This window comes from Anabas testudineus, chromosome 1, assembly GCF_900324465.2.
Source record: "Anabas testudineus chromosome 1, fAnaTes1.2, whole genome shotgun sequence".
NCBI lineage: Eukaryota > Metazoa > Chordata > Actinopteri > Anabantiformes > Anabantidae > Anabas > Anabas testudineus.
Window position 1 is genome coordinate 4608848 of NC_046610.1, and position 70504 is coordinate 4679351.

Consider the following 70504-nt stretch of genomic DNA (forward strand, 5'->3'; position numbering starts at 1 on the left):
TAAGCTCACCGCCCTTCATGCATGAGACCAGGGGTTATTTTTCAAGACCAATCAACAAACTTGCAGTAAGGTTGAAGTGCATTTATTAAAAGCATTTTTGAAAAAATCCTAGAGATCAGATGCAGCAAATCCTGTTTAGGCAAATTAACAGAAGGGAAATATATAATACAATACATCAAAACTATGACTATAGTCTACAGTGATTAAATGTATCACTGTTTTATAGTGATACAGTGAATTATTTTCCTGGTCAAGAGGTTTGTGTGATGTGTCTCATCAGCTAGCTAGCTTTCATTTGATACATTTTTGTTGCTATTTATCGAGTTACCCTGCATTGTGGCTTTTTTAAAACTTTGTTTTATATTTTACATAAAAGCAAATTCAACATGCTGTGTTCACATACATTATTAACATAACTGTTGATTACACTTAAACATCATGCGGCATCTTAGAAAAACTCCTCCCACAGCAGCTGCCACTCACATGGTCCATTTTTGTGATGTAGAGAAGAGGCTCTATGCTGCAGCTCAGGTCCATGATGGAGAACACACTAATGGCGATCTGACACTGGAACACCACAAATGAGTAGTACGACACGAAAGGCATGAGAGCCACAGGCAGGTAGCTGGCTACGATAATGGCCAGGATGATCAGAACCATCCTAAAGGCCTTCTTCTTCACTGGGTGCATCACCTCCTTTCCTGCCACAGAGCGACGGAGGACCCAGATGATGGCGATGTTACAGAAGACCATGACAATAAAGGCAAAGAGTGTCACACCGCTGAAGACCTCATTGACACTCATGACTCCCAGGACGCTCTTGGTGAGACCATGAGCCACAATGAGACCCCAGACCACTATAGAAATGCCAATGCGGATCTTGTTGTCGCGGATACCAGTGAACAGGACTGGGTGGACCACAGCCACATAGCGGTCGAGACAGATACACATCTGGAACAGCAGACAAGAGGAGGAATCATGAAGTAGAGCTTGACTAAAAGGGGCAAAATTACTGGACTAGAAGTTCAACACATGAAACTCATCAACAAATGCTCCACATGTACGTGCCAGACACTCACTCCCAGATTTGAATTGAAGCCGTGGTGTTTACGTTAGAGTAAAAGAAAAAAGACACCCCTCTGAATTACAAATACACAGTTACAGTTACACTATACACATATACACATATAATTATATTCAGATGCAGAGACTTGTCCCATCATTTACTACTGCTCGGGTGTACAGCTAAAACTCACCAAAAACAGTGGTGCTACGTCCTTGATGCCATATGCAAACCTCTGAAAGTACCAAATGCGACTGTCATCCAGCAGTATTCGGTTCACCATTTCCACGGGCGTCATCACGCAGAAGTAAGCATCCAGGAGGGCCAGGTTAAAAATGAAGATGTCAGAGGTGGACGTGTCAGTCTTCTTGGTGGCAATTTGCCACATGACAAGGACATTACAGGGTGTCCCCACTGCCAGATTTAACACCTTGACCACATAGTAGAAAACAAAGGCGTAAGGGGCCACAGCACACTCGGGGAACTCGTACCATGGTCGCCGTCCACATGGTTCACCGGGGGTGCAGTTCATGAGGTCAGTGGCGGGTGAGGAAGTTGGAAGAAGAAGCTGGACAGCTATTGGAAAGAAAGCAAAGCTAATGATTATTTCTTTACTTGTGATATAAAAATAATTAGCTTGTAGATTATTAACATAATAATCTACATTAATTTGAAAATTACCTCAACAAGGTTCAGTTTCCTGCAATCCTCGTTTTTTTTCACCACCTGTAGAACTTTCCTGCATTCAGCATCAGATCTTCAGGGCCAGGGTCTTATAAACAAGCTCTGCAGAGAGTAAAGCTACAATAGAGGAACACCACCTAGCCCTCCTCAATGTAGTGTCAACGCCAAACTGTGATTGGGTGGTAATGCAAAGTAGAGTTGCTCTGACGTTTTTAACGACTGGACACTGTAGATACGTACAAAGAGATTGTTTATGTTGTGCAGAACATACAATATCTGTTATGCAATGATACAATATGTCCATATGCACAAAGCAATAGTCCAAGTTGTTGCATTATAAAAACATCAGTGTTACAGATTCCTCAAACATGGCCTAAGGTTGTTTTTGTGTGCGTGTGTGTTTTTGTTTTGTTTTTTATTTTCATTTTTAGCTGATCTCAGGTCTGTTCCAATGAGTCCTTTATCTATAGTAGCACTGCAGCCGATTCATCTCACTGATGCAATTGTACACGTTTAAGTAAACAGGTGATGCAAGGTAAGCATAAGTGAGAAATCTAATGCAAGATGTTACCAATGTGCCCAGACTATTAAGTGTTAAGAAAGAACATTCTATTGGGAATACAAGCTTGCCAAGACATTACAAATACCCACTTACATAAACCGTGCTGTGCTGCAACGTTTATCATGACACAACCAACACTCCGTTGTCACTTGCAATGCTAGTTTAGCGTGTAACAACAATTGCAAAATGTCTTGTGGCTCTGGAGAAACTCGATGAGATCATCAGCTTAAACAACCAATACAAGTGCTTTGGTTCTGACCATTCGCCAACCTCACGTCTTTTGCAAGTTGCGCAACCCTAGAACGGCACAACAAGAAATGTTAAAGAATGTTGTTATGATAACTTTAATATTTAATATCTTTAGATGTGGTAGTAGTAAACATTGCATAAAGAAAAATATGATAAGGAAAGTGCTTAGCATTCAATAAAACAGGCTAATGACACGAGTTGATGCTTTGTCAGGTCATGTTACAGTTATGTAAGAGAAGGTAAAATGTATATACAACGTATAAACCTGCTGTATTTAACTGTCTTCTTACTCAAATAGTTATAGAAGGATAAGTTATTCACACTTTTCTCTGTGGCATCCAAGGAATCACTGTTCTAATGTGACAATTACAGATGACATGGTACATTCATTTAAACAGAATGTAACAGGCAAATCAATTAGTAGAAAGGCTACAATGATGATGTACAAACTGTATGTAAATTGAGGTTAAGTTGGTTATTTAAAAGACTATACTGTTTGTTAAAGTACTGGACAGGATTTAATGATGCAGCTTAAATCCACAACTCCAGTCCAATTTGATGACACATACGCAGACGATACTGTCCTTATGTCCTTATGATTTCTATAATACATTGTGATTACATGTATTTATCCCCAGATATTCCACACAGCCTATCATGTGCCAGTTTTGACTGTGGTTATTCAAATGTAGGAAATAACTCTCCATGAAGAGCCTGGTTTCTACCAGCTGGTTATTTGTGGCCGTCATCCATCTCTGCGAGAATTCTGGGACTCCTGGTGAACAACATTGTGATTTCTAAAAGGTACAGTGAGTGTGAATGTCTTCATGTATAAGAATTTTTCCATGTGATTCAGAAATGCATGTGACTTTTCACAAGAGCCAGTTATCTACGATCATATCTGGGCCAAGTTTGGTGACTTAAAACATAAGTAATACCCACTAGTAACTAACAAAGTAGAACTGCACATCCATTCTGATAACACTGTAAACACCTGCACCTGCTGCTGCTTAGCCTAGCATCTTAAATTATTAACAAGCTGTAATCACATGCATAACGGTTTCTTTAGAAATGTCTTTAATTGAAGTAATTATCATATTTGCTTTTTGCCACCTACATGACTTTGTTTGCATTTAAATATATATACATTTAGTTATTATTATTATTATTATTAATAATAAATGTATGATTGGCACCCTCCTAGACCTTCATTGATGATACTAGGTAGTTAGGCAGTATGCTGTAATATAAGATATTTAAGAAAAAAATGTACAGGCCGATTTTACAGAAGTAATATTGTTACAGTGGGCTAAATTTCCTGTGACTTCGAGGTTGATGGTTAAGTCCTCAATTGCTCCGGCTGCAGTGAAATGCATGTGAATTTGTGCCATTACAGTGAATTTGCATTATGTGTACAAGAGATGCAGAACACCTGGCAAAGATAAATGGAATATGTAAAGTCAAGATGTGAAGTTTGTAGAGACTGGTGAGGCTATTTTTCAAATCTGTGGCTGGAAACAATAGAGTAAATGCAGTCAAGCCTGACCAGGTACAGCCCTACACCAGGTTGTTTATTATTTAGAGGTAGTTGCAAGTAGGATAAAGATATTTATAACATGTATTACAAAATAGATAGAACAATAATATAAATCAGTCAGTAAATGAGTTAATAAGCAAATAAAAAGAAATTAACAAACATAAATTAATGAATATGAATGAGTTTCAACTGGGCAAAACATCATTTATTTCAAGTTTAATAAAACAATACTTAGTAGTGGGGTTTTCGTCAAACTTTCTTTTAATTCTGCTCAGGAACACAACACAAACTGCACCTCAACCTCGACCCGGCTGCTGTGATGGAAATCTGTAAAGGTAATGGAACCATCAACCACAGCATGAGAGATCTTTCTCTGGAGCTAGCCTGGTACTTTCTGCCCTCAGCAGCGATTGTGCCACCAATGGGCCTGCCAACTAATGCTCTGGTCTTACGTCTCTTGCTGGGCAAACGTGGTATCTGCTCCACCTCTGAGATCTTCACACTCAACCTGGCTGTATTTGACTTCCTGTTTTGTCTCATGGTTGCTGTCGAATACACCATGCTCCTGCACCTTCAAACAGTGGATGCTGCTAACTTTGTATCTTGGAGTTTGAACCAAGCAGGAGGTCCGATGTTGCTCTGCATATTGGGTTTTGACAGCTACATGGCTGTGTGCCATCCGCTGGTCTTCCGCCGGCTCAAGGGCCCCAAGCTGAGGCTGTCAGTGTGCTCAGTGGTGACCACCATGACAGCTGGTTATTGCTGTTTGCTTAATGTCTCTCTACCAGTCAAGTGGAACATAATAGCTGTGTTCCTGTGTGGTGCCATAATGATCATTTCAGTCTGCAACATCTTGATGCTTAAGTCCCTTCGCCAGACAGGGCCCAGCAGGAAAGAGGTCCATCCAGTGAAACGTCGAGCTTTTAGGATAGTGCTGACGTCATTTGTGCTAGTCATTGGCCACTACCTTCCCCCACTACTCGAGTACGCACTGAAGAATTTGGATCCCCATCATTTCCCTATGTTCTCTCCCCTCACCTCTGTGAGCTACACAGCTCTCTCCATGAGCAGTTTTGTTCAGCCTATGTGTTATCTTGTGAGGACCAAGCAGCTTCCCAAGATTGGATGTTTCCAATCCCTTAGTGCCGAGACAAAAACTGTGGCAACAGTTTAGAGCAGCCTGACCTTAGGGAGCACAGTCAGATGTGAGGGAATAACTTGACTGTAGTTAGGATGATGGGTAAATGTGGTAAAACAGTCTCATGCTAGCACTAGTTTAAGTTGCATATTTTAGCTTTAAATATAGAACAGAATTTATCAGCATAAAAGTAAGAAACTTTTCGACAGTGAATGTAGACTTAGAACAAGCACATGTATATAGAAATGCATTAGAAAGTTTGTATTGTGTTCATAAACAATAATGTATAATAAGCATGCTTTCAGCGGTCTACAGTGTTTTATTGAATAAATCAGACATACATCCCTGTTTGGCTTACATAGGTATTCAAAGTCAAATACTCTGGACAACCCTTAAAGCTGTATCTGACAAATTAAACTGTTACATTAAAAGATAAAACGATGGTCAGCTATGATAACAAGACTTCCTAGATTACTGTGAACAATTCAACAGTGTGTATGGAGACGATTAACCTACTTCAATAATGAACTTCGGCACTGGGCTGGATGTTGTTCATATGGCTTTACACACAGACACATACAAAGATACTGGCATTAGGACTGTACAGGCTGTTCAACAGCTTTCAGATATGACAACAAATGTTTCACCTCTTTTTTTCCTTTTCAAATCTAGGACACATTATACATAATGACATGATCTGCATCTCAGACTTCAATCACGAATCAACTCAGTGCAATAAATAAAATACATTTTGTAATGACTGAAAATCATAATTCTTGATCATACAAACTGAATATATTTAAGGAATAACTGCAAATAGAAACTGTAACATCATTTTATGAGCTACAATCAGTTTAAAGTACATGTATGCAGTACAACAATTTTAAATATACTTAACCAACAACCAACCAAACACGAATTATATTAAAAATATTTTTGCCGACTATTGATAACTATTTGCCGACTATTGATAAAATAGTCATCTGAGGATTTGTATAACCCATAATAAAACTAACTGTATCTTAGCTGTGGAAATGACAGATTTTACCTGCAATCACCTCTAGTGCACTTCATAACAGAAACAAGCGTCTAATATTTTCTCTACCAGCGTCCGTCTAAAAACTCAAGAATAATCAGTCCAATCAATATTTGTATTAAAAGGTAGTCTTATATATTAGAGATTCTGAACTGTAAACTTTATTGATTTTTTACATCTATTATATTGGAAAGTACTGTCAAACGGATCCTGTAACACAGACATGATACATGAATACATAAATGAATATTCTCACTTTACATATTAATAAATACAATAATTTCCTGATTGTGTAGCTCATCCAATGTGGAAGTGTTATCTATGAAGTATAAACAGATGTCATAGAGTGGACATGATGCCTTTCGAAGAGCTTAGAAAAATACGTTTTTCAAGTGTTCAAGTACAGGAAATTAAATCCAAACGGAGTTTTAATGTGCTTTTTTTTTTTACAAAGCTGCGTATGCTACCTTTTGTAGAAATACTCAAATGTAACTTAATAACAAACAATACTGATTTAAAACATTCACTGCTGCCTTTTGTAAAGTTTGTACCTATTTTCCTTTGGTACATCGCATCAGTCAGAACATGAGCAACAACAAAAAATCAGAAAAGTGTCCTGTCAGCAACAGCGTGCAACTGCTACATGCCTTATAGAAAAAACTAAACTAGATCTTTAAAAGTAAAAGTAAAAGACATTAAATAGTTGACTGGAAGTTGAGTCATGACAACTGGACTTCCTTCTTGTTAGGTTGAAATGCTTCACTACTCATCCAAGTAGCTTCTTCAGTAACTATTACATAGTTAAATTAATTTAGTGCCCAGAAATGGACAAAGCATGTTAGAAATAAGCTTCTTTAACTTCAATAATGTCACCTCATCATTTTATGTGTTGTGGCACGAAGACTTTGCCGTATCTCATCCCATTTGTGAAAATCTCGGTTGTAAAGGTTAATTTAACATCACTCCAGTGCAGCAGCGCAGTGGTAAAATGGTAAAAGAAATACAAATTTAAAGGGCATATTCCACGTAGTATTGTAAACTGCGCTGTGAAGCAGGAAATACCTGATAAATAGTAACAAAAAAAATTATTTTTGGCACGCTCGTGGTATAAATAGTATAATATTTGATGCTTTGATGCTCTCAAATGGTTTCGCTAGATAGACTTTTGGTTCTCAAAACCATGTTTTTACACTAAATTCTTTACATCTATTCAAAGCCCAACATGCACTTTAAAATGTGCACATTAATGTCACTGTAATAATAAGCAGTCCAAGCAAAAATAGAGGACCAACAGGAGTAACACTGGCCCTGAAGACCCATCGGACCACCACAGAGAATTTTAATTCTTTAAAAAGAGTTTGTTGCAAATGTACTTTGTTGTCCACTGGAATGAAACGTCATGCCACATTCAGTGAATCTCATGTTGAGGCGATCTTCCCGTGTACCCGAAAGCGGTAAAGACACGTATATTCAACATGACCCCAGTTACTGAGGACACGAAGCTCCACATATCGATAAACCTCATCACTAGGACTCTGCATGTTGGGGATGGTGGCACAAGAGGAAAGAAAAGAACAGACAGAGAGAAATGAGTGCATGGTGACATTCAAGACCTCACATACGTTAAACATAACAGAAAGCAGTTGTAACATGTCCAGCCTCTCTGTGAATATCATGGCGTCTGTCTATTTGGATTTAGTTTGAACTTACAGGCAACTGAAAGGTCTGTGTTGACTCCGCATTCTCATCGTAAGTGAACGTCCCGAGTAGTGTTCCTTCTTCTGTGTCATTTTTCATGCCCTACGAAAAGACATAGTACAACATATTTAGAATCTGAATAGGAAAGGGTGTCCCCACCTTTTTACTGCTCCTGTAGTGTCTTTTTATTTATAACTTCACATCCAATAGTTCATGACATCAGACAGTAGTACTAAGCAGCTCTGCACCATTATACCACATTTTCAATGTATCTGTAAATTAAACACGGTCTAATTAGACTGGACAGTTTTTGTCAGTAACACCTTTTTCTTCTGGAGCCAAATGAAAGAGGCAATTTATTCAAGACTATGATTAAAAAAGCAGATATAAAATGCAACACTGCATATCCGTACTGGGAAAACTCACATAGACTTCAAAGTCTTTTGGTGCAGAGTCAATGCGGCCAGTGGGGGAGTTGTACCGCGGCAGGTGATCCAGCGTCACATGAGTTATCCTTACAGGATGAGAGAGAGAGATGACAAGAATCCCCTGGACACCATGAAACGCCCAACATTTCCCTGGGAGCAGCACTGGGTAACCCTGGGGAGGAGGGATGGACAAGTGTTAAATCTATGAAGAACAAAGGAATAGATGATCAGAAAAGACAGGGGTTTTCAGGGAAAAGAACACAGGAGGATTATCATTATACCTGAATAACAGTGCGTGGGCTTTCAGATGGGTACCAGAGGGGGAAACCAAAAAGGGTCACACACGCTGAACGAATACGATACGTCTCAGAACATCTGGTGCTGATCACACTGGCACCTAAACACAGATGCAGTAAACCTGTTAAATTAAACCTGTTATGCAGTACTGTTAGCTAAAGCACAGTGAACGTCCTTGACATGTTTCTGACCTTGAGTCTCCAGGGCAAAGTCGGCCATTTTGTCAGCCATAGGACGTCCACAGTCTGAGCAGCCTCCTTTGTCTGCGAGCCTGATTGCATCATGCTCCTGATTTACATTCACACATATTATAGACCTCATGAGTGCTGACATACACATTAAATTGAAGTTACATCGCATATCAAACATCATTCAGAAATCTAATAAAAAAAGTAATGGACACCACATACAACACACAACATGAAGCCTCAAAATAACAGACTTTAATGTGATGTCATGTCAGTAGGCGTTCATTAAACATTGTCTCAATACCTCTACTTACCTTGATGCGGTCTGTGAACCACTTCTCCATGGCCTGTTGGAGCTCTGGAGTGAGATGACTGTGTAAGATGGCACTGGTTTCAGGATGGGGGGCTGGAGGAGGCATCAGCTGAATGGACAACAACTCCTGCGACAGCTATGAAAGACAGGAAGTGATGCACAGAAAACAGGTCAAGCTGGAAGACAACACAAACAAGAGATCTATGATAGTTGTATTACGGATGTTACCTTGGCATTCTGGGCCTCCAAAGCTTGGATCCTAAGGCTGAGGCTAGACTGACCAGTGTGGCTCTCTGTCTGGTACTCCATCATCTTCCTGTCCAACCCAGACACCTCCTGCTCCAGACGCAGACGACTGTCAGAGTTCACAGCCTCTAGCTTTGCTTTCATATTCTGCATGTCCAGCTGTATTCGCTCCTTCATCTAAGAGAGAAACATGTAGCTGTATCAAGGTAGGTGGGAAATTACAGGGAAAAGTTATCCACGCATTGACATTACATGTTTGCCATTTTATTAACTAGTATCTCAACAAGAACCTAAATCCGATGTAGACTCCTTCTTATTAAATGATATATTCAGATACTGTATATCCTGCCCCTAAAGGGCCACTGTCCTGCTTTTATTTTTACAACCATTCCTGCACTTATAGCTTCTGACTGGCTGAACACACCTGATCCAGGTAATTAACAGTGGTTAGGGATAGTTTAAAATTACCTTTGAAATTAGCTTTATTTAGCTCAAATTGAAATATTTACAAGGAAATTAAATCTATGTAAATAACTAATTAAATCTGGTATCTTGAAATAAATAACTGTGTTTAGTTGTGGACATAGTTTGCACAAGTACAGCTCATCCGAAATGTTTCTCTATCACTGCCACTAGATATTAAAACCCAGCTAATTTATCATCCTGCAGTATTCTGGCTTCCACAGCCACAAACTGTTGTTAACTTCTACAGAGCAGAAACAAGAGAGGACACAGACAACAACATACAGAGAGAGACAGAGAGATTCTCCTACCTGAGAGAGAAGCTGTTCTTGTTTCAGCTGCAGCTCTACCTGCAACCAAACACACAAATACATGTTATACTTGCAAACATGTCACAAAGAGCAACATATGACCCTTGACCATGCCATTTTGTTTTACTATTAAACTGATTGTTAAGAATGTTTTGGTGAATTTGGGAAAGCTAAAATACAATTTACTTGCAAAAACTGCAGATGTCTGTTTGCTGTTTCTTACCAAAAGAAGTTGCATTTTTGCTTCAACAGCAGCAGACACAACAGCTGGATCCTGCAGGGAAAAAAAAGGAGTCATAAAACTACATAAACATAAAAAACATTACATGTAAGCAAACAACAAATAAACAGCTGTTTATTAGAAGGAAGGATCATTAATATTCTAATTATTATTTGGTGATACAGTGTATTTTTCCTTTTCTTTAGTGTTTTTTACAGTGTATATAATAAGTGGCTTTCTTAATAGTGACATTTATCTAATCCTAGTGTGTCTGTGAACTTTTAAAATATCCAGTGCCAATTAATATAAACCATTCAAACATAACCAGTGAGATGCAAACGATCTGCAACTGAGCCCTACCACCACAGGTGTAGATTGCATGGTGCTGGGTTGAGGTGGAGGAGTGGCAAGGATAACAGGTTCACCCTTGGGTTTTGGCTGTGACAGGGTCTTTGTTACAGTCATGCGGGAGATGAGAGAGGTCAAAAAAGGGAGGATGAACCAAATGCCTGTAGGAAACAGGAGCGTTAGTTCCTTAAGAACAGACAGTCTACATGAAGCAAACATCACCTCACTCCATGTATCTCTATAACATGTAGGGTTGTGCTATGACTCATTCAGTCAAACTGAGGTGGAGGTGTGTGAGGAATAACTGAACGCAGAGACCTAGCAGTGCTCCAGTGCAAATCATACACACACTGTATGACAGACCTTTCCACCTGTTCACTAATTTCCTGGAGGTAATCACAAATCTAAACTGATGTCAGGAAAGCAGGTATAGATCATGATTTATTTTATAACTACACAAGAGTGCAATCATCAAAACTGAAGAAACATTCTCATGTTTGTGAATGTAAAATCAAACACAGTCAGGTCAGTCAGTTCTTCAGAGCTATAACATTCAATTTGTCTCTTTCTGACAAGTAAACATATGACTTTAAAGGCACATCATATCCAAACACTCATGTTAAATGTGTCACTTACACAAAAGTATGAGGAGGAGGAGGAGGAGAAGGAGGAAAAGCAGTCCAATAGCCTTCTTCATACGATGGCTGAGTGATGTATTTGCTGCAGGAGGAGAATGGAAGTTCATTTGCAGGGATTTTAAGCCATATAAGCCTGAGCCTAACCACATGCAATGATTGTGAAAACACAGCTGTATGGGCTTATGACAGCAGGATATATGTGGACAAAGAAGAATGTGAAATCCACTTTACATTTAAGTATATGAACATACTGTACATACATTTACACATGCAAGTTTACATGGAGACAAAATGAATTAAAACACATAAAACAAGACCATACCTAAAGTTCTTAGGTGCATTATTTTTGACTGTGCTGCAGTGGCCATCGATGAGGCTGAGTCTGTACAAAAAATAGGAAACAATAACACTGATTTATTGGCATGCAAAGACACACACACCCAGTACACACATTATACACTACAGCACCCACCCATCAGTCTAAAGAAGGCACTGTTGATTGCGCTTTTGTATCCTGTGCTGGTACTGCTGGTGGCGGGTGTGGGCTTCCTGTAAGTGCCTTCAGAAGATGAGTACCCTGAGCTATCTACACCACTCTGACTCAGCTCTTTGTGGTCCGGCCGGAGGTGTAATCCTGGCCTGCTGGTGTTGTAGAGCGCAGGATGGGTGTACTTCTCTGGCGGTACTGCGGGGCAGCACGAGGGGGCTTGACTCCGACCTGATGATGGGGTCAGGGCAGGCCGAGGGGTGGCTGTGGTGGAGACGTAGGGAACAGTCCTCATAACTGACTGTGTCTGGCTGCTTGATGGAGAAGGAGTCAGGCCTGAGAGGAACAATCAAAGGGAACAGTTATCTCTGAATACATTGGTTCTTTTACAAATGCTGCACTCAACGACCACTTTCCTAAAAGCACCTGCTATAAGCTTTCTGCTGTACGTGTATTCCAATGTTGTATCATTAAACAAATACTAACTGTCATTGTCATTCCTAAGCAAATGGGATGTTTCGTTTTTCTTACCATCAGACGGGCCAGCAGCGACAGGCGACTCTGGGCTGGATAAACTAGTATTGCTGTTGGCTCTACTGGAGGTACGGCCGCCAGCTTTGCGGATACCTGCCTTCTTCTTGAAAACCCTAAAGAAATAGGACACACACACAGACGCTGAGGTTAGAGACAGGACAACGATTGCTTAACGTTACAGTTAGGAAATAATAGTTGCAGAGCTGACACATGAGCGCGCGCGCACACACACACACACACACACACACACACACACACACACACACACACACACACACACACACACACACACACACACACACACACACACACACACACAGTAACATACTTGACAGGATTTTCACGGTAGGATATGTTTGTCACACTACTGGAGTCAGATTCTTCATCTGAATTGTAGTAGCCGCCAGACACCAGGCGAGAACTCCTACGAGACATGACTGCAGGACACAGAGAGAGAGGAAAAAAAAAACAACATAATTTATAAATATTTTGCAAAACTCCTTAATTTGTACGAAACATCTCATCAGTACATAGCAGAAGATACGGGATACATTCAATTCTGTGGATAGGTATTACTGTTTTCCTAAAAATAAAATAAATATAATATAATAATAAATATAATATATAAATAATTTCTTTTGATGTTAGCAGAGGCTAGTGTCACCAGTACCGTCTTTCTCTCAATCAGCCTCTTTGTCAGTCTCATTTGGTCTGCGAAACATAATAAAATAATAACTAATAACTATAAATAATAACTTTTCCCGTATGCCAGTTGCAGGAGACAAAATATAATAAACATGAAATGTGTAATGAGACCTTTCTTGCATAGTACAAAGAACAGTAGCAGCAGCTTATGTCACTGAAACACAAGTATTATCAGTGGTTAAGATTATAACATCAGCAAGAACAAGAACATCAAGCTATTTTACTACATCTGCTCTCTGTTGCAATGACCTGGTTTTCCTATACACCCGTAGTAGTTACAGGAGTAGGCTGAATTCATTACCAGTGCTAGTAAAACATACTCAAACATACGTTACTATTAGTGACAGTAGTAGACAGGAGTAATCGTTGCAGAGACTCTGTAACAGATGCTCGCTTGGTTAATCTTGGCTGCCTGTAATCCAGCTAATCTACAGGAGGTCTGAATAAAGACACAAATAACGTCCAACTTCCATAACAAAGACATATACTAAAGTCAGTCATAAGTCAGTACTGCAGAGGATTATGGAAATCCTTCATACATTAACTGACATACCATCCTTCAAATGAAGAAACCTGAGAATGCATTAGTTGAGCAGCAGGTGATATTGATGACCAGAATAAAAAGCACAATGTGACTTCATCTGCTTTACCTTCTAATCATGTTTAAAACTCAACCTCCAGGTTAACCCACAGAAATCACATCTCATAGATAATGCAACACCTTAAATATCACTGGTCAGTGTGTTATTAAAGCACACATAATCAGCATAAAACACAGCTCACAAGATTAACTACTTGTCCAGCTAATTCCTCTGTCTTAACCCTGTTTGTTTATGCAGATTAATTGAAGCAAACCCTAAAATCTATGAAGGAATAATTCTAAATTTGTAAAAGATCTATCAACATTAGTGTTTATAAAATAACTGTAAAACGCTGTGTATTTTCATTCATTCATCAGACTGTCAATAAAACATGCCACAAATGCAGCAAATGTAACTGCCATTTGCCTGCATGTATTCTTATGATAGATGTTTTTCATTATACAATTTTAATAATAATTAACAATCTTAACTAAACTGCATCTACAACCATGTGTGCATATTGTAACCTAGTGACATCAGGGTGCACAAATAGACTCATGAGGATGAAATTCAGCTTCAGTCCTCCTTATGACGCAGCAAAATAATAACCAAGTTACCAGACAAATTAGCCATTTAAGTAAAATTGTAGTTTTTCAAAGTAATAAATGATTAGTACATACAATGCACAGTGACAACCACCTCTGCAAGACTCCACCCCAAGTCATAAAAATCCACTAACCTTCAGAAGTTTGTAATCCAGTCTTGTAACTTCCCAATAATGTCACAGTATATCCTGAGCCTCTTTAAAAGACACTAAGCTCTCACAAGAAGTATCCTAGTTAAAGTTTGAATTAGCTTTCTGATTTTGCTAGCCAGGGGCAGGACTGCAGCAAAGGACTAAGTCGTTCTGCTGAAAAGAGCGGCAAAAGATGACAGGGAAGCTGTGGCTGTTTGTAACCAACAGAGACAGGAAGTCAGGGTGAAAGCTCGCGTGCACATACATAAAAACGTCCCCTCCCACAAAGGGCGTCAAGTTAGATAAATGTAAGTGAGGAGGGCTGAGAGACAAAAGAGTGAAGACGTCAAAACATCAACAAACTGTGCTGATGCTGTAAACAGATATTAACAGCAACATCGCCCATGACTACGCCTACAAACAGTCCACTGGTGTGGTTGCCAAAGCCAACAAACAGACCTCTTCTCATTATTGAAAATTAGGATATCACGCTGTCATTGTGAAACTTTCTGTGTCCTACTTTCCAAAACCATCTTGCAAACATTTCTTCAACACCTGTCCGTACACTGAATACATTTCATAAAGCAAAGTCCCCATGTCCTAGATGGGATTATGTGTCTTTATTGTGACTTTACCTTTCTTGTCCGGCCAACCACAGGTATGTATATATAGAATAATTCCTTGCATTTTTAATTTGCACATTAGCCTCTGACAAATTCTTGCTTAAATGTGTTAAATTAGGTGACACAAAAAGCTCACAAAATACATCTTTAACTCTTAGCAAGTGTGGTTAAACAAAGATTACCAAAGAGGATGTCACTAACAAACTGTAAGGAGTGAGATGTTTAAAACTATTATCAGCCACATATCTCACATTTTAAAAATAGTATTTCAGAGAACTGAGAACATGTATTTTCTTCCAATTGCAATGTGCTTTGAAACCATTTTGTAAACCAACAAACAGCAGCAATATTTTGATTCCACAGCAACAACAGCGTCAATTCACAAATGAGCAAACAAACAACCCTCATTCACACTTACAATAGCATTACTTTCTTCCTAGCATGTCAAGAGGCTTTAGCTAAGAGTGTGGAGAAGGGAGCAGTTTGCACTTTAATTCCTTCAAATCCTTCTCTCCACATTAAATGCCAGCTCAGTGCAGACTAGTTCTGCACTTTACCCTTTTGAACATACTAACCCTCTCCATATATAAGCACTGAAATACTGCAGGAATACTTTATTGCATCCTACTACTTTATCAAGACTCTATCAATATTTGTTTCCGACTAAACATCCTATCCACTTGATCTAAAACCAAACTATATCTTACATTTGCCTGTTGATAATCTAAAAGGCAGGAAAGGCGTTTTTGCCTTGGAACGGATTGAAAGACCATTTTAGGCCCCATGTGACCATCAGGTATTATTCCACAGTCTGCAAATTCATGAATAGGCAAATCTCAGAAAGACGAGAACATCCCCGGTACACAGAGAAAATACTGTTTCAGGTCCAGTGGGAGTCACATGCAGAAAGGGACAAAAGATGCTGTTCATCCACAGTATGGAGAACAAACAAAAATGTATTTAAATCATGTGAAATTACAGCTACAATTCAGATGAGGAGCCACAGAAAAGAAGCACATCACATCTGCCACTAACTTTGCGTGTGAGGTAGTTTTACTGTTTTGCCCACAGGAAGTGAATTAAAAGCAAAACTCGAGAGTGAAACTGTCTAATGAACAGCACCAAGCTGCCTCAGTCGTCCCTTTGGTATCTAACATTCAACTACAGTATTTATGTGTAATGCCTCATTGTATACAACAAATAGAAGCTAAATTCTTTTGGGAGTATAAGAACTGCTAATGTACGCCTGGTGATTCGACAGCAGTGTAAAAAACAAAAAAAAAAAAAAGGAAAGTAACACAATCAAGAACACGTATGCTATGTATTAGCATGTGTGAGCTACTGTAGGGCTAAAACTAACAGTGATTTTGATTGTAGTTCTATCTGTTGATCATTTGTTAATTTGTTGTTCAAAGATCATCTAGTTTACAATGACATATAGCAGTTAATGGTAAATGCAGTGAACCCTCACATTGGGGAAGATGGAGTCACCAAAATTTGTTAATTTATTCTTAAAATTACTTAATAAAAACATTGTTTTTCATCATAAATGTTTCATCCCTAGTGTGAGACCAATAAGTCAGTAGCAGTGATCTAAGCTGAATCAGAAGCTACATGTTTTACACAGGACCGGACAGGGTGGGGCACTGCAACTGGTCCAGCATCTTGACCACTGACACCGGCGGGGTCCAGACAAAGATGAAAAAATGACATGGAAGTATACAAGTAACTGTGAGTAATGAGGGGAAATAAAGAATGAGCTAGAGCAGATTGGAACAAAGGCACTGGCACAGTGGGGAGAAAGGCAGGCAGCACAACAAAGATGAAAGACTGAAAGGTGGACAAAGAGATAAAATTACAAAGGGAACAAAACATGAAACAAAGGAATGTGTGTGTAATGTTAGTGTGAACTCAAAGGGGCAAAACAGTGGTAGTGGTAAACACTTTTATGGGTTTAAAAAGCCAACATAGAAGTTTGGGTTTTCTCTGTGAGTGAATACATGTAGAAAACGAGGAAGAAAGAAAGTGCCTGGAAATGGCTGCAGGGAAAACAAAAAGTGAAAACTGTGGGAAGAAGCAGGCAAATAAAGGAATGCAGAGAATCGGTCTTCAAACCAAAACCAACTGGCAAACTATTACTTTAGGACAGCACCACTGAAATATGATTCAGACATAGAGAGCAAATGAGTCATCATCTGTGTGCACTGGCTTTAGATCGAGGAACTCAGGCCCTTTATAAAGCAGAGGGGGTAAAATACTAACTACAGTCATTTAAGCATATGCAGCTACCTAATAGGGTCTGTTTCAACCAATGTGAACCAGATGCTCGCATTGCATTCTCTCACTCTGTCCACTTATTTCTCTACTCCTTTAATAGTATGCCATCTGACAGTACAGCTTTATGTACTACTGGGGAATATGGTAAAGTCTGAGACTCTCTGTAAGGAAACTGTACTTTGTCGCCCGAGTTCTTCAGCTGTGTGACGATCCCTGCCAAAGAATCTCCGGCAGGCAAATGCCCTCTATCACTTCTACACATAAATCTTATTTTTAACTGCAGCAATTTGTAATAATACTTAAAAAATAAGACAAACAAACAAGAATAAAAGGCAGTTGCACGTATGTGTTGCAGTAAAAATAGGTGGAACACTTGAAACTGACAAGACACAGCACAACAGGTGGGTACTACGATGATTGGTGGGAAAAGAGACCACAAACAGTTGAATAGTTAGTTTTTTAGTTTTTAACTCACATATTCTTTTGTATAACCTATAATAATAATGATCATAACTATCACAGCAGAAATGTGAGCAGCGCACAAGTTTTAAACAGCATGATAAACGTGTTTTTGTGATTATAAACTATATAACTAACACATACCTCAAACAAAATGACAAGCCCCCGGAAACCCTGACTTAGCTCCTCATCATTTCTATGCTAGAAACGCCCTTAATGCTTATCATGCACAGTTAACACACCAGACCCTAATGACACAGCACAGTCTCATTTTGCTTATGACAGACAGACGTGCTGCATGCATTAAAAGAAGGAAGAAATTAAATCAGAAAAATAATTCCTTTTCCTCCTGTAAGGAATTTAACAGCAAATAGTGTTTGTTTACATGAATTAGCTAGCTACACGTTTTGCCGAGCTCATTATGCGTTTAGGTTAGCTAACGTTTACTCATTAAGCTAAAGTTATTAATCAACTTTAATTTGTTAACTCAGCTTTGAAACTATACAGAAATACGCCAGCACGGTGCATATACAGTTAATGTTTAAGTCATCGATTGATGTATTTATTCATTTAAATTTTAAGCAGCCTGAAAACTGTGAATTAAACAAAGTAAATATAAAACTATGCTAGCTCTGTGTAACACGCTAAGAGGCTGCCTGTGAACGCAGCAGCCAATTAACCGACAAAAGCATCACATTGAACACCGAGACACGAAAAGTCAGTGTTTTTCTTTATGTTTATCGATAAATGAGCTTTAATAAGCACGAACCGGACTCGTTTCCTCCGTGTTTTTAACTCACCTCGTTATGTTGTGTGGTCTGTCGCAGTTGAACAAAAACACCACGCCGGGCGGTTGCGAACTGTCAAATTCTCCGTCAGGAAATGATGAGAATCTCCTGTCGCAGCCTGCACGACCACCAAGCTCTGTTTAAAGAAACACCTCCACTCGGTTTAACTAACCCTAACACAGTCCCAAAACAGCGAGGTAATTACTGATGAAGTGAGGAGCTGGCTGGTTTAACTGAGAGCTCAGACAGACGGTCGGTAGCTGCTCTGACAGCTCCGACGTTTCGTTGTTGACAGTAGCTGCGTTAAGCTAGCAAGGACCACTTCCGGTACTGGATTACAAAATAAGGGTCGTCTGCTCCTTCTTGCACTAATGATAATCTAGTTTTGTACAATTATAGACTGTAATTTAATAAATAAATGTAGTTGGTTGGTTTATGCTCTGTTTTGAGATACAAAATTCTATAATCTTTTTAAATTACCCATGTGATAATATATTGAGCTTGCTCGTGTAGCTGATTAATGTATGACTTTCTTATTTAAATAATAAAATACTATTTTTTTAGGACCAACAAATGAATTTCACCACCCTTTAAATTTGTATTTTTGTTGATTGATTTATTTATTTATTTATTGTACACGACCCTGTGTGTGATGTTGTACACTTTGTGCTCTGTTTCCGGTCTGGCTCTGTAACTTCCCAGCACATTGCTTGTCCCATTAACAAAACATAGTGCCCCCTCTACTGGAGATACAAAGTACTGGTGCCCCCCATGTAAAGCTGGACTGGAGCTGCAATTCAGGTTTGGTGACACACAGTGGAGCCACCTTACTATGAATAACTAACTAGACAAGCTCACTGACAAGACACTGAATGCTGCTGCCTTCTTAAAGAGAACCTCTGAACCTTCAGTGACTTGTACCAAGAAATGCAAATAACCTGAAGCTGTCAGGAGTAAATTCAGTCGTATAATGTGAAGTTTATATCACAGGAACCTGGATTTTAATGGCAAAATGAACATAAAGACCTCTTGAGAAGAAATCCTCCTCACAGATAATGTGTCATCAGTACCCATGTATACCTTACATTATCTTACATTAATATGCATTTATATAGAATGTAAAAAGGCAGGTTGTCCCCTCATTGTTTGGCCAGATTCAGGCTCCAGGTTTGGAAAACGGTGGTGAAAAAGATATTGACATATTGAGATTGATATTAATGAATAAAAGAAAAGACAATACACACAGTTTCCAATTTATAGGGTAGGCTACATCTTGCTAATGTTATTCCAGTATAATACAAAAGAACAATAAATTCTATAGTTGTCTGGTGTGGGTCTGATAAATATCAGCAGAAGTATGCATAATACAACTTATTTCAACAGCAGGACAAACTGCGGCTTCTTCACTATGAGACCTTATCATGTAGAGAGTATACAGTATAACAGTAACACCATTGTGCTTTCCACTTATATTTTGAAAAATAAATTTGCATTGACTGCAGAGAGAAAGTGAAAGCAGGTAATGCAACCAGTCACGTTCAGGTTTAGAAATGTACCTTGGCACATGCTAGGGACCAAAGCCTCCCTAAAACCCAACAAAATGCTTTTAAGGAAAACCCAGAGGGCTTTGATTCTCTTTACAGTATTGCAAGCAGCCCAAAATAAGCTCAATTTGACCTTATCACTGGGCAGACACGGTTTACCCAGGGAAGGGGGGGAGGGATAATTCTTTATTCCAACGGGTCATTTTAGGGAAAAAAAGAGATAAAAAATGGTTGGTATGTCCGGATTGTTCCATATTTGATAAATAATTTCAGAAGGTCTAGAGACTATCAGCAGCACAAGCAGGACCCCGGCCCCTGAGCTTTACTGACACAATGCGTGTGTGTGGGTATTGTGTATGAAAATGTGCGTTTGTATGTATTTACGCCCATTGAACCCATTGTCTTTGAGCCTGTTATCATTATGCAGCAGTTTCCTCTGGCTAGGGTGAGGGAGAGACAGAGAAATAGGAATACACTCAATCATCAGTTGCTCAACAATGCAGAGTCTATAAAGTTGACAAGCTCATCACTCCCGAGGCCAATTCCGCTGGATTTCAACAGAACACTTTTTATGCACTCTTTCATGTCTGGCATTTCCCTCCTCTCTTCACTTCAATACACACACACACACACACAAACAAACTCTCACCCTGCTTATCTACCAAGCTGCTGCCCCAGACACGACAGCACATAAACAAAGAGACGTCATGGGTACACACACAGACACCCATACACACACTCCCACACACACACACACACACACACACACACACACACACACACACACATGCATTCCCATTACTGGCCTGAAGTCATTGGGTTGGAATGTGATCAAAAATAGAGTGAGAGTGAAATGTGTACATGTGGGGCGTGTTTGCTTTTGAGACCAAGAGTGTGACAGAGGGAGGAAGGGGGCATGGAGGAGTAATGATGGGGGGAATACAGAGGCAGAAACAATGAGGACAAGAGGGAAATCTCATAACAGACGGGGACACACCTTTAGACGGTGACACACACTGCCCACACTTACAGACACACACACATGCACTCTGTCTGAGTCATTGCCAGTGATCTCTTATCAAGGTCTAATAGGCTGCACATAGCAAATCCTCAAGTCACACACTAAATACATGCACACACTGTTCTGCAGGTATGTACGTTGTTTAAGTTAAACATTATGCAACACTGGCTGTTTACACATGATAGCTTTTATTGACAAGTCACATATCTGACAAGACCCAGATTTGTTTATTTTGTTATTGAAGAAAGTTCGTTCAGCTTCGTATGAAACAGATGTTTCATGTCAGTGTTGAATATGTTTAAAGTCAATGTTTGTCATCTACTGTATACTTTTACTAATCGCTTACAAGCATGTGTCACATTCAGCACAACAGAGACATTTAATGATTAAAATGAAGTTACCCCCTGAGGAAAACTTTAAGGATGACTTCAGTTATTTTCTACATTTTACATTTTGGTTGTAGAAAGTTGTTGAAAACGTGAAGAAGTCAGAAAACAACACTGTTTTTAGCCAAGCTAGTAACGTGGGATGGCAGTATGACAACAATTAATGGATGTATTGCCATGAAATTGTAAATAGACGTCCATGCCTAAAGGTGTTTTTCTAGCATCATCAATATATCAGAGAGTTTGAAGATTTAATTGAAATGTGCTGAAGGATTGGTGCAACATCTTCCTCATCTATTGAGTTGTGTGAGTGCCACATGCAAACTCACTATTCGCTTGAACAGGCTCACAGGCTCCGCTCCATTTATTCTAGGTCACATTCACTGAATATTTTATGGTACAAGTCTGGTGAGAAGCTAAAATTTAGATGGTTAAATCTGGGATGGACTCCAGATATCTCTGGTTACCACCTGACCTACCACCTTTATAGAGTAGAGTGAAACCAGTAAGGAGACATATGTGATGCTCCAACAAAAACATTAAGGTTTAGCTTGATTAATTATTACAAAAAGTCAAGAAGCTGACAACAGCTCAGTAATTACAAGTAATGTAAATCTAGGGAAAAAAAACAGAAGATAAAAACTTTAGGTCCACCGTAGAATGTAAAAACCATATCTCACCCTTTATTCTGCATCTACTTGTCACTATTCAGTTGACTCTGGAGCAACAGTGGGGCTTCCCTGAGAGGAAACAAAGAAATTTAATGAATTGTTGCTGTGTTAGCAGCTTTCATGTCTTTTTCCACAAAACATCCAAAGGCACAGACCTTTATGAGAAAGCTGAGGGACCTTTCTTTTCCAATTAAAACCTGCTTTCCTGGATTGAAGAAGACAAAGTATAACCTTGATGTTGTTTTTATTTGAAAGTTGGTATAATACTGTCTTCCTGTCCAATCCACTATCTAAAGCAAAAACAGCCTTTCACCCTTATTTTGTCAGGTTGTCAGTGGGGTTTCCCTAATAGAGGAAAGTAAGTAACTTCCAATGAATTGTTTATTCATCGGTTGCCATGTTAGCAGCTGCCTTTATTGTGTGCACAGACTTTAATGAGAAAGCTGAGGGACATTTCCACCTTCATATCTCTTTTCCTGGAAGAAAGAAGACAAAATATAACCTTTGGAATTTTTGGTGATGGATTTTTCTTCTCTGGAAACCAACTCCGTAACACAGTTCAGTGTAAAGTACGTTGAAGTGACCCATCAAACATACTGTCCTGCATTTTACAGAGGAAGACGGCAGAGTCCATGAGAAAAGCAAAGAGAGACTGATGAAACACAATATAGGTCATGTGCAGGCCTAAACATCATGACATCACCAGCTGCATTGGCACACATTTTAATCTGCTGAGCTGCACACTGGATCAGAGTGGTCAAGCTTTAGCTACTCTGAGACCAGTGTGACTGCACAGTACTGCAGCTTTAATCCGCTCCCAGTCTAGCAGGACACCAATCTCTCTGCAGTGATGTCATCAGAATGAGTCAGAGATGTCTGTGAGAGAGAGTGAGGAAGGGGAAAGAGGAGTATTATGTTAGAGACATATACCTGTGACACATCTCAGTGTCACAGAGAAAGTGTAATAAGATCTTGTTTGGATATGTATGTCTAGTCACAAAGTCACAAAACACTGAGAGAAAAAAAAGTTTGTCCCAGAAATAAACCATCAAATTAAGGGTTAAGTTATATTTATAGTGACAATGGATAAAACGAACTCACACAGAATTTCAACCCAATGCAATTCTAGTGTGTTTTAGCTAATTACTTTGGATTATAATCCATAACTTTCCCTATTTTTACTGATTCATTCTCAGTCAGCCTCACAAACTTTATTTCCAGCTGTTTCAGTCAGTGAATAAATAAGTAAATAAATAAACAAATGAGCAACCTCTGCTAAATATACTGTAGAGCACACTTAGTAGCTAAGTAATAAACATGTTAAGTATTTAGCAGCTTAATGGCCACTTACTACTCACAGGAATCAAAACAGAGCTAAAAAAGGACTACATGATAAACTGTACATCATAAAAAACAATCAAATAGACACACATAAATATCACACATTACACTATAATACAGCTATGTGATGTCCAGCGCAGCGTTTGAGTGGGAGAGATGCAACCTGAGGAAAAAGATAATGTGTGTTTGTGTGGCACAGGCTGGTAAGTCCCTGTCAGATATTGTCACTTATTAACCAAAGCCTCCCTGCAGTCTCGCCCGAGGGGAATTCTTTATCAGTGACATCACAGGTAGTGGACAGAGAAAGAGAAGGAGGAGACGCACAGACACTTTCAGGAAGCAAGTGCAAGGACTCCTTAAAAGGAGAACTGTGTTGTTTTTCACTTTGCTTAACCGCCATCAACAACATCATCTCCACTTCCTCAGTTTGTCCTCAGGATGCATAGACCGGTAGATGAGTCCTAATCACATCTCTGTTATTCCAAAGTCACTGACCGTGAGAAGATGTTGCCATGCAGTACCCCACTATTGTGTTTTTACTCTGAGTAGGTGTCAGTTCTTTATCCCACCCCATGTGTTCCTACAAGCTGTCACAAATATTAATCATTTAATTCAACTAATGGCATTTTTCCATTCTCCTTCTGATAGTGTCCTTATAATAAAAAGCTTCAACACATGAGCTTTATATTTTTCAAATTTTTCACGAGGGTTGTTTGAAGACTGATATTTTGAAATAATGGAGATTTATGACAAGTGGTGCATCACAATATGACTGTTTTCGTCTATTAATAGTAAAAAAGCTGTGCAGTATTGTAGCGATGGATACAGTCACATCAATACATGTACACACAGACAGTGATACAGACATACCCAGGAAACAGAAGGGTGTAAATAAGTGATTTTAGACACTATAAATGGAAGAAATGACATGTTATGTTTGGTGTTGTATACGTGTCAGTTTGTGTATATTTCATTTAACCAGACATGCTGACTAAGAGGAGACAAAACCTTTTTTTTTTTAATAGTGAAGACCTGAGGGAGTAGATAAATTACATTCATGCCTGGAATCTGCCTGATAAAACCACAGTTTTCTACTGGGCGCCATGAGCTAGTTTGTGCATTATTCAACAGTACCTTGATCATTTAAGGAATCAGAGGTTACAGTACTCTGCATTCACTACTTGAACTTTTTAGTGACCACTCTGCTTTTCCAAATATCAATATTCCTTTGTTATGTCTACTATTGTTGTGTTTTTTTCAAGGATAAATGCACACGTACAAGTGCGTGCATGCATAATTGTGAGTGGGTGTGTTCCAGAGCATCTGTGTACAGGAGTGATAGTATACACGTTTACAAAACTGCACATCCCCACCTGGGTGCTGCAGACACCGCAAATCTTTACCTCTCACCTCCTCACCACACCAGAGGGAGTCTCCTTGTGAGGTCATGTCTGGAGATCTGCCCACAGCCTGTCTGAAATGGGATGGTAGGGTAACACTGTTTTTGGCTATACTATAAGTTACCTGTCCTGTCCTGACCTGACCTGACCTAAACACGACTCACTAGATTAATTGGTGAATTTTAGTTTTCTAGTTTACGAATAACTCTCCTGTTGCTCATCATTCCTCCCTTTTTTCTTTTGTGATGTTTCTAATCTGATATCAGTGTAAAAGCACGATACAACAGACAAAAAATAAAACAAACAACAATCAAAATGTTGAAAATATGTCTCCAAACACAGACCAAATTGTGTAACCGTACTGAGTTGTTGTTGCTGCTGTTCACATGTTGTTTATATGTGTTTATTATATATAAGTTGCAGAGGGAGTGACTTGTGTAATGATTTCCCATCCATTCCTGACTATATGTGCATATGAGAGTCTTTGCTGGACCTCAGGGGTCAGTATGTCAAATGAAGTACTAAACCTCAAAAGCAGAATTCTCCCAGACAGAGAGACTCACACAAACCTATCAATGGAGCCATTGATACATGAAAGCCAACGATGGATGGAGGGAGTGTGTCAGCAAGCGCAAGCATTTGAATGTTTTAAAGTGAGGGTGTGTCTGAGTGTGTGAAAGGACTAGATTTACGAGAACAAATCAGTGTGAAGTAAGTTTTAGACAACTCTCTCTGAGGTCAGGACCCTTGATTTTTCCATGACCTGCAGACATTAGACACATTTTCCTACTGCTAAATCAGCCTTTGTCTTTCTTTTCCTCGACCCGTGTTTTAACTTGTTCTTCTTTTATTCATTGTTATATGTTTGCTCAAGTTGTTCAAAGGGACAACAGACTTTTAGGTTTTCATGTATTGGTTGTTTCTATGGGAAAAAACAGAGCCTGTTATGTTGTTTGGTCCAGCATCACGAACACGGCTGGGAGAGACATATACAGTTATGAATGTAGATACAGAATTTAAGCTACAGACTTGTTTGGTCATCTTTATGCAACATGTCAGCTCACAACAACAGTCATACAAAACACAGTAGAGTTCAGGAGCTTATCTGTGTTTCTCTCTGACTCTCAACCTGTCCATATTTAAAAAAATAATAATTGTGACTAATAGATTAATTAATTGATAATCAGAAATTCGGGGGCACGCATTTAAAAGCAGAATTATAGGCACTGACACTGACATGCTCAAGTGGTCACTACGTGACGAGTCATACGTGCATCTGTCTCACATTTGCAGTCCATTATGGGATGTGTCAATATTTTGATAACACTTTTCTGGTTGTGTGCATAATATATCATATGTTATACCATACTTCGACACAGCTTGAAAATGTGGGCAATGCCAATGCAGCACCAAGGGGTTGGCTCTGTAGCTCAGTGGTTAGAGCACTGGTCTTGTAAACCAGGGGTCGTGAGTTCAATCCTCACTACAGCCTTAATCTGTGTTTATGTATGTAGATTTCTCACTATCTACAATTTCCTGGCAACTGGAGCTCCTTCTTGATAAGTTGACTCATCAAAGTAGCTTCTTCACTCTGAGGATAGTTGGTTGGTTTTATTTGGCCTGAGCTCATTAGGTGACACAAAGGAATGGAGATGGTGTGAAAAGAGGTAATAGTCACACTTCTGCCAACCCCTTCTACCCCTTAAAGTGGGTCGTTAGTTGTGGCCAACCTGGGAAATGCAAAGCTTCCCTCACACCTCTTAGTAAAATATAGTGTCCTCGGTCCAATGCGGTGAAGATTTGTCTCAGTTGTACATGGGGGAAATAAAACAGCTGCTGCGCAAGAGGTGGCACAGCACAGGAGGAGCAACACCTCACAACCTAAATCAGCCGTGCACCTTCACTTACAGAACAAAGGGAACTATGAGGACAATAATGTTTACATATTGGACAGAAAAGACAAGTGGTTTACCGTCACCTGAAAGACTGACATAGATCTCACTGTTAACACCTTTAGAGGCAACCATGGCTTAGTTGGTAGGTCAATCATCTATCATCCAGGGTTGGTGGTTTGAAGATATTGTAAACCAGGATCAGGCAGAAGTGAAATATTTAGTAATTAGTATTAAAAATGTGGTGGTTTATCACAGTAAAGATGTTAGAACATGTTTACTTTTGCTTCACCTCAACCTATATGACTAAAGCATCAGGTTTACAGTGGTTATGAATGCTTTTTATCCTTCTCGCGCTCTCCTGCCCTGTCTGTCACCTCTCCGTATCAGTCACATCTGTTTCTTTTCACGTTGTATTTGTCTGTGTTAACTCTTCCGAAGTAAAATTTCCAGTCAGCGTGTGGAACCAGCTGTCTATGTTTTGATTTTCACTTGTTGCTGTGTGTACCTGATCTGTGGCTTCCACATTTTCATGTAGCACACGCATACACTACGCCAGCGATCCTAAATTTCTCAATGCCACATAAAAGAAAAAAACAATATGATAAATGTCAGCTGAGACCTTCCTGTCTACGTCTGAACATGTTTTATTATCTCTAAATCAAGAGTACTGAAGCAACTCTCTCTTTACTCTGTGTGCATGTTTATAGTCCATGAAAGAGACAGTAACTTTTTGTTCTCATTTTTCAACAGAGTAAAAAAGCGTTTGAGAAGTTTATTTCCCAGAATTTATTAATTTTCTATTACATTTTTCATATTCTGTATCATAACATAAAGACATAACTGAAAATATAACTAAAAGTGAATATGAGTGTTACACGTATGTGTGCTCACTTCACAACTCTACTGATGGAGAAAAACTGAAGAGCAGACTACCCTTTATCTAAAAGATGAAGACCCGTGAAGGAAGCAGGTGGGGAAGAAGGGGTTAACCCTTAATAGGTCCACATGTGTGCAGCTTGTGTGTGTATGTGTGTGTCGCATATCACACTGTTCCTTCAGGCCTTGAATGAATAGCAAGCGGATATTACTTTCCTGTCCCTATCTTGACTTGTGTGAGGAATGATAATAGAGTCTTGCTCTACATCAAACAGCAGGAACTGTGGCCACCACAACAAACTACATAAACCATAAATGTTACAAGCTAGCAAACAAAGGGAAGCCAAATGTGGAGGCACGAGGAGACACACGTTGAATCAAATGCAAGAAAAGGTGCACAACACACACGACAGCTTGGGCTGGCTAACGGTCAACAAAAGGTCACTGCAAAAGCAGGAGAAAACTTACGAAGATAATCTAATTAGGAAAACGAGAAAACAAAATCACTGCGAAGACAGGTGGCTTTAAATGCTCCTACTATGAATAAAAAAATCCACTACAGAGCAGGGAGCTAACAATGTGTAAAAAAACAGGATCTAGAGAACAAAAGAGCAAAGTGAACACTAACAAACAAAACAGATACTAACGAGAAACTAACATAAGAACCACGGAGGACAAGGAGGAGAAGGGATCTGACAAAGCAGGGATGACACTATAGAAAACTAACAGGGAACACAATAGAGAACAAATACAAGATAGGTGATCAGCAAATGCTAATGTGAGGTGAATCAGACACACTCTCACTCTCAACACAATGAGAGATGCTGCACAGGAACTGTAACAATAAAAGCCACTAGCCATCATTCAATTCAGGGAATTAGGATGTTGCAACAGCAAACCGAAACAGGCTGCATCAAAGTACATATGAATATTAAACTGTATAATGTAAGGCCACAGGAAGAGAAGGTAATTTCAACATATAGCAGTTTCAACACTCCAACAGATTAATGGTACAATCCTCTATGTTTCTTTTTTTTCTATAACCTCCTCCGTCAGTCACTATGATCCCAGCTGCTGAAATATTGAAATATTGTGTATTAATAATTTAAACAAAAGTTAAACCGTACAGACTGTGTGAAGAACACACTGTTAGGCCAGTTAGAGGCTTAAGTTAAAGACACAATTAGGTTTCATGCAAGAAATTACATCTGTTTTTGCAGTTTATTAGTATATAAAGGTCATTTTCAGAAGACAAAACAAATGTGAACCCAGACAAAAGGTTCCTGTTGTCAATGCTTTTGAGGGCTGATTGGGTGGTAAGAGTGGCCCGTTGTTTACATAATATCCAACCTCATGCAGGTTTAAAATGTTAGAAATGATCAAAAGCTTTTGTAATGTAATTTGGATTCAGACCAAACAGCTCAGTGATGGCGGGAAAAAGGGAAATTTTCCAAGAAGTGTTGGATTTGTTGCTCTGAGTGCTGGGTGTGTATGGGTATAGAGCAAGGGATGGATGCATGGATGGACGGATGGATGGTGAAATGTAAGTGCAGCTCAGGGATTAGGTAAGCAGAGTGAAGGATTTCCAGACGAGAGAGTAATCTAGACGTGTTGATATTCATCCTCTTGGGAGAAAAAAAATATGGGGCCAAGGAGATTATCCCGATAGTCATTGCATAATCTCGGTGTGTGTGGATGTGTGTGTGTCTGTTATGGCGAGCAGACGACACAATTAGTCACTCACACAGTCATACACCCGGGCTGTAACCAAACACATACCAGCACATCACATCATCTGCAGAGCTGCATGCACACCAAAACAGTGTTGAAAGCGGTGCTGTGTTACTTTCTCAACTGTGGTCGGATGAGGAACTTGGATTTTCCCATTTTCTCTCCTTCCCTCTCTCCATCTCCCCTTTCATTGACTCCTTGCACTTCTTCCTTTGCACAAAACTTTGTTTTAATGACTTACTTCTACTTCTACAACCATCTGCATCACCCTCGCCTTCTCTTTGTCCTCAGTTTTTCCATCTCTGTCCTCCCTTTTCCATAACCTCAACAACAATACTACAGTGAAATGAACTCAAATTGTCCTACTAGACTTATGATGCCATTTTGGCACCTCTTTGCCAACAATCCCCTTTTCCTCATCATGCTCCTGTCTTTCTTTCACATGCTCATTTACTTCCCAGGGGTTTAGTCGGTGATGTCAGTGTGTTTCTTCCATTGTCTCAGTGCTATAAATTCCCCCCATCTGTTAGGTTGGAGCAGTGTTTTCCATACCCTGCAATGGACCATTAAACACTACTGTCTTGTGGTATATGTGTGTGTGTAATAAGCCGTGACTCTCTGGGAAAAAAAGGACATTTTCCTCATATTCCTACTGAAAATACAAATTTAAAATGAATGTGTGTGTAATATAGAGACTGTGTGTTGGTGTGTGTCCACTGAGGACAGATAATAATTTTGGTAGAAAAAAATGCTTCTGATAAAATGTATTAAAGTGCCTTGAGATGACTTCTGTTTTGATTTGGCGCTATAAAAATAAAACTGCATTAAATAAATTAAATATTATTGATAAAGTGGCTTTGATTGTCTGGTTAAACTGTTGAGTTGCTTGTTAACAACCTGTGTGAGAGGATGTAACCCCATCATAACCAGTGGACATTAAGAAGAAAGCTATAAAAACAAGGTTTCATATATTATAATTTGAGTAGTGGGAAATACAAAATCACTCTAAAATGTTGTCAGATATTGATACTACTAATATCCAGTGCCACCACAATCGGCTGAGGACACATCTTCTAGCATCCTTAACAGAGAATGATTCATTGTATTATTGATTGAACATGTAAATATCTGTAATATGAAGTTAAACTAATATAACTAACTCTAAAATGCAAATTACTGTATTACAAAAAACTAATTACTGGTCAATTAAAGACAACAGAGGGAAAAAAAGCCTGCAAATAGCCACCTGGGCTAACCTGTGTGACAGTATGTGCTACTTTAGGTGTGCTTGTTTGTGTATACTTGTGTGTGTGTGTGTGTGTGTTTGTTGATCCATACACACAGACCATACAGCTGCTCCACTGATCTACATGAGCTCATATGAAGATCAAGATTGCCATAATTATTGGATTTAGGAGATTAGCACACACCTGCATGGCAGGACTTTAGAGAGCTCTCAGAACGGCGTTTGTGTGTGTGCATGTGTTTAGGTGTGTGTTTATGTGTATTATGCCGTAAACCATTTTGAAAGGGGGAGAGATGAAAGAAAATGTGGGCATTTGGGATGCGTCAACTTTCAGCTTCCTGCTGTTCCTATTACTCTCCATCATTTTGTTCTTCGGAAGGACAAACGTTTCGAAGGAAGGTTTTTTGGAGCTGTTTATGGATTCATCAGCAGAAAAACAGAGGGAGAACACAGATTCGACCTTTAAGTGTGGAGACTTGGTGATGACCACCGGAAGTCGTATTGTGTAAATAGGAAACGGTGAGAAAAGCAACAAGCTACCAACAAGCCCAGCTAACTAAAGAGGACTAAACAGTGTGGTCATGATCTGTCCATTTTTGCTTTTACTGTATTTTAAAGATTTCCTGACACTGTCCTAATTCTCCACCTTCACATTCTAATCAGCTGTGTTGTGTTTCCACCAACCCATTTATCTCGGACCTTGCCATGGGGCAGACGCCAACCCAGGGGGCCACTATCTTGTTTCTGGTCTCCGCTGCCATCTTATGCCACACTCTCAGCCTTACCTTTCAGGTCTGCTGGCCTGTGAATGCATCTGTGTCTCCCTGGTAGATCTTCCGATCTGTACAAGCTCAACCTACTGGTTAGGAGGTACTGGTGCCTGGCCCTGATCCCAATGTCTCCACATTGACCTCCTCTTTCCACTTTTGGTGCAATAAAATCTTTGAAATAAGCACCTGTTAGTAAGGCCCTGAGCTTACTAACTGAGGCCATGCACTCATGCACTAGTATTTAAGAATGAATGTTGTTTATTTTTCATTTCCATAAAGAGGAAGCTGTTCACAGTAAAAAAATCGGCGTCAGCAGCTGTTTCTCGGAGGTCTCGACTGAACGCTCGATAGTCCAGGAATGGAACAAGTCTGCCTGCAATTAACTAACTGGACTCCACATTAACTTAAAGACATTAACTGTTATATTGGACTGCCTGCTGCCTACACAGCATGTAATCACCCATATGAGGATGGGTTCCCTGTTGAGTCTGGTTCCTCTCAAGGTTTCTTCCTGTTGCCTTCTCAGGGAGTTTTTCTTTGCCACCGCCGCCCTCGGCTTGCTCATCAGGGACAATCTCATTTCATGATTCATACACATCCACTGTTCATGTACGGTTCTTTGGTTGTGTAAAGCTGCTTTGTGACAATGTCAGTTGTAAAAAGCGCTCTACAAATAAAATTGAATTGAATTGAATTGAACTAACATAAACACTGATTTCAGCTAGACTGTTGGCACATGTTATTTAAACTGAATCTATACAGCATTTACTATAGATCATGTTACATTGTGATTGGAGTACCTCACATGTAGTGTCACAGAGTAATGGATCACAGATGGACAAACTGTAATAAACATTGGCAACATCTTCTATCCTCTACCTGGTTAACACTTTGTGGTACTTAAAGTGGAAGTGCTCCTGAGAGGAGAAAAATACACAAAAAGAAAATACATTTCATTGATTACATTTCTCTACACAGCCATTCATTTGCCCCACTCTATAAAATATTACAGATATAACTTTCCGCTGTATCAAACACAAAAGGCAGCATCCAAAGTCCAAAGGAAACACAGCAATCTTAAATAAAAGGTAAAATTTCAAATAAATTGTGCTGCAACAAACAGAGAGTGTACACATTACAGTATTCACAGAAACACACACAAACAATAACACACCCTACTGCAGGATTCCCATTTTTAAGGTGTATATAGTTTCTGGCAAGTACAAACACATGGAGCAGCACGCACTGTGAAGTATTAATATCAAAGAATGAAGGGAGGGGGGGCAGGAAGTTCCCTAATCTAATAGTGTTTGTGGAGAAAAAGTAGAAACCCAATGTTACCTTATCAGATGCTCTAGAATAGGGTCAGGTTGTCACTCTGTGTGTGTGTGTGTGTGTGTGTGTGTGTGTGTGTGAGTGTTGCCTGGTTAGACTTTAATGGAAGGTGCATTCCACAAATAGTTTTACCTCCCAGTCATTTTCACCTTGAATCTCGTTCAGTCTTGTTCTTTCTCTTTCCTCCCTCCATCCCTCCATCTCCCCCACGCATCATTAACCTGTTTTTAATATGCCCTTTGCGTCTATGAATTATAATACCTTATTTCTGAATAGTGTAGTGCATAATTCTCCAAGCTTCTCCAAGTTAATTTCATTTTTTTCTGCCAATATAGTTTATAAAACTATTTCAAATATCTCATATACACAGTGTAGTGTGTTACTAAAAGGCTGTTTGGCTGTTTTTCTTAAATTGTATATGTATGTATATTTAGGATTATTTAACAGCATGGCTAGGATGATGCTGTGTCTGCACAGAAAGCATGACATGCATGTCCAGCACATCTACCAACACAAGAAAATACATTCTTATTTTAATCAGTCCATTTGTCTGCAGCCCAATATTCCTCCTATTTTCCTTCGTTTAGGTGCATAATCACAGTAATTGTGTTTGGGCTTGAGACCTTCCAAAACCTTCCGCTCTGCTGCTGTTATTTATATCTTTTATTAACCTTGTTTGTTGGGTAAATTTATTTCATTTTGATTTGATTTCAAATCAGTCATACCTGAAGTTTCTATTATGCATCTCAGGTCCAGAGCTGATGGTGACATTAGCAGCACAGAATAAATATTTGGGGAGCTCGGTTACTGCAGGGGTTCAGCGAGGTCAGGAGTTGTCCTGTACAATTCACATCCAACACCAGGAAAGTACTTGCCATAGCTCAAAAACCGTTTACTTTACTTGAAAGCAAACAAATCAGCCTTTCTGGTGCTTAAAGTGTTTTGTATAGACAACCTACTTGAGAAGCTGTTCACTGTTCATCTATTTTCCCAGTCTGAACCACAATCAAAATGAAACTGACCAGGGTCATAACCACACTTCCACACAAACCTAATATACCCAAAGTCTGTGTGTCAATGGATGATTTTGTCCTGAAAGGTTAATATTCATCCACTAATGACGCATTTCCGTTTCCACACATATCCTACAGACTTTTCGTAGTAGCTCTGTAAAAACCACAACTGTGCAAATTTACACAGAAAAACCACCAAAACTTCCCCACACAGCACATGAGGGCACGGGTGTGTTCATCATTCACACCAACTTGTGCTTTTTCTGTGGCACTTATGACGCTTTGCTCCAAAATTAACAACTTGAGTCCAAATTTATGTTGTCTGTTTGCCCTCATGTTGGGAAAATAACGTTGACTGGAAAGAGCTGTGGTTGTGCCTGACTGAAAGTCGTTCATCTTGAAAAAGGTTAACTGATGGAGTCATGGGAAACACAGGTGCACGAAAGGTTTGAGTTATTTCAGATCGCTGAGCCTGCAGCCTTTTCTTTTCGAATCAGTCTCTCTAACCACAACCCTGTCACCTTAACTTAACCCTTCAAACTTACTTTGAAAATGATAAGAACACCAGCTTTTCCAAATATGTGGGTTCAATTTCTTTAATGCATTTAGACTCTGTACTCATTTATTTTTCTTTTAAACATTTATTTTTTATTGAGACCTCGCTTCTCTTTTACAGCAAAGCTCTGAGCATGTACACATTCACACCTGGAAGCTGCCCAGTACAACCACAATCTGACCTGCTTAACCTAAACATGAACACGAGCACGAAAAGTAAAATGTGCCTTTGACAAATGGGTTGTGATTGCATGTATTTTTTTAAACTAATAACTCGAATAAGGATGCACCAGTACAATGTTTTCAGAAAAAATATGAGGAAAGACTTTAACCAGAGCAGGAAATTCTAACTTTTCAATTGAAGGGAGCACAGAGGTGGAGAGGATGGGTATAAGTCGTGCTTCTCTGATTAAATTATTTTTAAAATTTATTTTTACTACGGAAAATGCTACCAAGGTTTAGCGGTAGCACATTGTTCCGCACCACAGATGGTGTCAATCATTACTCCTTTATTTTTCCTTTTTTCTTCTTTATATTTTCAATAGTTCACTTCAAAGATTAAGGAAAAAGATAGGGACCGTCATTCACACTTGGCTCATTCAAACATCTTAAAAGCTCTTGTCAGCAACACAGTGAACATGTTATGAAACTGCATGAAGAGGATTGTTTGATGTATGACACCAAGACCTTAGCAGACCTATGGAAAACACTTGGCCTGGTTGCAAAAGGATTACAGGGAGAGGAACAACGGGAGGATTGAGTCTGGCTGAAAGCAGAGGAGGACTAGAGAGAAAAAAGGGAACGATTATGGGGGGTGCGGTGCAAGTGTTCCAGCCCCAAAGGGCTACCGTCATGAAGCTTCAGAAGTCTTGGAGAAAGAAGTAATAGAAGATTTTTTTTTCCTTTGAAAGGTAGAGGAAGGCGACCATCCACTGGCGATACAAAGTACAAGGGGAAATTCCCACTAATTGAACAAACCACCCGTCAGATCAAAGTGTGTGTAAGTGTGAGCATGTGCATGTGTACGGGAAGGAGGTGCTACACCTGTTATTGGAGCCACAAGCGACTGAAGAGGTGAGGAGATGAGGAGAAGAGGAATGTAAGGCTGTGGAGAGATGCAAATACTAGAAACCGTTTGGAAAAATGTTATTTGCAGCGTAATTGTTGTTCATTAATTGTATTACTGAACACAGAATTACACACAGTAATAGTAATTCATTGCTTGTTTCAGTGGGTGCATTCTAATGGCCTTAACTGAATCTATGTTTCCCTAACTTGCATCATCAACTTGAGTCTTACTCCCTTCAATTATAGATGCCTTGATGAATACATAAAAAGATGCGAGAAATGAGGAATGGAACCAATGAGTTGAAATGTTGTAGATTACATTTATTCCCATGTTCAATAATGTTATTCAGAGTAACATTTTGAAATAATCACAAGCCAAAGTATCACTGAAGACATAACAGACATGTTACTTGATTTAAAAAACTGTTGCAGGTTTACATTGCAGTACATGCATATGCACAGTGTTGTCTGAAGACCTCCGTCTTGGAAAAAAGAAACTCAATGTAAGGGGGTATAGCTCAGTGGTGGAGCATTTGACTGCAGATCAAGAGGTCCCCAGTTCAAATCTGGGTGCCCCCTACATTGACAGTGTGGATTAGATTTACCCTTAATTAAACAAACATGCACATTCAATGTAGAAGTTGATCTCACTAGTGCTGATCAATGTGTGTGGCTTTTTTAAAGGTAGAATATGATATGGTAGGGCAAAAGCAACATCAGCATTTAAACCTTTAGAGGCTGTGCCAAACTAACCATGTATTGTATGTACATGTATATGCACATCACTTGAATGTTAAATGAAGAATTAAAAAAAAAAAAACTCCACTTCAGGGGGTATAGCTCAGTGGTAGAGCATTTGACTGCAGATCTAGAGGTCCCCCGTTCAACTCTGGGTGTTCTCTACCTACACTGGTGTTCTATTTTCTTATGTGTTCTGTGGAAATGCAAGAACGTATGCGTATTTAAGCAAACAGCTCCATCCACCATTCAACAGTAACCGTCGAATGGTATCTGTTGAATGGTGGATTGAATTACTGTACAACGTCCATGTCTTTAGTCCTGGATAACTTTAGATGTGAAAAAACAATGATTAAAGTTTCATGCTGTTAGTTAAGAAGCCAATTCCATAGGGGGGTATAGCTCAGTGGTAGAGCATTTGACTGCAGATCAAGAGGTCCCCAGTTCAACTCTGGGTGCCCCCTGCCTACACTGGTGTTGTATTTTCTTTTGTGTTCTGTGAAAATGCAAGAACTTTATGCGTATTTGAACAAACAGCTCCATCCACCATTCAACAGATACTGATTGAGGAGATAAAAACTTTCATTTTCAAAGAGGTTCATGCAGATATGAATTCTTACAACTACAGAAAAAATAAAAGGACAGTCTTGTACAAGGTCAATGTCTTTAGGCCTGGATAACTTCAGAGATTAAAAAAGTAGTTGATTAAAGCATCCTTCTGATAGTTAGAAAGTGTACTGTATAGGGGGTATAGCTCAGTGGTAGAGCCTTTGACTGCAGCTCAAGAGGTCCTCAGTTGAAATCTGGGTGCCCCCTACTTACACTCAGTAAGACAATGTATATCAAATAAAGATATTGACTCACTAGAGCAGATACATGCAGTTTGTACACCAACCCAGGCCTATAAAACTAAGCAACATCGATTTTCATTAATAATGTGCAGTATGAAGATAGAAAGAAGATTTGTCAGATAAATTAGACAAGTGCATTTTTATCATAATCAGCATTACCCAAGTTAGCATTACTTCTTACAACTTTTATACCTGGTGTGTGTGTTTGGTGCGTTCAGGGGCTCTACGTAATCTGTTGTTTCTCAAGATCAATAGACAAAGTGCTAAAACTTAAGTATGAAGTATAACTGAAAATATCACAGACAAGTTAATTGATTTAAAAAAAATGTACATTGCAGTACATGCATATGTGCATCACTTGAGTATTGTATGTAGACCTTCGTCTTAGCAAACACTCAAGTCACATGAGGGGGTATAGCTCAGTGGTAGAGCATTTGACTGCAGATCAAGAGGTCCCCAGTTCAAATCTGGGTGCCCCCTACATTGACAGTGTGGATTAGGTTCACACATACTTAAACAAACTCATCCATGCAGTTTATCTCACTAGTGCTGATCAATGTGTTTCTTTAAAAAAGGTAGGATACGATATGGTAGGGCAAAAGCAATGCATTAGCATTGGAAGCTTTAGGGGCTGTGCCAAATTATGTGTTCTGTGGAAATGAAAAATTGTTTGCATATTTAAACAAACAGCTCCATTCACCATTCAACAGATACTGATTGCGATATGAGTTCTTACAGCTTCAAAAGCGCAATATTATATAACGTTCATGTCTTTAGTCCAGGATAACTTTAGAGGTGAAAGAAAAGTTGATTAAAGAATCCTTCAGCTAGTGAAGAACAATATTACAAAGGGGGTATAGCTCAGTGGTAGAGCATTTGACTGCAGATCAAGAGGTCCCCAGTTGAACTGTGGGTGCCCCCTACATTGACAGTGTGGAAGAGATTTATCCACAGGTAAACAATCTTGTCCGTCCAACACTTAAATGTGAGTGGAATCCAAATCTGAACAAAGTGCAAATATTGTACATCCTCCATGTCTTTAGGCCTGGATAACTTTAGAGATTAAAAAAAAGTAGTTGATTAAAGACTCCTTCTGTTAGTTAAGGAGTTTACTGTATTGGGGGTATAGCTCAGTGGTAGAGCATTTGACTGCAGATCAAGAGGGCCCCAGCTCAAATCTGGGTGCCCCCTACATTAAACAACATTGATTTTCATTAATAATGTGCAGTATGACGATGGAAAGAAGTAAGTTTTATCATAATCAACATTACCCAAGTTAGCATTACTTCTTACAACCTTTATACCTGGTGTTTGGTGCGTTCAGGGGCTGTATGTAATCTGTGTTTCTAACCAACTCATCCACCCAACACTCCAATGTAGAAGTTGATTGATCAATTGTATGTTTTTTTTTTTAAACAGGTAGCATATGGTAGGGCAAAAGGGATGTCTCAGCATTTAAACCTTTGGGGGGCTGTGCCAAACTAACCACGCATTGTAGGTTCATGTATAAACTCATCGCTTGAGTGTTGAATGAAGAGTTCACCCTTAGCAAGGATCCACTCAACATGAGGGGGTATAGCTCAGTGGTAGAGCATTTGACTGCAGATCAAGAGGTCCCCAGTTCAAATCTGGGTGCCCCCTACATTTACAGTATCTATAAGATTTACCCGTAGTTTAACAAGCACATTCATCCAGTGGTGATTGTTAAAGTTGATCTCATTTGTTTTTTCAAAAAAAGGTAGGATACGATATGGTCGGGAAAAAGCAACGCATCAGCATTGGAAGCTTTAGGGACTGTGCAAAATTATGTCTTCTGTGGAAATGAAAGATTTTACGAGTATTTAAACAAACAGCTCCATCCACCATTCAACAGATATTGATTGAGATATGAATTCTTACAGCTTCAAAAGCACAATATTGTATAACCTCCATGTCTTTAGTCCTGGATAACTTTAGAGGTGAAAGAAAAGTTGATTAAAGAATCATTCAGTTAGTAAAGAAGTACACTGTATAGGGGGTATAGCTCAGTGGTAGAGCATTTGACTGCAGATCAAGAGGTCCCCAGTTCAACTCTGGGTGCCCCCTACATTGACAGTGTGGATTAGATTTACCCACAGGTAAACAATCTCATATGTCCAACACTTTAATGTAAGTGGAATCCAACTCTGAACAATGTGTTTCTTTCTTTTTTTAAAAAGGTTGGATACAGTATGGTAGGGCAAAAGCAACGCATCAACATTCAAATCTTTAGGGGCTGTGCCAAATTAAACATGTAATGTGGGTACATGTATATGCATGTCACTTGAGTGTTGGATGAAGCCTTCCCTGTTAGCAAAAACTGGCTCAACATAAAGAGGTATAGTTTATTGGTAGATCAAGAGGTCCCCAGTTCAAATCTGGGTGTTCCCTACTTACACTCATTTAGTCTTTTTGTATCAAATAAATATGTTGACTCAAGAGAGCAGATACATGTAGTTGGTACACCAACACAGCTTTCATTGTGCAGTTATAAGAAGTTTGTTTATGGACACACAGACCTATAAAACTAATCAACATTGATTCTCATTAATAATGTGCAGTATATAATAAGACGAGTAAAGTTTATCATAATCAGCATTAACTATGTTAGCATTACTGCTTACAACCTTTATATCTGGTGTGTGTATTTGATGTGTTTAGGGGCTGTAGTTCATCTGTGTTTTGCAATAATCACAATAAAAACATGTTCAACATAAGGGGGTATAGCTCAGTGGTAGAGCATTTGACTGCAGATCAAGAGGTCCCCAGTTCAACTCTGGGTGCCCCCTACCTACACTGTTGTTGTATTTTCTAATGTGTTCTGTGGAAATGCAAGAACTTTCTTTAGCCCTGGATAACTTGTGAGATAAAAAAAGTAGTTGATTAAAGAATCCTTCTGTTAGTCAAAAAGTTTACTGTATATTGACAGTGTGGATTAGGTTTACCCATAGTTAAATAAATGTATCCGTCCAATGGTGATTGTTGAAGTTGATCTCACTAGCACTGATCAATGTGTTTGTTTTTTTAAAAAGGTAGGATATGATATGGTAGGGCAAAAGCAACACATCAGCATTGGAACAGCTCCATTCAACATTCAACAGATACTGATAGAGATATGAATTCTTACAGCTTCAAAAGTGCAAATATTGTACATCCTCCATGTCTTTAGGCCTGGATAACTTTAGAGATTTAAAAAAAAGTAGTTGATTAAAGACTCCTTCTGTAAGTTAAGTTTACTGTATCGGGGGTATAGCTCAGTGGTAGAGCATTTGACTGCAGATCAAGAGGTCCCCAGCTCAAATCTGGGTGCCCCCTACATTAAACAACATTGATTTTCATTAATAATGTGCAGTATGACGATGGAAAGAAGTAAGTTTTATCATAATCAACATTACCCAAGTTAGCATTACTTCTTACAACCTTTATACCTGGTGTTTGGTGCGTTCAGGGGGTGTATGTAATCTATGTTTCTAACCAACTCATCCATCCAACACTTCAATGTAGAAGTTGATTGATCAATTGTATGTTTTTTTTTTTTAAACAGGTAGCATATGGTAGGGCAAAAGGGATGTCTCAGCATTTAAACCTTTGGGGGGCTGTGCCAAACTAACCACACTTTGTAGGTTCATGTATATACTCGTCACTTGAGTGTTGAATGAAGAGTTCACCCTTAGCAAAGATCCCTTCAACATGAGGGGGTATAGCTCAGTGGTAGAGCATTTGACTGCAGATCAAGAGGTCCCCAGTTCAACTCTGGGTGCCCCCTACATTGACAGTGTGGATTAGGTTTATGCATAGGTAAACAAAATTATCTGTTGAATGTGAAAGTTCATCTCACTAGCTCTGATCAATGTATTTTTTTTTTTTTTTTAAACAGGTAGCATATGGTAGGGCAAAAGGGATGTCTCAGCATTTAAACCTTTGGGGGGCTGTGCCAAACTAACCACGCATTGTAGGCTCATGTACTGTATATATTCGACACTTGAGTGTTGAATGAAGAGTTCACCCTTAGCAAAGATCCACTCAACATGAGGGGGTATAGCTCAGTGGTAGAGCATTTGACTGCAGATCAAGAGGTCCCCAGTTCAAATCTGGGTGCCCCCTACATTGACACTGTGGATAAGATTTACCCACAGGTAAACAATTTCATCCATCCAACACTTAAATGTAAGTGGAATCCAACTGTGAGCAATGTGTTTCTTTCTTTTTTTTAAAAAGGTTGGATACAGTATGGTAGGGCAAAAGCAATGCAGCAACATTCAAATCTTTAGGGGCTGTGCCAAATTAAATATGTAATGTGGGTACATGTATATGCATGTCACTTGAGTGTTGGATGAAGCCTTCCCTGTTAGCAAAAACTGGATAAGTTGAGGTGAAAGAAAAGTTGATTAAAGAATCATTCAGTTAGTAAAGAAGTACACTGTATAGGGGGTATAGCTCAGTGGTAGAGCATTTGACTGCAGATCAAGAGGTCCCCAGTTCAACTCTGGGTGCCCCCTACATTGATAGTGTGGATTAGATTTACCAATAGGTAAACAAACTCATCTGTCCAACACTTAAATGTAAGTGGAATCCAACTCTGAACAATGTGTTTCTTTCTTTTTTTAAAAAGGTTGGATACAGTATGGTAGGGCAAAAGCAACGCATCAACATTCAAATCTTTAGGGGCTGTGCCAAATTAAACATGTAATGTGGGTACATGTATATGCATGTCACTTGAGTGTTGGATGAAGCCTTCCCTGTTAGCAAAAACTGGCTCAACATAAAGAGGTATAGTTTAGTGGTAGATCAAGAGGTCCCCAGTTCAAATCTGGGTGTTCCCTACCTACACTCATTTAGTCTTTTTGTATCAAATAAATATATTGACTCGAGAGCAGATCAGGTAGTTGGTACACCAACACAGCTTTCATTGTGCAGTTATAAGAAGTTTGTTTATGGACACACAGACCTATAAAACTAATCAACATTGATTCTCATTAATAATGTACAGTATATAATAAGACGAGTAAAGTTTATCATAATCAGCATTAACTATGTTAGCATTACTGCTTACAACCTTTATATCTGGTGTGTGTATTTGATGTGTTCAGGGGCTGTAGTTCATCTGTGTTTTGCAATAATCACAATAAAAACATGTTCAACATAAGGGGGTATAGCTCAGTGGTAGAGCATTTGACTGCAGGTCAAGAGGTCCCCAGTTCAACTCTGGGTGCCCCCTACATTGACAGTGTGGATTAGGTTTACACATAGTTTAAAAAAAACTTGTCCATTGAATGTGGAAGTTCATCTCACTAGCTCTGATCAATGTCTGTTTTTTTTAAACAGGTAGGGTATGATAGGGCAAAAGCGATTCCTCAGCATTTGAACCTTTAGGGGTTGTGCCAAACTAACCATGTAGTGTTGGTACATGTATATGCACGTCGCTTGAGTGTTGGATGAAGCTCTCCCTTTTAGCAAAACCTGGATAACTTGAGAGGTGAAAGAAAAGTTGATTAAAGAATCCATCAGTTAGTTAAGAAGGAGGCTGTATAGGGGGTATAGCTCAGTGGTAGAGCATTTGACTGCAGATCAAGAGGTCCCCAGTTCAACTCTGGGTGCCCCCTACATTGACAGTGTGGATTAGGTTTATGCATAGTTAAACAAAGTTATCTGTTGAATGTGAAAGTTCATCTCACTAGCTCTGATCAATGTATTTTTTTTTTTTTTAAACAGGTAGGGTATGGTAGGGCAAAAGCGATGCCTCAGCATTTGAACCTTTAGGGGTTGTGCCAAACTAACCATGTAGTTTAGGTACATATACAGTATATGTATATGCTCATCACTTGAGTGTTAAATGAAGATTTTATTTTTTAAAGTTTAAAATTTGGTTCCACATGAGGGGGTATAGCTCAGTGGTAGAGCATTTGACTGCAGATCAAGAGGTCCCCAGTTCAACTCTGGGTGCCCCCTACATTGACAGTGTGGATTAGGTTTATGCATAGTTAAAAAAAACTTGTCCATTGAATGTGGAAGTTCATCTCACTAGCTCTGATCAATTTTTTTTTTTTTTAAACAGGTAGGGTATGGTAGGGCAAAAGCGATGCCTCAGCATTTGAACCTTTAGGGGTTGTGCCAAACTAACCATGTAGTTTAGGTACATGTATATGCACGTCGCTTGAGTGTTGGATGAAGCTCTCCCTGTAAGCAAAACCTGGATAACTTGAGAGGTGAAAGAAAAGTTGATTAAAGAATCCATCAGTTAGTTAAGAAGGAGGCTGTATAGGGGGTATAGCTCAGTGGTAGAGCATTTGACTGCAGATCAAGAGGTCCCCAGTTCAACTCTGGGTGCCCCCTACATTGACAGTGTGGATTAGGTTTATGCATAGTTAAACAAAGTTATCTGTTGAATGTGAAAGTTCATCTCACTAGCTCTGATCAATGTTATTTTTTTTTTTAAACAGGTAGGGTATGGTAGGGCAAAAGCGATGCCTCAGCATTTGAACCTTTAGGGGTTGTGCCAAACTAACCATGTAGTTTAGGTACATATACAGTATATGTATATGCTCATCACTTGAGTGTTAAATGAAGATTTTATTTTTTAAAGTTTAAAATTTGGTTTGACATGAGGGGGTATAGCTCAGTGGTAGAGCATTTGACTGCAGATCAAGAGGTCCCCAGTTCAACTCTGGGTGCCCCCTACCTACACTGTTGTTGTATTTTCTAATGTGTTCTGTGGAAATGCAAGAACTTTATTTGACATTGACAACGTTAATGTCTTTAGCCCTGGATAACTTGTGAGATAAAAAAAAGTAGTTGATTAAAGAATCCTTCTGTTAGTCAAAAAGTTTACTGTATATTGACAGTGTGGATTAGGTTTACCCATAGTTAAATAAATGTATCCGTCCAATGGTGATTGTTGAAGTTGATCTCACTAGCACTGATCAATGTGTTTGTTTTTTTAAAAAGGTAGGATATGATATGGTAGGGCAAAAGCAACACATCAGCATTGGAACAGCTCCATTCAACATTCAACAGATACTGATAGAGATATGAATTCTTACAGCTTCAAAAGTGCAATATTGTACATCCTCCATGTCTTTAGGCCTGGATAACTTTAGAGATTAAAAAAAAAGTATTTGATTAAAGACTCCTTCTGTTAGTTAAGGAGTTTGCTCTATCGGGGGTATTGCTCAGTGGTAGAGCATTTGACTGCAGATCAAGAGGTCCCCAGTTCAAATCTGGGTGCTCCCTACATTAAACAACATTGATTTTCATTAATAATGTGCATTTTGACAATGGAACGAATTGAGTTTTATCATAATCAACATTACCCAAGTTAGCATTACTTCTTACAACCTTTATACCTGGTGTTTGGTGCGTTCAGGGGCTGTATGTAATCTGTGTTTCTAACCAACTCATCCATCCAACACTTCAATGTAGAAGTTGATTGATCAATTGTATGTTGTTTTCTTTTTAAACAGATAGCATATGGTAGGGCAAAAGGGATGTCTCAGCATTTAAACCTTTGGGGGGCTGTGCCAAACTAACCATGCATTGTAGGTTCATGTATATACTCATCACTTGAGTGTTGAATGAAGAGTTCACCCTTAGCAAAGATCCATTCAACATGAGGGGGTATAGCTCAGTGGTAGAGCATTTGACTGCAGATCAAGAGGTCCCCAGTTCAAATCTGGGTGCCCCCTACATTTACAGTATGGATTAGATTTACCCATAGTTTAACAAACACATCCACCAAGTGGTGATTGTTAAAGTTGATCTCATTTGTTTTTTCAAAAAAAGGTAGGATACGATATGGTCCAGAAAAAGCAACGCATCCGCATTGGAAGCTTTAGGGACTGTGCAAAATTATGTGTTCTGTGAAAATGAAAGATTTTAATGAGTATTTAAACAAACAGCTCCATCCACCATTCAACAGATATTGATTGAGATATGAATTCTTACAGCTTCAAAAGCACAATATTGTATAACCTCCATGTCTTTAGTCCTGGATAACTTGAGAGGTGAAAGAAAAGTTGATTAAAGAATCATTCAGTTAGTAAAGAAGTACACTGTATAGGGGGTATAGCTCAGTGGTAGAGCATTTGACTGCAGATCAAGAGGTCCCCAGTTCAAATCTGGGTGCTCCCTACATTGACACTGTGGATAAGATTTACCCACAGGTAAACAATCTCATCTGTCCAACACTTAAATGTAAGTGGAATCCAACTCTGAACAATGTGTTTCTTTCTTTTTTAAAAAAGGTTGGATACAGTATGGTAGGGCAAAAGCAACGCATCAACATTCAAATCTTTAGGGACTGTGCCAAATTAAACATGTAATGTGGGTACATGTATATGCATGTCACTTGAGTGTTGGATGAAGCCTTCCCTGTTAGCAAAAACAGGTAGTGGAAAAGCAACGCATCAGCATTCAAAGCTTTAGGGGATGTCCCGAACAAAACACAGTGTAGGGGGTATAGCTCGGGGGTATAGCATTTGACTGCAGATCAAGAGGTCCCCAGTTCAACTCTGGGTGCCCCCTGTAGTTTCAACCTAAATTTACCTAACCCACTGTGCTGATTATTAAAGTGGGTTTTATGATTACTAATTTACTATTAATACACAGTGTATTCAGATTAGAAATGATGGTATATTCAACAGAATACAGTATAATGTATTCAAATTGCTGCCTTGTGGTAGTAATCATAACGTAGTTTTGATCCAACTGACCTCACATTAAATAGGACACATAAACAGCAAGATATTACAGAAAGGAAACCGGAATATATCAGAATATTTTTTAAACCTGAAGACACATATTAATAATGGTGGAAAATGTGATTTAACAGAGAAAGATAAGGAGAGATGAGGAGGAAGAGCATGGGAAGATCGTGACAATGTGGTGAAGGAGGAAATGGATAAAGACGGTAAGAATGATGATAGCAACGTAGTCCTGTACGCATCCTGTTAGCATCCTGTGCTGGAAAATGTACGTAATCATGCTGCAGTCAGGTGCTGTGGATAAACACACAAGTCAATACGTAGGGAGGTGATGTTGTCTAGTCATGCTGTCATGTGTTTGTAACTAAACAAGTCATGCAACAGGTCCATATAAAGTCAGAACAACTACATCCGCTGTTGCCACGGTAATGAGGAAAAAATGTCTGCTAGTATTCTTCCTGTTTTTCCTGTGACCTGGACAGCAGGAAACCGGTGTCACATACACACAAACACACACACATACCAAATATATGAGTACTATGGAGTGCCGGGTATCCCCCTAAAAACCATGTTTCTATGGAATTAAACTGGATAGAAAACAAAATCAGATGAATATGTTGTGATGCAACCAATTTTTTTGAATTAATAAAGTATATATTAACTTGAGGCATCCTAGATGTGGCATTCACTTTCCGTCCACTATAACACGCTTATTGTTTTGTCGAATGCCTGTTTTTAATTTTGGAGCACTGTATCTGTTAGATGATGCTTTTATCGGTCTTGTCTGAACCTGACATGATGAGATGAGGTATTGTACATGAAGTCTTCTTGGCAGTAACTTATATTGTTTTAATCAAAAAACTTGTTCTACAGATTTTCATGTTAATCCATAGCATTCAATTCCTGTTATTACTGGAATTTGTTTTCTTCTTTCACTTCCATCCATCCATTATCCTGACAGCGTGTCCTCTTAAAGGTCAAGGGAGTGCTGAAGCTAATCCCAGCTGTCATTGGGAGGGAGGTGGGGTACACCTGGACGGGTCGCCAGTGTGTCACAGTGCTGACATACAGGGACAGACAACCGTACACACTCACATTCAGATGAGGCTAAATGCGAACGTATGGGTGTAGCAGTCCGGTCACAGTGCTCGTGTTGGTTTTAACAATGGCTGAGTGGTGTATGCTGTTGGTCTGACAGGCAGTTGTTGTTCTGTGGAGATCTGCATGATTGTACATGAGCCTGTGTCGACTGTTTGGGGGTGTTGGTGTGTATCTGCACGCTCAGTCATCTCTTCTTGTATGAATAAAAGCTGGTCCTTACTGCTTCAGTCTCCTGGTGACAGCCATGTTCCACACCTGCGCCACACTTGCTGCCTCATTGCACTGTTTGTATATTTAGCCTCTGTGTTCCACTTCCTCTGCTGTTGACACTTGGAAAAAACATTCAACAATACAGCTTTTCCTCTCCTCTTAGCAGCACCTCTCCTCCAACATCCTCCTCCTCCCCTTTACACCATCAAGCCTTCCCTTCACTCTGTGCTCCCTCATTCACTTTCCATCACATTGAAGTGAGGTTTGACAAAGGAAGCACAAGGTGATTCACAGAGCCAGAACAATGCAAATGGGGGTTCTTCCAGTTTTCCAGGCCACACTGTGGATTAACACTAATTTCAATACAATATGATGCCTAAAATGGAATATGAGTGTGTAGAATAGAAAAACAGGGGAAACCTCACCAGATATTACTCATAGTTTGGTAATGTTTCTTCTTTATATTGTACTGTTCTTGTTTCCATTGTGTTTAGTGCACTGTTTCCTTCAGTGTACAGTACAACTCATTTTTCAATAGTCATTTCAGCTGTTGGATTTTCAAAGGTACCTCTCACTTTACATTTGAAAGGGTTCAGACACCACTCACATCACTGACTGATGTTGGACCAGTGAACCCTCTGCCAGCGATTAAATAGAAGTAAAACTTATTTAATCCAAATTTAAATAAATATCGGTTACATAACTCTGTGACATAAATATGTGGAATTCATTATTAATACATAGATATGTAATTATTGATATCTTACTTCAAAGAGATCAGCCAGTCTCATCCGAGTTCCCTTCTGACTACAGCTGCAAGTCTAGAAACTGCAGAATACATTTTAATTTTCTTTGCCCAATTATTCATGTCATCATACAATTACATTTTCTTCATGACTGTGTTACCCTGTCTTTGTAAAGGCCAACTGCATCTGAGACACCGCCTGTTCAGTGTTTGTGTCTCCAAACATTGAATGAGCGGGGGTGTCTATATTTTGCAGCTGGTAACCGTCAATGAATTTCATTAGTCTGAACTTCAGTGTGCTGCTTTGTAATCATCTAAATACTGCTTCGGATTCCCAGTATGAAAGAAGTGAATGCAAAAATGGTTCAATTGAAATCTGTTGAATTGTGAAACGAAAAAAGCCCATGTGACTCCAATCTGTGAATTACTGCAGCAGAATCATTCAAAAGGCATCATTGTCTGAAATAAAGTACATTACAAGAAAAAAGGAAAAATAAATAGCATGATGAAGTTTTTTAATAATAATAAATATGATGACCATTCCTCTTTAAAACAATGATAATGTACAGTGTGGGGGTCTGTTAGGGTTAATTACAGAGCTGTATTGAGGCTTAAAAGGACCACAATTGTATAGTCAGGTAAAAATATAGGGGCAGAGTGAAGCTATTCAGGTTTACCGCCCAACTGCTGATCATTACACTAATGGCAGTTCAGCTGAACTGAAAGACAGTTACCACTACCTTGTCTTCCAGACGTCGTTTTGCTCAACAATACAAATGAAAACATGCAAATGTATGAAGGCAGACAACTTTTTTTGACCTAGCATAGAAAAAGTCTGTGTTGAGGGACTTTTCATTGTTGACATTTCCCTATATTTTTATTTACCATGGCCTTAAATGATACTTGCCTGTGAAAACAAAGTAGAATTTACAAATGGCAACTGGTTGCCAGAACAAAGTGGTTGGTAGAGTTTAAATAAACCTAAAAAACCAAAAAGCTTCACTGCTATTGATCCTGTGGGATTCATTATATATTACATAATCTTTGCTAGAAGATTCACTACACATCCAGTTCAGATCTGATTTAGACTCACTGGCGAGACACCAGAAAGAGTTGTAGAGGTTGTGTGTTGAGTCTATGACCTGAGTTTGAACTGTGGTGAGAGTACAGCAGCAGTTTGCCACATCCTGCAACGGGCTGCGTTGGCAGAGGAAGTTGGCAAGAAGAGAAGACGAATGAAATTCAGTCTATTAATTAGAGCGGGATGTTGGACAGGAAGTTAATTAACGCTCTCTTACAGACACACATGCACAGTGAAGTTTAAAAAGGGAAATAGTGAAGGGAGAGGGGAGGAGAGTGAAAAGAGAGGAGACGAGAAAGAAATTCAATAAGTGCAATGAATAAGACTGGAAAGATGCACCCGTCAAAGGATCTGAAACAGACAGACTGATAAGCCGCCGACTTGAAGGAAGCCACCGCGAGCTGCTCCTCTTTAAACTAATTTGATTATCTGATTTCTTTCACTTGCGGTGTCTGATCAGGGGAAAAAGTTTGTTTTTATTGGTCTGACATTGTTACGGCTGAGTCTGGATCACATTAAAACCATTATCTATGTTCCTTAATAGACTTAGTAAGTTAGCGAATGTGTCTGAATACACACTGTGGGTTAATTCAACACAGACATTCTGTCATCCAAACTTGTCCAGCAGACACTCATAAACAAAGCTCCTTCTTTCATGCAGTCAAAGGCCAAAAAGTTTTTTCTTCTCTAAAGTCTAAAAAGGATGTTGTTGTGTGCTCCAAACACATAATCTCTAGTTCATCTGCATCATTGTCGCCTCGCATATTTTACATTTTAAACAGTAAATCCATGACTTTTGGAGACGGCCTAGTGAGATTTACTTCTATATAATCTCTAGAAATAATAATATTATATAATCTCTTGTCAATGCCCCAACTTCATGGAAGTATGGTAAAAAATAATAGCTTGAGCACAACATTTTTATTATGTAGATGTAGTATTTTTTTATTTGACAAAACATTTTTTTCTATGTTAATGTCATTTATGTGATAGTCTTTAGATGGATCTTTTTTGGACATGTTTTTGTCCTGTGTTGATCTGTACCCTTTTACAGTGGAACATCCTAATTAATTAGTTAATTAACAAGTGAAAACGACATTGCAGATGTGCTGTTTCCGCGCTGCTCGTTGCTTTGCGACAAAAATAGAGGGCACAAAATTTCACACCTATGACTCACAGTGTAACAGGCAGCTGTGCAAGCTGGAGACGGGGTTTCCATTATTTCACCTGCTCAAATAAAGACACACACACACGCACAGTACATCTTCCTCTCTGGAATTCTATGTGGGGACTGAAAGCAAGCAACCCTGTCAACCTGATACACTTTCACTCTCTCTCTCTTGCACTCGCACGTGCATTGACCTCATTTTCATTACACTCCTGGCCATAATTCATTCACTGAGCTCCTCCACTAACCTAATTCTAACCTCAACTCTTAAACTTTCTAACCCCAACCCAAAACAGTCCACTGAAGTTCTGAGAAGGGGCCCAAATGTCCTCACAATGATGGTGTGGATTAAAAAAATGTCCACAACCATAAAGATTAGCATGCACATCGACACAAATATCCACCAATGAAAATGCTGACCATCTACCTTCATGCACACTGTTCTCACAACCTCTTATTTCAATAATGACCACAAAGTATATGTACAGTATGTTCTTGCATGGTCTTTAGTGTGGACGCAGTGCAATTCGATACTATAGCTGTGAGGACATTTTGGTCTTAAGGTTAGAATGAGATTTGGGGTTTAGTATTTACAGTAGCTGTGAGGGTTAAGGTTAAAGTAAGAGGCTTGGAAAAACATTGTGTCAATGAGTGTCTTGCAGCTATAGGAGCAGTGTTTGTGTGTCTAGTCCAGGAATAACCAACAGAGATGCCTGCTTCCTCTGTCTTCTCTCTGCTGCTAGGAAGAAATCTGCCATGACCCCTGTATTCCACAGTGATCCATGAGGCCCCGACCCTGAAATGAAACACTGCGCTTCCTGGAAAACACACTCTGGAAGTGTGTGCAGATTTGTCTTTCAGTCACTAATCTTCTCAGCAGGTCAGTCAGTCATCAGACAAAACATATTGATGATGAGACAATTTGCTATAGACAGCAAACACAGGAAAGATGGCTGCCTTTTGTATACATGACGTGTGATGTGCATCTGTATTATTGTAACGTCTGACCAATAAAATGCTTCAGTTTCACTTCACAGACTCTACAGTGAGGGCTGGTTTCACCCTCTTTTGCTGACGGATTAATTGAAAGTCCAATTACGATGCTGCATCTTTGTGGATTTTGTGATCAAAACATCGTCAACAATTCTATAAACTTCACAAGCACTTCTAGAAAGTCTAATAATACCATCACTGCTTTTAAATATTCAAAATATTTTCCAGCCACCTCAGTTTCATGACCGTAATTTGCTACTAACATTAGTCACAACCTTTGCAAACCAAATTACTTATAAGAGTAACAAACATGATAAGAATCAGTTTGCTGTGATGTGTGTCAGATCATTATCATGTTAAGGACTCTGTAAAGAATGAGGCTTTGTTTGTCGGATAGATAATATTGAAACTACACAAAATATGATTCAATTCATACATATACGAACGTTACTTTTACTCTGAATTTGTTTCTGTGTTTGTTTATTGTGGGACAAATCGTTAATTAGTTTAATTATTTTCTAATGGAGTTCTGTACATCTGAACAACTGAATAAGCTAAATGTTCATTCATTGTAAGAGATTTTGAAATGTGGTCATGTGGGGTTGTACAAACTTTCTAATTCTCTTTGTTGTGCTGTTGTTTGCCAACCTCTGCCCTTCAATCCACGTGGTAATCCAAGCAGATTACAGCAAATGCTACGATTTTCTTTTCTTTTCTTTTATTTTATGAAAACCATTTGCTCCAGCTCTGACTCATAACTTCATAAACCAAGCTGCAATTGCAGATGATGTAATTCTCGTATTTTATATTTGAGGGAATGAACCAGACCACATGAAATTCCACAAATAAAGAGGAAGTTGAAGTTAATAATATAATAAAATCTGATCATGTAAAAGAATGGTTAACTTCGTCACTGTCTAAATTGTTGATGAGTGGGAGTCAGGTTAGAATCACTGGAAATACATATATCTCACAGCTTTGGTAAATTGTGAGCACATAAGAATTTATCATTGGTCTAAACGTTCCCTTTAAGAGAATCCATTAGTGCTCAAGTCTACTTGTTCCTAAATAGGAGCTGGTAAGTCAAGACTTCAAGAGGAGAGGAAAGGGGCCCCTGGTTAGCCACAAGAGGATTTAGACTTCCACTAAGAAATTTTCAAAATAATTCATTATTATTATTAATGCAGAGTACTTGAATAGTCCATGTTCGTGACATCACTGAAATAAATGAATTGTAACTAGTGTTAATATGTCTGAGGAGAAATTAATTGATAATTTAGAATAGTCTTAATAGTTTTTACCATTATTAATATTTAACGTGAGAAACACTTAGTCATATGCCGGAATCTTTAACCTGCAGTGCAGTTAGTTGCTTTTTAGAAAGTAGTCAGCAGAGATACGCCTTCATTTCGATGCTGTTTTTGTGACCCACTTTTTCTGCACACAGAACTTGGATGTGTAATGCAAATTCGTTTGTGCGCTCTTATTTTGAAAGCATCGCCACAGTTTCCCGTCTGATTTCCACTTGATGCGTAAAACTTCGGGAGCTGCTTCTACATGGAAAAGCTGCTCACCGCGTAAAACACAACCAGACGGGAGCAGCGTGGGGTGCAGAGCACAACCTGAGCAAGCGGCGAACGGAGCAGCGCTGGGAGCAGAGCAGCGGAGAGGCAGCCTGTGACACATGTAGGGACCCGCTGTCCATGAGAGACTGTCAGATAAATCATCATACGTGCAGTCAAGTGAGTCGCGCTGGGATGAGAACAGTCTGACCTTATGAGTAAAGCGCGCAGAGCATTACGCTCCAAGGATCCGCACCAAGGTGAACAACTTTTACGCACGGACGTCTGGAGTTGTGAGATTTCACTTATGACTAGAATACTGCATTACTGACACAGGAGCTCCCAATCTGATCAGTATTGATTGGACACATCGGGCACTTTGACACGTTAACGAGTAGATTTTTAAATCACAGCATTTTGTGACATTTTTGGAAGCTCAGCCTGGTCTTACTGATTTATTTCTCGCGCACTGTAAAATGTCAGTGGTATTTTTGTTGCCGTAGTCTTCTTTAGTCATAACACCTCACATAGTAGCCACACACCTGTCCCACAGTAGCCGACCCTTAACGTCTCCTTCTATGACTTTTGCAAACAGTGCTATGGACAGAGTCAGACGTCTAGCCTGCGTGTGAGTCACTGTGAGCAAACATTTGGACAAGCGGCGCTTATAAGCGCTGACACACTGGGGGATATTTAACAGTGCACACGCGTCCAGCACACAACACCGGGACGACGCTCGGTGTAGCCGGGGGATTGGACACCGAGGAGCTAAATGCCCAGCCGGTCGCTTGCGGCTCCTCAGGCTGGGCGGCAACATGAGGTCCTGGGTCCTGCTGCTGCTTCTGGCAGCGTTAACAGCGGCCCGTCTGCGGCTGGGCAGCGCTGAGGTAAGAACGGGACGCGCCGGTGGGCGAATGGCCTCTGGTCGGTGAGGAGAAATCAAAAGACCAAAGAATAAACTTGCCAATGTAAAAGTCTAAATGTCAGAATAGACGCATCAATAATGTCATATGTTATTAAAATGTAGTGATGAGGCCAAATAGCCCACAGTGTATTTAAAGACATGTTATGATCAAGGTATCTTTAGTCCTTTTTTCATTTATGTCCATGTTTATGTTATTTGGCAGAAAACAGACCACGACACTAGGTTAAAGCTGAGCAAAGAACAGCTGAGTCAAAAAGAGAAAAGATGCTGTTGATGGTGTTGGTGATGGATACACATCAGCATCTTTTACCTTTAAACGCTAAGGGGGAGATGTGGAAACGATTTTCATTAACTGTAGCAGGAGAAAAATGCTGAGTCAAGCCTGTGACGGTCATGAGATGACGTTATATCTCGTTTGGTGAGAAAAAAATGAAAATGAAAACTGTAGGTTTTTCTACAACAAGTCTAGAACTGTGAGACCAAGAGACCGAATCTGATGCATGTCTTGTGTGTGACAGCCTGTGCATCAACCTACATGTAGTTTTCCTTCAGTGACTCTGCAGCTTGTGCCGTCTTTCTGCTGTCCCACTTCATGTTCAATAGAAGTAATTCTCCTGGAGTGTTCCCAGAAAGAGTCACAGAGTCATAGAGTGAGGGATGGATGGAGAGAGAGAGAGAGAGAGAGAGAGAGAGAGAGAGAGGGTGAGGCTGGTGGGAGTTAATCAGCCATAGAAAGCTGGAGCCAACATCCACCCATAAGACCAGCTGCCGTTTTCACTGACACCACAACACCAGGGCTGAGCTCTCACCACATGAGCAAAGTCATGTTTCACTCAAATATATTGATTCACATTTCCTGCCAATAACAACCCTTTTTTCTTTTTTTTTTTTTTTGTCATGTCCACACTCCAGCGCTTGTTGGTCCTGTGGCAAGCTGTCACATAACCTCTGTAAAACCAGACAGCGAGAGCTCGGTGTTTAGCAGCCGCAGCAAGCTGTCTGCACATCTGTTTCCACTGAACAGAAAAAAAAAACGTCCAAAAATCTGCACATGAACCTTTTTATGATGTGTCATATTTACAGTTCAGGTCTGGTTTAGTATGAGCAACACAAGCCACAGAGCTAAGGTTGAATAAGGTAAATTATTCTGGTTCATAGACGTTAAAGTTGACTTTTCATGGCCTGTGGCCAACCATAGAGACGCAAACCAAGATGTATGCTTTAAGTTGTGTAGCTTCATTGTTGGATTGTCTGCATGTGCTGTGCTTCTGGCGAAGGCAGTCTCTGTCTTCTCCATCTTATCTGGTTACCAGTTTTTGTTTTTGTCATTTTGAGATGTTGGACAGGTGTCATCGGCTGCCTGCATTAGCTCTGCTTCAGTTTTGCTTCTTAATACTTTGTCATTGGAATAAACCTAAAATTGTTCCCTCAGAGGCACAACATCCTTAAACTGTGGTTGTTGGTAAGAAAGTGGCTGTTGCTGCAGTTAAACCTGGGATCCTCTAGTCTGCAGGAAAATCATGGAAACTATTCTTATCCTCACTTTGTTGAGCATTATGAGATCAGATGTGGACACTTCACCTACCATGGGATCTGAGTGTGAGCAGCATCAGGTCGATACGTGGGTGCAGCTGAGACTCTGTCACACTCTAATCCTCAACTTGTCACAATGTTTTGTCCAGTGATGGAAAAAATGGACACATCTTTGACGTTTTAGTTCTGCAACACGTGTCTTTGGAAAATATTCACACAGATTTTACAGCAAAGTCACTACAAGCTCACTAAGGTTGACTTCATAAGTACATCCATAAATCATTATCATAATTTATGGGGGAAAACTCACTTTCAGTTTATTGTGCACCTGCTGTGTCTGTGAGCTCATTTGCAGCTTATTTGATATGTTGTCACACACACACACACACACACACACACACAAGCATGAACACAGACACACGCTGAGAGTTGTTACTGTTCACTTTTAAATCTATTCAAACAGAACTGGAGTCAAACACAGAATCATTCACGCATTATGTCAGACCTCAACTCTTTCATCATCTGCTGTTCATGCAGTGAAATCACAACTGTTACATCAACACAAACACAATGACACACACACGCACACACACGTGCGCAGCTGATTGGTGGCTTTTGAACAGGTTGTTGTCCCACTATTGTCTCTTACCCAGGCGAGCTGGGATGATTTGCTGCTGCCTGGCTTGATCCATTTTACATAAGAACAACAACTAATCTGCCGGGGATTTCACGGACTTTGTGTGCCGTGCAGCAGCGTGTGTACTCGTAAGTGTGCACACATCTGGGTGCATGGCTGGGTGTAGCTGTGTTATGTGTTAGTGGACATATGTGCTTGGGTTTCTGGTGGGGGGTTATGCTCTTGTGTGTGAGATAGAAAAGCGCAGTGGCACATAAGGGTATTTATTTCTAAAGCCCATGTGGTGCAGCATTAGAGGAAAATCTAACCAGTCCAGTGCATAGTTTGAAATAATTAGAATAATAGTAATAAATATGAAATGTTAAACAGCTTTGTGGATCACAGTTGCAACACAAAATCAGCAATAAAGATAGTTGGAAATAAAATAAGAGCTGTGGGAGGAGAGAAATTATGCAGTTTGTCTGATGTGTTTGCATGTGTGAGTCTAGCAAGTTTATGTGACAGTATGTTGGCCATCTGCCATATCTGTGATGAGGCATGTGTTGTGACAGCACGGTGTGATTGTGAGTCACTCGATACACATTTGGATTTTGTGTGTGTGTTTATTTTATTCTCTGCATCTCAGTTTGATTGTATGTGAGTATCCCCGTGTGTGCATGTCTTTGTCAATGAATCATCATTGTGGCTGTTTGTTTGAGGGTTTGCTGATAGCTTGGGTTTAATGGGTTAGGTGTGTGCTAGGCACATTTGCATGTGAGCGTGTAAGCTTTACATTTTTCTCAATCGTTCCCTTCAATGTCTTTGCCTTCCAGGCTTCCTCCAGGTCTCAGATATGGAAATTGACATAATTTCTATAACAATGTTGAGCAGGAAACTCACACACCACACCGCAAACAACAAATCAGGCCTATTTTTGTGTCTATGTGTGCATGTACTAGATAGCCAATAAGGAAGTTAGTGTCATGTTCATTCTGGGTAATTTAGCTCTTCTGCTCAAACCACTATTATTAGCTCGTTGTCCAATTCGTGGGCTTTTTTTAACCAGCGGGTTGTTGTTTGTCCATTTGAGGAACTATTTCCTGGCTGTGTGTTCCACTCTCTAATTTCTATGTGTGTGTGCGTGTGCATGTCTATGTGTTTGCGATTTACACTGGGACTGTAATGATAGCTCGTTGAAAACTGTGCAGCGAGTGTGTGCGTGAGGAGAATCTGGGCAAATTGGTTGGACTGTTAAGTGGTTAAACATCTGTATGTGAACTGGAAAAGAGTGGGGGTGAGTGTGAGCGTGTGTTTGCTTAACTAGGTCAGCCAATGGCTCGTGAAAGTCATCCAGGTGTCCTGAGCCACCACCACCCACAAGGCAGACAGACAGAAAGAAAAAGAGAGAGAGAGAAGGGGGAAGCTATAGAGGAAAAATGAGCATACAGTAGGGGTATGAAATAAAAAATACATTTTCCAAGTCATACTGAATCTGATTTAATTATATTAAAAAGGATGGACCTCTAACTTTAGGAAATCAATCAATATTTTCCTTCTTTAGTGAAATCTAATCAAGGTACTTCACCACATTGATCCAAAATACTGCACTTAACTCAGACCCACTCTAATCTGCACAACTACAACAACCAACAATACAACTTATTATAAATATAAGAATGTCAGTGAAGTCTTTACCACGTGTTGCATAGTGTCTGCACAGTAATATCAGGATGCAGATTAATCATCCTTTCTATTATTTAAACCATGATGTGAACCTCTCAGAGACCATGCCAGGTTGCTAAGTTCAGGTGAACACATCGAGGTTTGAGTGAAGGTGGTTGATTTAAAGTTGTGTTTAGGTTCTAGGTTTTGTGTTTAAATGATGGCAGCAGCAATGTTTCATTTATAGGCACATTACTTTCTATGTGTTTACAATGTTAAGACCAGTTTCTGTGAGGAATGTGCCCTTTGTACATCATTAGAGGAGAAAACGTGTTTACGTCTAAGATACTGCAACATGTTACATGGACATTCATTAGTGTTGTATCATGATCGGAGTGAAGAAAGATCTTCTTTTTGAGCATCTCGAACAGTTTTCCAAAATATTTTCTTCTCGTATTCGGAACACTCCTTAATTTGTTTTGGCATCTTTCTGGCATGTGACTGTATCAAGTGCTGTTCCAACTGCTCTGAGATAGTATCAGCTCACAGACTAGCAAAGCAAAATGTCACACAGAGCACCGAGTAATCTGCCTTTGATCTGGGGAAAGATACCGCAGGAGTCCTTTCTTAAAAAGCAGCCAGAATGAATCTATAATGACTTCCTGCAAGGGCATTCATTAAAGTTCAATAAACAGCACATTCTTTTTCTTTACTTGCATAACTTTGTTAAACAATAGCAAACTTTTACAAAGTTTTAAGTTTTTTTAAAATGTAATGCTACTTTTCTATGTTACACTAGTAGCAACAGCGGTGTTTGTGGGTAAACAGAAAGGGAAAGAGTGACAACAGCAACAACAAACACCAGTCACAACCATCATTTCCTCTGCAGGAGGAAGTGAAACTGGAGCAAGTGTTGACAGGAGATGGAGGACAGATATTATACATCAGCTCTTATCAATAAGAATGGCTGCAGCCTTCGTTTGGCATGTAAATAAATAAAATGCACGTTTATAACCTGGGAGGTGCTGTAAAATAGAAAAATAGGTAAAAATTCTAGTGGTTGAGTTTAGTTTAGTCCATCTAACTTCTGCAATGAGCCAGACTAACAAAAAGCATTCATCAGAAATCTTTATTTTACATTTACTGGTGATCTTGCACACATAGACACTAAGGGGGTGGCTGCAGTTTTTTAGGCGCCATTAAGATGAGACATGTCCTGTTGCAACAATATGACTTATTCATAGACTCATATCCAAAATTGGGACATAAGTGCTGACTCATAAAGACTTACTCTAATTCTATCTATACTATTGTTGTCATTCCTGAGAAACACTGTTTCCAAACTAACTAACAACAAATTACTGTGTTCATCTCCACAGAGCGACCCTCTCCCTCCGTCGCTGGTCGACCTGGTGAGGAACTCTCCCATCTCGTCTGTGGATGATCTGAAGCTGCTGCTGCAGCAGGAGACCAATGCAATAGGTATTAAAGAGCACCACACACACACACACACACACTAATAACACAGACACGGAGGAGGAAAGTGTGTGGGTGTGTCTACGAAGGCATGAAGAGATAGGAATGTAGTAATAGAGAGTATCTGCGAACACGCCAAGCACCATGTTAAAGCAATATTTACCTCAGACAGTAGCAGAAGACGGATGAACCAGCAGAGAGAGAGAGAGAGAGAGAAAGAGAAGCTGTGACCTTGATGGGTGTTAGACAAACTGAAACCCAGAGAAAGAGAGGAACTTGCAGCATAAGGTCACAGTTTTGTTGTCTTGCTTTGGATTCCTGTCAAGGTTTTGAAATATGGATGTGTGCATGGATGTGTGACAGAAAGACAACCCCCCCACCACCACCACCACCCCTCCTGTGTACCAAACAGAGTTAAAACAAACCGCTGCACACAGTCAGACACATGCCCATGCAGCTCAATTGGTGATTAAAAGATTCATCATAATCTAATCTTTCTAAGGAACCAAGTCACACATACATATATTACTAGACGGCCCTTTGATCATTCCATAATGCATAAATAACATGGTGACATAACAGCGACCACGGAGAGGAACCAGGAGAAGGAAGGAGACAGAAACAGGGCACGAGGAAGTGACTCAGTGTATGATTTTATCTGGAATCATTTTGAAACTAAAGCCTGTTTCAAGTTTCTCAAGGGTACGGGTTAATTATGGAGTTGAGCTGGTACATAAATGTTTCATTTTATAGATCTTGTTGTTGCCATCGTGTTTGTGTTTGAAAGTTTGCCGTTTGTCATCTTAAATGTGTGGTTTTAGCCACATTAGCTGTATGAACCTATGGATGATTACTGTGAAGTTTGGTTCATACACTACTGACTTTTTCCTTTCTATTTGTAGCTTCTTCTATTTGCATTTATACTTTTTGCAGTTTTTAGCTTTTAAACCGCATCAAGTTCATTTTATCATAATGTAAATAAAAACCATGAACATAGAAGCTCAAGTTTAAAAGACATGCTGACTGGCCTTACAGGAATTAAATGGGTCATGTGTTAACATATAGAATAGGTAGAAAGTAAGCAGTCATGGCCCTGGATGCAATTAGCACACAGCCTCTGAGAACATAAAGAAGCCGTTCTCTTTCTGCACCAGCTCGTTAATTTGGACTAAAACTCAACCACCGTCTATGTACTGCACACAAACATACACACTGAATCACATGCACCGTGGCCAAAAGCAATCTACACCGTGGATATAATTAGGACTAAAGGCTATGGTATGAAATGACGACATATGTGAGAGCGCAAATGCACACACTGGCAGATACACACGAGCTATATTTAACAAGTCATATCTCTCCTCAACAGTATTCTTGACAGCCGCGAGACAAATTGCAGCAGAAAATAGCCTAATTGTTTTAGTGGGAAGAGAAAAAATGGCTTCCTTTGTGCAGTGAACAATGAGCTTGGCTAAAACTGCCCTAACAGCCTCACATGTTTTACTGATTACTGAATAAGTGCTGGGTCAATGTTGCACAGTTTGAAATAAAAGTCAGAACCCACCCAGTTATTAATTCTCTAATTGTGTTTCTCTCCCTTTATTTTTCATCCTTGCAATTTCCACTCCTCCCTGATCTTCTTCTGTAGAAGAGGAAGAAGATGATCATGATATTCACGCAAACAACACCCATGGCAGATACACTAGAAGTCTTGGTAGGTTTGCACATGTATTTATGTCCCTTCCTGTTTGTGTTTTACTAAAATCTGTCTCTCATCACGTTTTATGTCATGTTACAAAAAATGCCTCCCTCTCTTAACCCTAACAGTGGAGGCGCAGCCAGCGCAGCAGGCGGCCTGCAAAGTTCGAACAGAGGTGATGGAGGTGACGAGGTCCATGCTAGACCGCCGCAATGCCGACTTTATGCTGTGGCCACCCTGTGTAGAGGTGCAGAGATGTTCAGGCTGCTGCAACACAAGGCAGCTGAAGTGCGTCCCTACCGTCACCTCCAAAAGATACCTGCAGGTACAGAGTGCATAAAACCATGAAACCAGGATTTCAGCATGTCAAATCTGTAAAAGATGTTCTGCAACTTGACGGTGAATGAGAATGCTTTAGCAGTAAATGATAAACACAGGGGAAACAGGTAGCCTGGCTATGTACTAATATATTATTAAAATCCTGTAAGATCATAGGTGTTATATCTATTGTTTTTATTGTACCAGATTTGTGTGTAACACCTTCAAAAAATGGTAAATTACACTTATAATGATTTTTTTTTATTCAAATTAATTGAACACCAAATTACAAGAGATGTCATCTCAAGGTGTTTAAGGCTTAAGACCTTACAAAATATAACTTTATACATAATTATTTAGAAAACCCAACAAGCCCACTTGAGCAAGACTAGGAGACAGTGGAAAAGAAACTCCCTTTAATGGAAGTTGTGTTCTCCAACTCTTTTCTAGGTGACAAAGATCCAATTCATAAACAGGAAACCCCACTATGAGAAAGCCATCATCTCAGTGGAAGATCACGTCAGCTGTAGGTGCCAACCTGCCTCATCTTCTTCTACCTCCTCATCCCTTCCCATCGCTCGCTCCCCCATTCAGAGCAACCCCAATCCCTCCTCCACCTCCACCTCAGCAGACCCCCCCTTCGTCCCACCTTCCTCTGCCTCCTTCCCGGCCTGTCCTCCCTGCTCTGCCCAAGACTCACACCTCCAAGGCTGACCTCCATCGCCACGATGACCTGAAGCACAACCAGCAGCACTATCATCCTGAGGAGCGTGAGCCGGTGGCCAGGCAGTGGCAGCAGGGCAGCTACACGCAGCTGGTGCACTGGACACAGCCCAGGTTGCACCAGGCATCCACACACGGGCAGTCGGGGGTGCTTGGGTCCGTTAGCAGTTGGCCATTGGAGGCAAGGGCGGAGCATAGTGTGAAGGGGAGTACACAGCAGGTTGGGCATGGAAGTGGGTATGAAGGGAGCAGGGAGGAAGGCAGCGTTCACATCGCAAAGAGTGGTGGGGAAGTACATCATCCTGATCACGCACAGAGGCAGCAGCAGTTGTTACAGCATCAGCAGCATCAGCAGAGACATCAGTACCATCACCAGCCACATCACCCACAGCAGTACAACGAAGGAGGAGCGGAGGACCAAGAACTGAGGACACAACATCAACTCAACACTCCCCAGTCAGACAGCGCGTCCCCACCTGGGAGCCCAACCCAGCCACCCAAAGTAGAACAAAACCCCACCCCCCCTCTAACCACCAACCAGAAAGACTCAGTGACCAGCCAAAAAATGACAGAGGTCACAAATGACAAACAGACTGAGACTGCAACAGTCAGTCCAAAAGAAGGGAGGGAGAGGGAGGAAAGTGGGTCAACCATTAGCGGGTACTCGGCCGGTGGGGAGCTGGTCAATCAGGGGAAGGAAAAAGACTCTAAATCCACCTGTGGTGATGGTCGTATAAGTGACGAGGAAAGGAGGCAGAAACTTCTGGAGATGGTACAGAGGGAACCGGATAAACATCCTCATCCACATCATCGTCACCAAAGACCGAAACCGACCACGTTTAAAACAGGTACTGCTCATCAGGCTGTGAGAAAGAGTGTGTAATAAATGCTGGTAGGAATTTCATAACTTACCTTTAAAACTAAGTTGCACTGCACAGAATCTGCAAATTGCATATGTAAATATGTATTATATAGAGACACAGCACAGTTGTGCCCCCTTCTTACATGCATGGTGCACTATTGTTGCTGCCAGTAGCAACAGTTGCTGCCCTTGTCAGATATAGTAAAATACAGATAACGGGAGGGATGACTACAATCACTACCTCTGTACTCCAGTGGCCATGTGTATACTGCCTGTGAATTAGAGCATGTATTGTACTTTTAACTTTGTAAGAATTTAACAGGCAGGAAGCAGCTCACTGGACATGTATGACTGAACAGCAGGACCACATGTGTCCTGCTATTCTTACCTAAACCCCTGAGAGCTCTCTAGTCATAAAGTGGGACTTCCCACTGCTTCATGTTTGAGTCAAACCTGCAGGCAGTCCCAGCCTGATACACAGGCTTCAAGGTTATCAGGTGGCCTTCGGAGTGCTGTGTTTATTCTTATTCTAGTATATACTGCTGTTATACATTGATACGTTGCTTGTTTTCTCAAGGGTAGGTAAATAAAATTATTGGTAAATGAAAGTTTACATGGTAATGGTGAAATCAGTGTGTCTGTGCTGTAACAGTGTCACTTCTGTCTGTGTTTGAACAATTAAGTGCTGTGCAGGCAGTCTGGCATTGTTTCTATAACACAATGTACCTTTGACAACACTTCCCAGATTTGAATTTCCATTTAAGAGACATAAGAGCAAGTTTGAAAAGGAATTCAGTAGAGACTAATAGCTACAATTGCAAATCATGATTAGGTGACATCTCTTTTGTTAATGTTTTGGTAATTGCTTTTGTATTCACTGTGTCCTCTACTTGTTTTTTTTTTTTTTGTGTCTCCCAGCCCCCTCAACTGTGGCTCCCGTCTTGCCCTCAGCCCGTAAGGCTCCGTTGCATCCCGCCTCACCTCGTCGCAGGAGGAAACACCGCAAACGCATCAGCAAAGCCACCATCAGAGCCATGATCATGTAAAGCTGCAGGTAACAGCCAAAGGGATGAAGGGAGGGTTGATAATTCTAGCATAGTAACTAGAGGCAGCATGGGACATCATGAGAACAGAAAATGTAATTTAACCTAAAGATAACTGGTTAAAATAGTTTGTGCTGAAGTTTTTTGATGCTTTGAATCTATAAGAGCTGCTCTTCTTGAAGGTCACAAGGAAAGTAAATCAATCCATTATAAGTGAGATAGAAAACAGAAAATAACAACAATAATAACACTATTTCTTACATTATTTATCTGGGAAATACACAAATTAACACATTGATCTATTTTTCTTTCAGGAAAATGTCAAGGTAACCGAAGGTTTTTGGCCCAACACATTGTTCCACAGAAAAACTGAGAAATAAGGACAATGGGATTTTTGAATGTGGAACAACTGATTCTGTGGATGGACGCTGAGGAGACACATCTGTAGTTTTCAGTGGACAGCTTTAGAGAAAGTCATCTTTCCTGCTCCTGAGCTAACGCAGAGCGTGCAGCTTCATGGATTTAATAAAAGTGCAATCTCATGAACTCTTTGGACTGGAGTCGAAGTACTTGTGACACTAAACACTGGATTTCACTAGTTTGAAACACGAACCCCATTAACGCAAATCAACGGGAATGGACACTTATCAGATGGCCAAAGCGAGACTGTTGGTCTGTCTTTACAGTGGGTAGCCATTGATTGGCTACTTTTGACTTCTAGCTTAACTACTGATTGTTCAGCAAATGGAGATCCTGACTATGACTTGGACTTTCATCAGTCATTATTTGGAGCTAAACGTGGAGCTCAAGTTGAAACTGGAAATGTGGAGAACTGGATTTCTGCACTGGGATGATAACTGGAAACTGAAGAATGCAGCTCAGTTCTCAATGCCAAACATTACTGTTATCCTGCAATGTCTGAATCTAACTTTATCTAACACTGGAGTAGCCATACACTGATCATACTACATTGACTTTAGTGCTCTGCTGTGTACTGTAGCTAGATTTACTGGAAAACGTCGATCACATGCTCTTTTTGTACTACTTCCAGATGAAAAACAGCCAAATGCCTGCCTAGATAACATGCTATGAATATCCACATTAAAGCAAGTCTTAAAGATCTGTCTAATAGAAATCGCTGAGCCAGTTATATGTAAACATGCTTTTAGAAATTGATTTCTGGAAGAAAAAGAAAAACTTTATTTCTTAACTTATTTTAAAAAAGTTCTCAAGTGTAATTATATAATTATTGTACATCTTACTGTTACGAATGTTATTTTTAATATAAAATAAAAACATTCAACAAATGTATAGTTTATTTTTAGTCATCTCTACTTGAGTTTCAGATTTTATGTACTAGTCTGTGTTTGCTTGTGTGTGTGTGTAATGTAGTGTTGCATGGACATGTAAACACATGCATATGAATGCATGTACACGTAAAGTGTGTGCACATGTGTTTTATATGTTTAAGAGCTGTGTACATGCACTTGTACTATACACTCATCTACTGATCTTTGCCCTATCACTGCATGTCCCGTAGTTCTGTCACGCAAAGCAAGGTAGAGTCAGCAGAAATGTCTGGGTGCTATAGCAACGTACAGACTGACATGTCAACAGAGAAGTATCGTGTGGTGTAAGAGAGACGAGGGAGGTGCGTGGTGTCAGTTCAGGAATGGACAGAAGATGAACGATCGAGTGGGGGGAGAGAGAGAGAGAGAGAGAGGACCGAGTCGGGGTGGAGTAAGATGAAACATCACAGCAATGTGAAGAGAGAAACACAAAAAAATGACTAAAATGGCACTGAGATGAATAATGCAACTGAGCTATGAAATTATGTGATTGCAGACGTGTAGAGAGCAAGACAGAGGCTTAGGATAATTTAAGAAAGGGAGGCAGCCTAAATGTCATGTCTGGTAACAGGGTTTCCCCTGCAAATCTAATTTGGTCAGCAAATTCTCTTCTCCTCTGACTTAAGATGTACGTTACCAAGTTTGAGGTACATATCCACACAAATACACACACTCCGAGACTCAAAGAATAGGGCAGTAACCTGACACGAGGAGGGACTGCAAATCCAAGTCAATACCCACTAAAAAACCAAACATGGTTTTTAGTGGGTATTCAATTTGATGGAGTGGTCTGAGGGGACAGTCACTGTAACTACTCTATAACAATATTACACAGTGTAATATTACAAAAGTTAAAAACACAACAAGCAAAGTGAGGCCAAACTATTTATATGTTTCATATACAGTGCAAGCTAATCCACTTATTGATGTTAGGAGCACGATAATAACCTAAAGTGAAACAGATGGCACAAAAAAAATTCAGTTGTGAAATCCAATACAAAGATATCACACGTTGTTAAAATGGAAGCTATTATTAAGGAGGAGGAAGAAATATTAGGAAGAGGAAGATTAAGATTCAATACCGCTGTAACTGCAGTAAAAATTCAGAGGTTTGTTCCTCAAATGCAAGCAGGAATCTAAATGGAAAGATTAGTGTTTGAGCAAGTGCTGAAGAATTTGAAATGAAGAACAAATATTATTGTTCAAAAATCCGCAGTAGAAAAACAACAAACTGTTGTGATAAATACATGTTAATAACCAATTATATAAGGTGTAAGTTAAGTAAGTTAAGAATGAATCACATGTGCATCTTAGGCAACAGGTAAGTTATAAAATACACCGTGAGACTGAGCTTTTCCACATGACAATGATCAACATGCATTTGTGACCCATCTGGTGATGATGTCTGTTAAGATATCCAACAGTGGAAGCAACACAATGAGTCAACAACGTTGCCAATCTTTCAGCTTGTCAACTGACTTGGTGAACACAATGCTTATTAGTGCCATGTTATAATTAACAGAGATCATTCTTTAGTCAGTGGTTGGCTCTTCTGTCCTGAAATACTCTTGTGTGGATTGAGAGAATTCTCTCACTAGTTCTGCTGACAAAACTCTTTCAACACCCACTGCATAGTGTAAAAAATACATTGTCATCAAGATATCATTGAGCCGTTTTCTTAGTTCCTCTAAAGCTGTTGTAATTTTATTTTAAATTGTATTCTCTCCTTTTGTTTTTGACTTTTAAAACACAAAAACCAAGCTTCTTCCAGATGAGTCCTCTCCTCTTCTATAAGTCATGACCCTATGGTTTGCTCCAGCTGCCAGCAGACATCTAGGTGTGATGTTGTGTGGTGTAATGAACCAATAAAGGTGAGCTGAAGTTCAGTCAGGTAACAGGGGCTTGATGATGTGTGTGTGCACACGCAAGGGTGGGCATGTGCACATGGCTGCCTGCCATACCTGTGGTGTCCCTCTGACAAGTGTGTGCGACTGTGTCCATGTGTTGTGAAACAAATGGAGAGTATGTCTTCTGGCATGATGTCCCCATGTGAGTGGTTTAATGAGCTGATAGCTGGCAGCCAATCATGGTCACCAGCGAGCTCCGAGGTCACACAGAGGCATCGTGAGTAAACAGTGCGGTCGTCCCTCCTACAGTTGAAGATCACCTAAGAAGACTCACACACTTGGAAGTGAGGTCACGGTGGTTTATGTGCACAGTTTTAGCACTTAAATATACACAGATGCTTACGAGGATATATGAATACAGGTAGCACAGACACACCTTCCTGACTCACCCCCTCATGTGTTCATACCATGCCTGTTTCATACTGGTAAAAGTACAAGCGCACAGATTATTCCTAAAACTGTAAGCTGCCCTAAATGTATGACTCTGGGGACTGTACAGACCTACAAGCACAGCATTGTCCATATGTGCATGTGTGCAGTGTACAAACTGTGCTAAATACCTGAATAAATAATACATAATGTGATTCCTAAATCTTTCTAAACTCTCCAAATGTTCTTCTCTTTGGTATCTAGTTAATCCTACAAACGTTACACAATTATTTGGGTAGCCCAACATACAAGCCAATAGCCAATTCATAAATCTGTAAAAGGAGAAGAATACAAAGGTGTCATCTGCATACAGTTGTAACTGCTGCAACCTGTTGTCTGTCATACAGTACATCTCCTTTTGTATGAGAGAGCTCACACCTACAGGTTGTTTTATTGGTGACTCTGAACCATAATGAAAAAGATTAGTTCATATTTATTTGCATTTAAATTATCAGCGGTTTAATCCTGACTCCTCTGGTTCAAAGTGTCCTTAAGCAAAGCACTACGCTCCAAACTGCTCACTCCTGGGGTACCTCACATATGAGTGACTTTGAAAAAAAGCATCTGCTAAGTGACTAAAATGTAAAATATTACATGGATTCAGATTTCGTCCATTTGTTGGACAGACCTTCAGTAAACCTCTTGCCCCGGCAGGGTAGAAATTTTGGCTCAGTCCGCCTCTTATTGTGACCGACTGTGTCAATATTATCTGTCTGTCCCAATGGGGAAGTGAATCTCTCTCAATCCATTTGTTTCACTCTCTGGAGGAAACCCACATGACCGCCCCACCCCACTGACAACACACACACACACTCTCCCTCTGCCACAATAGTGTTGTCATGTGGTGGGAGTATGTTTGTATGGGTTGGGCTGGTAGTTTGGTCTCCCTCTTGTTTGCTGTGGGGGTGTTGTGACTCCATGTTCGGCCTTGTCTAACTCCCTCTCTTCCCCACCAGACTTTGTCCTCAGTCCACTCTGTCTCAGGACACAAACATGCACACCCATGTGCACATTGTGCTGAACATAGATTTGCAAGTACAGGTCTGAGAACTGACCACGAAACTTACACCGCGTTAGTTTTAGAAATTGCAAAGACCAACTTAGATGTGTCACCATGCAAGGCTCCTCTGACACTTTACTTTATTGATCTGTAATTGTTCAGACTCAAGTCTCACAGAAGCCAAGTGTAATTCTAAAGACATTAAGTAACTAGAGCTAAAGTCTAATTCTAGCTGTTGTCCCAAAACCAATAATTACCCCTTAAAGAGCGCTCTGAAGGAGTGAGGACCACCCAACATGACTTTACATTTCAAAAATGTTCAAAATCCAATGATCACATTCTCCGTAAAACCGAACAAAGAAGCACACACATTCATATCTCCGTATTTGTCATCATCCTTTTACAAACAATAGGCTGCTACTCAGCCTTCCCGCACACTGTCCAGCACAGTTTCCTGTTATTATCTTACAGGGAGCTGAAGTCATCATCACTGGATTGTATGTGTGTGAGAAAGAAAATCAATAGAGAGAAAGATCATTTTCTTTTGCAGCTGTCTGTCAAAAAAATCTATTTTCTCTCACGTGGACAAGAGTAGAACCTTTTTTTTTTGCAAATGGGTGGATGTTACTGTAAGATAATACAAGCATTGGCTATATTTCTTTTTACCCGTCTATTTCATGCCTACAATTGCATAAGGTGTCCTTATAAATACAGTATGTTTTTGTCTACAGGGAAATTAACTTTTCTCCACAGGGAACTCGGTTCACAAGGGTGACCACCGGGTGTTGACCATGCCCTCATGCTCAGTCTGAAAATACTTGAAGAGAGTTTATTTGCTCTGGGACTCTAAGTCAGTTGTTCATTAACCCTGATTCTGGTTCCTAGGAAAAAAACTGGAATGGCTCCGAAGCCAACAGAGCCTCAGAAGTATTTTAAGAAAGAGTTTGTTTGCCCCAGGGCTCCTGGTTACAGTAACTAGGTATTAGCTCATTTCCAGATATGCAATGAGATTTACAGAAGTGAAAAAAGAAGTGCAGATTCATCCATTTCGTCTCCCTGTCCTGTTTTTCTCACAGACATGTTAAGATCCATTGTATATTCCATCGTTTTTTTTCTCATCACGTTGCTGTCAACTTGTGCTTCACATGAAACTAAGAGGGAAGCGACATAGAAAGAGGAACAGTTTTGTCTTTCTAACCAGAACTATATTTGTCTCTGGTTTCTCGGTGATGTGGTGTAATGCGGCACCTGCATTGCAACATTTTGCCTGTACTCACATCCTCAAAACACACAAACACACTTTCCTGATAGTCTGCAGAAGTAACACCATTGAAAATATTACGTGTGCTGTTTAAAGATATGTGGCCCAATAGAAGTAATATGGTAAGCAAAACCCCACAATATAAATGATCAATCACACCGGAATTAGCATATGATAATTATCTCTGTTGGGAAGATGAGAACTTTGTTTGTGAAATCTTAAATTATGAATTTGTATGCATCATTTTACAAATTTCCAGCTGTACCTGCTCCACTTTAGTGGCGTTGTCATGAGGTAGTTATTTCCACCTGTAAACCAACTGTAAATGTTGCTCTTTGCAGCAATAAATGGTTTAAATGTCAGCTGACAGAAAGTATCCACATTTTACACACACACTATGGGACAGATATGTGGACACCTCTTCCGACCTGCTGTTGTTCTCGTCTTGGTTTTAATGTTTTGGGCCTATCGTTCCAGTGAGGTGAAAACTCAGTACTTTCAACAAGCATCTGTTTTTAACTTTGCGCAACAGTTTGGGGAAAGCTTTTTCCTGTTTCAACATGACCATGTAACGTTTAGGGACACATACTTTTGTGTATTTTTGGTCTTAAGTTTGAAGTAGAAGAATATAACTGGCCTGCACAGAGTTCACTTGGCATACTCTTCTAGACTTCTCCTTACAAATACTTTACATGTATAGCAAACACACCCTCTTGATCATGATCCAGTTTACACTGTTACAGCTAGATTTTTTATTTTTTGGTTGCCATATGTCACGCCTACAATGTTATTACCACATGAAATGCATCAGTTTTCTATCGGTTCCAAAGAAATGGATTGTTTAGGTTTCCGGGAAGATCAACTACTCAGGGCACAACATTTATCAATCAGGAAACTATTACGAACATTGTCTTCAATTTGACAGATGTGTTTTCTTGACACACCCATCTCTACATAGAATTTGTCACTTAAGGATGATGTTCCTTTTTTTAAAACAGCCTGAAAAGACGGTTTTCTGCTATAGATTATTATCAGTTGTCTTACTTGTTGGACACTTTCTCCGTCCACACTTTAT

General features: G+C 39.7%; 3 protein-coding genes and 22 non-coding genes across 27 annotated transcripts; 23 read left to right on the forward strand and 2 right to left on the reverse strand.

The window, feature by feature from the left end:
* Positions 1 to 429: 429 nt before the first annotated feature.
* LOC113161810 (P2Y purinoceptor 1-like) lies at positions 430 to 1595 on the reverse strand. The gene is made up of 2 exons (XM_026359616.1): positions 1257 to 1595; positions 430 to 951 (listed from the first exon to the last, which is right to left on the reverse strand). Exons 1-2 carry the CDS (start codon positions 1593 to 1595, stop codon positions 430 to 432), a joined length of 861 nt encoding a protein of 286 aa, XP_026215401.1.
* A 3937-nt stretch (positions 1596 to 5532) lies between these two features.
* Positions 5533 to 18916, reverse strand: si:dkey-92f12.2. Of its 2 annotated transcripts, none has more exons than XM_026360163.1 (16): positions 18621 to 18916; positions 12768 to 12876; positions 12437 to 12552; positions 11891 to 12241; positions 11741 to 11800; positions 11417 to 11500; positions 10793 to 10941; positions 10436 to 10486; positions 10213 to 10251; positions 9422 to 9616; positions 9195 to 9329; positions 8884 to 8980; positions 8677 to 8792; positions 8394 to 8567; positions 7980 to 8069; positions 5533 to 7804 (listed from the first exon to the last, which is right to left on the reverse strand). In XM_026360163.1, the coding sequence occupies exons 2-16, from the start codon at positions 12872 to 12874 to the stop codon at positions 7688 to 7690; spliced, it is 1881 nt and encodes a 626-aa protein (XP_026215948.1). In that variant the 5' UTR covers positions 12875 to 12876; positions 18621 to 18916; the 3' UTR covers positions 5533 to 7687. The 2 variants fall into 2 exon arrangements, with proteins under 2 accessions (XP_026215948.1, XP_026215949.1); XM_026360164.1 differs by lacking the exon at positions 18621 to 18916 and adding an exon at positions 14465 to 15333.
* Positions 18917 to 26390: 7474 nt separating this feature from the next.
* Positions 26391 to 26463, forward strand: trnat-ugu. Its single transcript has one exon. It is a non-coding gene; the product is annotated as a tRNA-Thr (tRNA).
* A 9504-nt stretch (positions 26464 to 35967) lies between these two features.
* Positions 35968 to 36039, forward strand: trnac-gca. The gene has a single exon. It is a non-coding gene; the product is annotated as a tRNA-Cys (tRNA).
* Positions 36040 to 36290: 251 nt separating this feature from the next.
* Positions 36291 to 36362, forward strand: trnac-gca. The gene has a single exon. It is a non-coding gene; the product is annotated as a tRNA-Cys (tRNA).
* A 228-nt stretch (positions 36363 to 36590) lies between these two features.
* trnac-gca lies at positions 36591 to 36662 on the forward strand. Its single transcript has one exon. It is a non-coding gene; the product is annotated as a tRNA-Cys (tRNA).
* Positions 36663 to 36942: 280 nt separating this feature from the next.
* On the forward strand, positions 36943 to 37014 carry trnac-gca. Its single transcript has one exon. It is a non-coding gene; the product is annotated as a tRNA-Cys (tRNA).
* Positions 37015 to 37457: 443 nt separating this feature from the next.
* On the forward strand, positions 37458 to 37529 carry trnac-gca. Its single transcript has one exon. It is a non-coding gene; the product is annotated as a tRNA-Cys (tRNA).
* A 639-nt stretch (positions 37530 to 38168) lies between these two features.
* Positions 38169 to 38240, forward strand: trnac-gca. The gene has a single exon. It is a non-coding gene; the product is annotated as a tRNA-Cys (tRNA).
* Positions 38241 to 38618: 378 nt separating this feature from the next.
* On the forward strand, positions 38619 to 38690 carry trnac-gca. The gene has a single exon. It is a non-coding gene; the product is annotated as a tRNA-Cys (tRNA).
* Positions 38691 to 39062: 372 nt separating this feature from the next.
* trnac-gca lies at positions 39063 to 39134 on the forward strand. Its single transcript has one exon. It is a non-coding gene; the product is annotated as a tRNA-Cys (tRNA).
* A 650-nt stretch (positions 39135 to 39784) lies between these two features.
* Positions 39785 to 39856, forward strand: trnac-gca. Its single transcript has one exon. It is a non-coding gene; the product is annotated as a tRNA-Cys (tRNA).
* Positions 39857 to 40310: 454 nt separating this feature from the next.
* Positions 40311 to 40382, forward strand: trnac-gca. Its single transcript has one exon. It is a non-coding gene; the product is annotated as a tRNA-Cys (tRNA).
* Positions 40383 to 40761: 379 nt separating this feature from the next.
* Positions 40762 to 40833, forward strand: trnac-gca. The gene has a single exon. It is a non-coding gene; the product is annotated as a tRNA-Cys (tRNA).
* A 266-nt stretch (positions 40834 to 41099) lies between these two features.
* On the forward strand, positions 41100 to 41171 carry trnac-gca. Its single transcript has one exon. It is a non-coding gene; the product is annotated as a tRNA-Cys (tRNA).
* A 323-nt stretch (positions 41172 to 41494) lies between these two features.
* trnac-gca lies at positions 41495 to 41566 on the forward strand. The gene has a single exon. It is a non-coding gene; the product is annotated as a tRNA-Cys (tRNA).
* A 647-nt stretch (positions 41567 to 42213) lies between these two features.
* trnac-gca lies at positions 42214 to 42285 on the forward strand. The gene has a single exon. It is a non-coding gene; the product is annotated as a tRNA-Cys (tRNA).
* A 313-nt stretch (positions 42286 to 42598) lies between these two features.
* On the forward strand, positions 42599 to 42670 carry trnac-gca. The gene has a single exon. It is a non-coding gene; the product is annotated as a tRNA-Cys (tRNA).
* Positions 42671 to 42944: 274 nt separating this feature from the next.
* On the forward strand, positions 42945 to 43016 carry trnac-gca. The gene has a single exon. It is a non-coding gene; the product is annotated as a tRNA-Cys (tRNA).
* Positions 43017 to 43328: 312 nt separating this feature from the next.
* Positions 43329 to 43400, forward strand: trnac-gca. Its single transcript has one exon. It is a non-coding gene; the product is annotated as a tRNA-Cys (tRNA).
* A 272-nt stretch (positions 43401 to 43672) lies between these two features.
* On the forward strand, positions 43673 to 43744 carry trnac-gca. The gene has a single exon. It is a non-coding gene; the product is annotated as a tRNA-Cys (tRNA).
* Positions 43745 to 44225: 481 nt separating this feature from the next.
* Positions 44226 to 44297, forward strand: trnac-gca. The gene has a single exon. It is a non-coding gene; the product is annotated as a tRNA-Cys (tRNA).
* Positions 44298 to 44677: 380 nt separating this feature from the next.
* trnac-gca lies at positions 44678 to 44749 on the forward strand. The gene has a single exon. It is a non-coding gene; the product is annotated as a tRNA-Cys (tRNA).
* Positions 44750 to 45122: 373 nt separating this feature from the next.
* On the forward strand, positions 45123 to 45194 carry trnac-gca. Its single transcript has one exon. It is a non-coding gene; the product is annotated as a tRNA-Cys (tRNA).
* Positions 45195 to 52611: 7417 nt separating this feature from the next.
* si:ch211-79m20.1 (platelet-derived growth factor subunit B) lies at positions 52612 to 64729 on the forward strand. Of its 2 annotated transcripts, XM_026360328.1 has the most exons (5): positions 52612 to 53513; positions 58742 to 58844; positions 60487 to 60552; positions 60666 to 60862; positions 61306 to 61694. In XM_026360328.1, the coding sequence occupies exons 1-5, from the start codon at positions 53442 to 53444 to the stop codon at positions 61567 to 61569; spliced, it is 702 nt and encodes a 233-aa protein (XP_026216113.1). In that variant the 5' UTR covers positions 52612 to 53441; the 3' UTR covers positions 61570 to 61694. The 2 variants fall into 2 exon arrangements, with proteins under 2 accessions (XP_026216113.1, XP_026216112.1); XM_026360327.1 differs by lacking the exons at positions 52612 to 53513; positions 58742 to 58844; positions 60487 to 60552 and adding exons at positions 63359 to 63494; positions 63798 to 64729 and having other exon boundaries at positions 60730 to 60862; positions 61306 to 62426.
* Positions 64730 to 70504: the final 5775 nt, after the last annotated feature.

Coding starts and splice junctions, on each gene's coding strand:
- LOC113161810 (XM_026359616.1), bottom strand. CDS start 1,595: ATGAACTGCACCCCCGGTGAACCATGTGGACGGCGACCATGGTACGAG. Junction 952..1,256: donor ACGTAGCACCACTGTTTTTG/GTGAGTTTTAGC, acceptor CTGCTGTTCCAG/ATGTGTATCTGTCTCGACCG.
- si:ch211-79m20.1 (XM_026360327.1), top strand. CDS start 61,343: ATGAGAAAGCCATCATCTCAGTGGAAGATCACGTCAGCTGTAGGTGCC. Junction 62,427..63,358: donor ACCGACCACGTTTAAAACAG/GTACTGCTCATC, acceptor TGTGTCTCCCAG/CCCCCTCAACTGTGGCTCCC.
- si:dkey-92f12.2 (XM_026360163.1), bottom strand. CDS start 12,874: ATGTCTCGTAGGAGTTCTCGCCTGGTGTCTGGCGGCTACTACAATTCA. Junction 11,501..11,740: donor AATGCACCTAAGAACTTTAG/GTATGGTCTTGT, acceptor CTCCTCCTGCAG/CAAATACATCACTCAGCCAT. Junction 10,487..10,792: donor TGCAATCTACACCTGTGGTG/GTAGGGCTCAGT, acceptor TTTTCCCTGCAG/GATCCAGCTGTTGTGTCTGC.